Source organism: Mercurialis annua, linkage group LG2, assembly GCF_937616625.2.
Source record: "Mercurialis annua linkage group LG2, ddMerAnnu1.2, whole genome shotgun sequence".
NCBI lineage: Eukaryota > Viridiplantae > Streptophyta > Magnoliopsida > Malpighiales > Euphorbiaceae > Mercurialis > Mercurialis annua.
The window spans coordinates 45,344,688-45,402,353 of NC_065571.1; the positions used below are offsets into that span (position 1 = coordinate 45,344,688).

Here is a 57,666-nt window from a genome sequence, read left to right on the forward strand (position 1 = left end):
ATATATTAAAAATTAAGAGGTAAAGTAAGATGTGTAATTTCCATAATTTATATATTTTTATAAATAAATTTTAAAAAATAGATGAAACATTTACTTTCCTCTTTCATGAAACATAAATATAATGAATTATGTAAAATTAAAAAAATAGAACTTTTAAATAAACTTTACATAAACCAAACACTATTGTATTCATTTCCACATAAACTCCAAAATATAAAATATTTTTATAAATAAATTTTTAAAATAGATAAAACATTTACTTTCCTCTTCATTAAACATAAACGTAATCAATTATGTAAAACTATCAAAAAAAACTTTTTATAAACTAAACACAATTATATTATTCCGACACAATTAAATCGCATAAATTCGTTCGGACAAAACCAAACAATCGACAGTAGAATATGGGAACCGGAATTATCTCTCCACAAAAAATAAGCAGGGAACACAAAAAAAAAAATTGGCTGATATTGAAGCAAATTAACTATTACAACAAAATTATGTTTTCTGACTAGAGATATCATATGTATGTCACCACTCCTTAGGAGAGGAGAAAGCAAACTATAAAACTTTAGGCATGAAAGAAAAGGAACAAAAATATATTTCAAATATGAGGATTAAATTTTTCAAGGAAAAACTGTATGCTCACTGAATTGACACATACTCTCAATCACCTTTACTCTCATGATTCCAGCCAACAGATGCAAGAAATGCTTCATCGGACAACCGTCTCAGATTCTCACCGCTACTTTGTGAATGTAGACAGGAGCGCATGCTAGCCGGCCGCTCCAGCACCAAGCTTGAAAGCCTATTTTGCTTCATATAATCGTCAAATCGTAAGCTAGATGCATCAGAAATGTTCATCATGCTCAACCCTTGCATGTCCGGCTGCATGTCCTCGCGATTTGGATGACAATTTAGGTCTATGTGGCCACCACTACTCTCAGGGATCTCAGTATGATTTCTATTAGAACTCCCTTCATTCTCAGAGTTATTCAAATGCAATATGGAATTACTCAAGCCAATCATTTCAGAATCATCCCTGTGATCATTATTATCCTTCTGGAAAGTTTCTGCTTCACGTTCTGATTGACGTTTCTTCTTCCGCAACATGAGGGTTTTGAAGCGTCGCTTTACTGTCATACACACATTGCATGTGCATGTCGGTTTGTGTTTGCCCTTCCCACTTGGTGGCTGAATGCAGACAATGCAAGAACAACCAGGTCGATGCCGGGGATGCTTCGTAGTAGCTCCAACTGATGGCTCACCAGAGTCGACTAGATTTTCTCCTAATACTGCAGCACTAGCTAGAGCATCTAATCCTGAAGGCTCAGGTTCAGGGGATGGCTTGCGTCTCTCAACCATCCTCCGCTTCTTCAAATCTGAGAAATGACACGAAGCAAAATCAAGAGACAACACTGAGACATACAAAAATTAGCCACTCCATTTTATAATCTCTAGAGCAATATCTACAGATACTACAAAACTCGGGTACTTATCCAAATTTAAGCATCAATGCACAAATCTTACATGAAACATGTTCGCGCCAAGTACAAATTAATTATCCATACATGGCCTATTTGTACGCAGAAAGTGTGGATGGCAGAAACATACCTTTGCTCACCCTCAGAAAACTATCCAGATCTTTTGGACTCATTTCCTCTGGTGCAGAACATGAATATCTAGAAGCATAATGTAGCCCAAACAGATAAACAAAATTAAGCCATGTCCGATCGCGTAAATATTTGCACACAACATTTCTTGACAAACCTGCTTGAATCCCAAACATTGTCTACACAGGTCCACCTTGGAGGCAGAAGAACATCCTCTGGCAATTTTCGCCATTTAAAGCAATCATCACATTGAGCCCATTGCTCCTGTCCCCTGGCAGAAAGGTTCAACAAATTCAGGAGCAAGACGGGTTGTTATATTTATCACTTCACCAAATGCACGCCAGTCCACACTAAAATATTTTACCAAGCAGAGCCCATTGCCCTAGTACATGCCCCACAATGTACTCATTCACGTTGGTTGTTATGGTCATAATCATGATAAGAAGAACGGTAATAAATTTATGATAAACAAGGAATGGAGGAGGGAGGTGGAAAGAGAATAATCATACAAAATGGAGAGAATAAAAGAACAGATAAAAATAATGTCCAAAGCAAAAGACAGAAAAAAGCCATGGTGTTCAGCAACATGGCCATGAAACTATATGATGCTTTATGTTAAGAGTTAACAAGACCTTGCAGTAAATTGAGGTAAACAAAACATGTGTGTGACAGTGGTTGAATTGCAAATGTAAAATAAATATATAACTGCAACTAACTATTGTATCCTTTATCAGCAATGTCAAAGGTCCATCGTCCCAATCTTTTATTTTCTGAATATGAAATGAATAAAATGAGTAGACAAATACTTACCCTGATGGTCTATCTGCAAATATGGTCCTCTTCCCAAAAACTGGAGGCTCCTAAATGAGATAAATAGAAAAATGATCATCTATTTAGAGCATCGAAAAGGTGAGTCCAAATACGAAATTACCAATATGACTATTGAAAAGACAGTTGCTAACTCATTCATAGTTCATTATCAAAAACAGCAAATAAAAAAAACACAAAATCAACAAGGATACTTGTTATGTAGCTAGAGCCTGTGAGCACAATCCTTTCTATCAGCTTTTCATCAAGTATGCTACCAAATTCATGTAGTGACCTAAGTGGCTCCTCAACAAAACCACAGAGATAAACACTGCATTGTTGTTATTTTATTTAAACATGCATGTTGCCTGCATGTCACAGCGAGAGAGAGGACTTGCAAAAATTGGTTAAGCATACTGCAAATTAAACTAGACATGTTAAGGTGCAGACTTGAGCCCTATGTCTTTGTTGCACTGAAGATCTGATATAGATGGTACCAACGCAAAACCACAGAATGGGCAATTAATTTAAACACTTTTCTCTGGTAAATCTTTATTACTGAGAAAAAAATTACTATATTATAAAGCAGGTCACAAAAATGATTAGTGCAAGTGTTTTATTCATCTTTGGGAAAATGAATGGTGGGATGATTATTTCTGCAACAAATGAGAGTAAATAAAGACTGAATGGACATGTCCCCATAGATTTTTCCGAACTTGAGGTGTTTCAAACAGAGGATATTTGGAAACGGGCATACATGTCAACTTTAATGACATCAACCACCCCTCCTAAGGGAAGAAGGAAGGTGAAATGGTGGAGGACGCCTCACCCTCTCCTGCTTCAGAGTCCGAAACTTTTCTTTTTAATTATTTCATGATTCTTTTGAGACAATATGATTTATATTTTATACCCACGACCAACAGAATGGCATAACTTCTTCAACGTCAGAAACACTTCAAAATTACAAATGTCAAATTGACCAAGTGCTAGGCAGGGACATACATCCCACATTAAACAGAAACCATCTTACGTGTTGCTTAAATTAAATGGACCTGACAGAATAAACCACAATGGAACACAGAAATCTAATAACCGAGTTGACAAATCCTTAAGATTTAATACCATCAATTGAATACAATGGCAAATGATCAGTAATGTATCTACCCCTGAATAAAACTAAACCAATATTCCACATGCAACTAGCCATAAACTAACAAATATAAAGATTAAACCTCAGAAACTTACATCATATTCTTCAAATTCATGGTCCTCGATAGTGACAATGCTTGGCTTGACACTTGGTGGGGGACGAAGCAAGTCTTGCGCTTCTTCCCATGTAAGTCTAAGCTCCAAAGCATCGTCACTGTGCATGAGTAATCTCTTGCTCTTTGGTCCAATATTTCTTGTCCTCTTCTTCTCTGGTGTTGCCTGCTGCAATGCATCCGCATTTAACCTGCCTCCATCATTCTCACTTTTGTTCCAACCAATGTCACCATCTGCTTAAATGTTCAAACAAAGAATTTGGGTAAGGACTCTTGCTTTGGTTAAGGATTGCAACACACCATAGTAACCACTTACTGTAACAATACCAGATGTTTCTGCTGAGGCAGCACCATTAGGAAGGGCAGAAGTTTGGGCATCCTGTTACAAGATAAATAAGAATATAAAACTAGCAACTTATTAGAAGAAAATGATAATCATAGTAGGACGCAAGAAAAGTGAAATATTCTGATGAGACTTGACCTGTGGATCAATTGAGTTGTTTGTTGCCTTGCGAAAACCTACAACAAGTTTGGCTCCAGGATCTATCTGACTAAATGTTACTAAAATGCAAAAGAGATAAAATCAGTAAGAGAAAATCTGGGACCTGGTACTCAAAAGGACACACAGCAATAGACATTATATCGCAAGGAGAAAAAGCAGCATCATTACAATTAAGTCTAATTGGGGAAGAAACATTCAACCTTCTTCACAAATAGAGAAGAATTTTATTACTTGATTTAAGTTAGAACTTTATGTTCATGCCAACAAAAACTAAACCTTGTTCTATAATAGTCAACACCATGCAGACCATCACAAATAATAGAACTATCCCATGAACTAGTTTGTTGCGAAAATTATCAATCAGAGAAAATGACATTGATATTTTGGTTTTGAGAATATATGTATCAATACCATAAAAGCCACAAAAGTATCCAAAGAAACGTGTATCACTCCCTCGTGAAAGGACAGTATGGTCACGCATTCATGCAGAATTGTAGCACTGGCTCATTCTACATACTCTAGGTTAAAGCAGTCAATAACCTTCCGGAATGTAACACATATCTTGAGCACATAAATGATAATATTAATACTCAAGAAAAGAGTAGAATCCAGCATACTTGTATCACCCGCTCGTAATTGCATAGCTTGTATACAAGGAGTTACACCCTCCAACACATACATTCTACTGTTGTTATTAGGCCAAAATCTGAATTGAAAGGTCCATTCTCTTCCCTTCACGTCTTGAACCCTTAAAGGAATGCCTTCAGATTGAGAAATAGAAGGAAAATATGCCTGCACCAGCTTAAAGTTTACAAAATACCAAAATAGAAAATAGAAAGGAGAAGCGCCAAACAAGAGGAAATAGAAAGAAGGCTGGTTAAAATTTAAAAGAAACTTACTTCAGCACATGCTTTTGGGAGAACTAAACGGCCAATTCGGCCAGCATCACTGGCACTGAGAACCTTCTCAAATAATGGCACAATATTGGAATTTAAACTAGCAGCAGCATGCTTAAGGTCCACAAAAATTTGTATACTAATTGATAAACAATGGCATTTAAATTTTCAGAGAACAATCATACATGAAACAACCTTAATGTAAAATGAAAGGATACTCTCCAGATAATTGTTGTAGCTCTTGATCAGTGATCCTTGGCCAGTAACGTGGAAGCAACTGATTTTTTCCCCTCCCCTCAGCAGGTGGTCTTGCAATCCGTAGATCAGTAACTGCAGTCTTATTGGTCTCTGAACTCCCAGAAAAGGCAGGTTTTGACGGTTTGGGTAATATTGGGCGAGCTCTTTGCCCTTGCTGAAATGGAGATGTTTTTCCTTGCTCCCTTCCATCAACCACCCCAGAAGAAAATGGAAGAAAACTTGTACTTCCAGAAGAAGGTCCCAGTCCCATACTCAATGATGGCTGAGCAAGTGGTCTATGCAAATCCCTCATGTCAAGTTTTGATCTAGTACCATTGGGAAATTTAGAAGGTACGACTGATGATTGAGCTGCAACTGAGAAGCCTGTGCCAGCTTCCCCAGTTGGATGTGTGGTCTCCTCTTGTCTAAATTGCACTCGATCTGCATTTGTCTTGGTTCCCTCAGATTGACACAGTGGCTGTGGCTCATTAGCTTCCATAAGTCTGCAGAACTGTGCAAGTCTTCCCTCGTCAAGAGTATTGTGAGTAGATTGCTTTTCTAGAGGAGTGGATTCCTGATCACCAGAATTATTATATGACAACGGGCCAAATCCATTAGGAATGTCATCCCTATGAACCTACACAAATGAAAAAAATGAACCAACAAACATTAAAGGGCATCAAAAGCTTACTTAACCTAGTATCAAATGTTAAGAAACCTGTTGCCAGGATGTTGGCAAAGTTAGTAAAACAAGAAGTCGTGTATGTTTTTGGTTATATTTTCATAGCTAATCAGCTCCTTGCCAAGACTGAAATTAGTATTTCTATCATCAAAAGTAGTAAATAAATGATTGTATGAAAAACTTCAGATATCACCAGAAAAAAGGTGCAAAGATGAGGACCTAAAGTCACCAACTATGATGATTCCAATTAACCTTTATCACCAGTTAGTGCATAACTATTTGATAATGTGATCAGTTCCTATAATCAAAAGTCAGGGAAGATATACATATTGATTCCAACATCTTGAAACTCCAGAAGCCATCAATCTTACCGAGAGAAGTCGTGAACTCTTTAAACAGCTAGTACACCCAACACCTCCGTAATCCAAAAGCTCGAACAGTGACTTAGACGCTACGCATCCACAGTGCAGTCGCTGCCATGTAAATTTTCATTAGACGTCCACTTGCAGCAACATTTAAAAAGTTCCAATAAGGAGTGAAAAGAAATACCAATGGCCTACCTTATTACAAGTGTAACATTCCCTCCAACCAGGCTCATCCAAGTGGAATGTGTCACAGTAAACTGAATTCTCGTATGCAGTTCTATCATATACAAGGTGTATGAAGTAAAATTAAGAAGAATAAAGTGCAAAAGGTATACCAAAAAGAAAAACATCTAAACATTTTAATTGCAAAAGGTATACCAAAAAAAACATCAAAACAAATAAAATGTAGAATCAGAAAAAGGTTCCATAATTTGAAGTTAACAAATCGTGTCTTCTATTTGCCGGCATTATAGATGTCCAAACTTAGAAAATCTAACAAAAAAATTATCTCACAACTTCAAGAAGAATGAAAAGAACTCTGCAAATGAATATAACATTATATGCAGTCCATAGGTTGATAAATGGAAAAATAACTTTATGGAGTCAAGCTTAAAATTAATAGAAACTGACACTTGTCGCAGCTATCAGTTAGGCTGATGCTTGTTAATGATGTATTATCGGTTTGTTCAAATGAAAATCATTGTTATCCACATTGATAACAGGAAGCCACTTGTACTCAAATGTGCTATGCATAAGAATAACAAACTAAGATAATTCACACATAGTATTACAAATTCGATCACGCAGGCACTAATCTTTGAATCTAAAATGACAAATCAAACTCCGACAAATCGCAGGGTCGCATTATACCATTATAATAGTGCTTTTAAAATTTATAATTAAACCCAATGTCCCTTTTTGAAAGGAAAATTAACAATCCTCTTATAAAAGGATGGGCCAAAATTTCTATATAACTACTTAATAATAGGTGTATTATTAACCATAATACCCCCAAAAAATAGCATCCAACAGAAAACAACCCAAACCCAATCCATAAGAGAAATATCTGTAACAAATCAAATCCAAAATATCTCAAAACTGCCCTCCTCTTAACAACAATTAATAAACTGTAAAAAAAATTAAAAATCGAAAAAAGATTAAAAAAAATTACCCGCAAGTATAGCAAAGAAGACCGTATACACCAGATCGCATAGTCCATCCTCTCTTCCATTCATGACTTATAGTGATTCCACACGATGCATTCATGCAAATCTTGGACCCCATTTAAATCAAAATCATACACAATCCAAATTTAAATTTAAAAAAAAAATCCCTAAAACCCAAAATCCCAATTCCCAAATAGTCTGCACCTGCACAACATTTAGCAATAAACAGATAAGACAAACCAATCAATGTTGGATTAATCTGATAAACCCAGAAGCTAACATTAATTAATCAATCAAATCAATTAAAATTACAGTACCTTAGCAACACTTAGATATTAACAGTGATATTCGTGGAGGCGGAGCTGAGAGGCGAGTCAAAGTCGATAAAACGGCGGCGTCTGGTTAAATTCAAAATTGAAAAAGTGGGTCTGCATCTGTGTGATTATGGAGATTTATGAGCATGAAAATATAAATTTATGGGTAAGAAGTGATGAATAATGTTAGAGAAAATAAAAAAAGAAACCAAGAGAGAGAATGCATGCAAAGAAACAGATGCATAAAATGCATGCACGACACTTGAACACACACCGCTTCACAAGTCTTCTCTTTTTCCTTTTTTTTTTACTATTTTCTTTCCTATATTTGTTTTTTACTTTATATTTTATTCAATAATACCGATCAGGGCGGAGCGTTTAATCCGGTTTTTAAATTTATGACTCGGATTTAAATAATTTATTTTCGGTCATTTTAATTATTATTTTTAGACTAATCAAGCGAGACTCGAAACTGAAATCTCATAAGTGCATCGGGAGTGCCCAGCTACTCGGGTCGTGACCTATTTCGTCATACTAATAATGAACGTAAAAAAATAGTTTTTTCTTTTATTTTTAAATATAAAAATGTATAATCTGTTTTAGGACAGGACAGTGATACGGTGACCTGACGGTTTCGTGGGTTTGTGTGACCTAGCTATTTTATATCTATCTGTCAATTGGAGATAAGGATGATAGAGTGACCGACGGTTGTACTGCATTTGTGTTGTATTTGCTTCTTTGACACTTTAAAAACCCTAATTCAAATTGCATACAGCAATAAGTCTGCTAAAATTCAAATCGGACGGGCAATAGCCACTGTAACCAACGGTTTCGTTTACTTTATAAATTTGGGATGCTTATAAAAATATTTATTCCTCTCAAAACAAAAAATTATACAAATAAACTCTCATTTCAAAACTTGAAAATCCTATTCAAGTGGGTGTTAAAATTTGTTTATTTACTCTTATGCTCTCGTTATTTTATTTTAAATTTCACTTCAGCATGTTTTTCTAAAAACGGCTTCAAACTATTGAGCGGAACTAGATTTGTGAAACGGAGACGTATCATTAATTTTTTGAGGGGGCTAATGTATAAAAATAACTATATTTAAAAAAAAACTGAAGGGTAGTTTTGTTAAAAAAAATACGGGGTCTTCAGACTATATACCTGCTTCCGCCCGTGTTTGCAACTGTATTTAAAATATAATTTTTAAAACAGTTTTTAGAAGGATTTTTCAACTATTTCACATTTTTTTTACCAACATTTCACAAGGTTTATAAAGCACAATTTGTATTTATTTTTAAAAAATAGTATGTCACGAAATTCACCAACTTTACACGTTTTCTTAATTTAATCACGTTTTTTAAAACTTCTCATACAAATACACAAACTTTCATTTTTTTCCCAAATTCATACACGTTGCTGACGTGCCACTCATTCATTGGTGCAATTTGTTGAGGTGTAGTCATTTTTAACCAATGAATGAGTGGCACGTAAGCACCGTGTATGCATTTAGGAACAAATGAAAGTTGGTGTATTTTTACGAGAAGTTTTAAAAAACGTGATTAAATTGAAAAAACGTGTAAAATTGGTAAATTTTTATGACATTAACCCTTTTCAAATCAATTATTAAAAAAATCCCACGTTTTAAATGGATTTAAAGATAACGTTACAAAATATAGTTTTAGAAAAGTATGGATAAAAATATTAAAAAAAAGTGAAAACAAATCAAAATTCAAATTTGAGTTTTTCTTTTTATAAATAAAATTAAAAATAGTATTTATTTTAGGCAAAAGGTCCCAAAAACCACTGATTTTTGGACTTTTTTCCAATTATATCCCGACGTTAAAATTCAGTCGATTTTACTTTATATCGTATTTTTGACTTTCAACTCCATCCTTAAAAAATAGATGATTTTATTATTATAAGGATGAAAACATTCAAGCAACTAAATTTAAGGGTAATCATATTCGTTTTTACATGGACAACTTCAAACAAGTTCTTTATTTTTAAAACAATTCAGATTAAAGTCCTAATTAAAAATTTAATCAGATACATAATTAATTAATTTTTATTAAAAATTAAATAAATTAAACATTGTGTTAACCTCCAATTCTGATTCTGCCACCGCCTTTATCAAACACGCCTTCGGACCGTCGCCCCTCATCTTCCATGAGGAAGACGAACAGAGCCTTGTCTTCCTCGTGGAAGACGACGAATCTGCTCGTCTTCCACGAGGAATACGAAGCAAACCTGGCTTCATGTGCCACAAAGAAGACGAACAGAGCTTTCTAGTCTTCCATGGAAGACGGGCAAGGCGGGTCTGAGGGTGTTGGCGGTGGCGGAGTCGAAATAGTATTATTTGTAAAATAAAAAAATATTATTTTATTATATTTATAACATTAAAGGTTACTTAGAATATATGTTAAATATGAACGATATAGGATAAAATTGACCGATTTTCAATGTCAGGATGCGATTGAAAAAAAAAAGTTTAAAGGTCAATGGTTTTTGAGTATTTAAATATTTATTTTATAAAATTTCTTTAATGAATTATGGATTTGGCGGGTTTTAACCCGAAAGAAGCCCTTTTAGCAATTCGACTAACTGATTTTAATTAAAACTTTAAAAAATATGACAAAATAATATAAAGAATAAAAAAAATAAAGAACAACTAGAAGGATTTTCTAAATAAATAGAATTTATCTAAATAAAATTAATGTTCACGAGGTTTTATGCCTACGCTCAAACCTTAGAATTTATAAATGGGCATCGTATGGTATTGATGTTTTAACTGGTTCGACGTTGGATGACGTAACAAGGATTCAAGTAACGTAAACAAAATTGAATGACTTAACCACTATTCTAAAACTACGAGTATTAATTTGGGAATCGGGAGATTTAAGCATGTCAGATCTACTTCTAATTTAAGATTCACTCCGGGAATTGAAGATAAAAAGTATGAACTTTGTTTTTTTTATATGTTGATAGAAAAATAATACAATAATTAACCTAACTATTTATAGGGAACGAACTCTAAGCAATATTCCTAACCCTAATGGGATTCAATCTCTTATTTTAAAAAAATAAAAATAAATATAGCTCATATTGCGCTGAAATTACTAGTTGAGCCCGTTAAGTTTTTCTCACCATCCCTTGAGCTTTGTCATGTGTGCGTCCATTAGTCTTCTTCTGAATCGGTGCAAACAATAACAAGTATAATGAGTAAATTCTGGGCTTGTTATTTTTGGTTTAAAGTCAAATTGGCCAACTCGCCATGTTACTATTGGCTCTTGAGTTTCACCTCAACTATTACTTTTCAAGTATAAATATTCACATTTACCTTTTTTGAATTTATTCGAATCTTTGACTTTCCGAAATTCTACGCTAAAATATATCTGCTGATTTATTCACAAGTATGTTACCATATTCAAGTTTGAATTGCCCCACCTTTGTTGTTAACACAAGGCGATTAATTATGTCATGCGTTTTTAGATTTACAACCATGTCTCAGCTAGATGACGCTATCAACAACGAAGTCAGTGACAAAATCGAAGTCTGCCGATTTGTGGCGACAACAAGCATCTTTAAGGTAATAATCGAGCTTGACAATGACCACTACTTAATAAGACCGATAATCACCCCGCCCTATGAATTACATGAGATGGTTGTTCCTTTCCCAAACCCCGGTTTTCCTGGGTTTTCAGAGCTTCATCGTGCCTTAGTTTGGACCGGTGAAACTTTTCGAAACTGGCCTATTCATAATGTTGATTGCCAAGCTTAGATCCTTATACTAGAATCTCGTTATGGTGACGTGTGGTGAGTAACAGACATATACAATTTAATTGGCATCACTCAGAATGTATTCTCCATCAGCAAGCATAACATGTTTGGTGTCTCTCTCTTCTGGTCTCATGCTATCAACTGCATCTGCTTCAAATTTGGAAAAATGTCAAATTACACTCCTGGATCTGACCTCCATGTCTAATATCAACATTATCGGGATGAGGATACCTCCTTTAACCTGCAAAGATACTCTAAACTTGCATGTTGGTGCTGAGAAATTGGCCAAAAACTTTGGGAACTTCCTCAAAGAATGCATCAGCACCTGCCCAACATCTTTCAAGATTACTCATAAATGCTTCAAACTCGCCTTAACTTTCGCCAAAGGACAATATCTCAATCTGGGCGAGTATCTTATGTGCATCATCTATCTTTCTTTATACGATATGATAAAATACAAAGACATACACACCTACCAATTCCGGTAGATCGATGTGAATGATTCAAATATTGAGATTTGTTTCATAATGTTTTGAACATTGAGATTAAATCATTATAAAAATGAAACGTTGAGATTTATTTTGCAAATAAACTCTAAAATAAATAAAAAGTAATTAAAAGATTTTTTTATCGCAAATGCTCATTGCCTTGTTGTAATGATGTGGCGCAATTGTTGTACATTCATAGTTTGATTTTGATACAAGAAGGTTACACGTGTGAATTGTATATATAGGGGTATTGTGAGTAATTTGCTCTTTAAAATATTTGCCGGGAAAATTGCAAAGGCATTTTCGCGGGATCTTATCTTTATGCTAATCTCATAAATCGCTTTTCTTGAAAGTCAAAATAAAAATTAAAAACAAATACCTGAGATTCACTTCTTTCTCAGTACTTCAACAATCCATACCGTCTCACTCTCTAACCCTAAACTCAAAATCCCTAATTCGCATCCATCATTTTTGTTCTTCAGGTAACCTAAAAATTTCTGATTATTTCTTCTTTATTTGTATGTGCATGTGGGTGAATGGTAGATTTAAGTTTATGTTTCAATTATGTTGTTTTACATTTGATGTGTAGTTTATGATGATGTTTTAATCTAATCCCAATTTAGATTTGATTTCAATTTGTTTAATTTACTTGTATATGTTATGCATCTCCTGAAATTGTAAGAGTAATTGAATTCTTGATGTATACCTAGGAATTATAGTCGAAATGATGACAGAAACTGTGACCGGCGATCAGTCGGTGCTTAAATTGGAGAAAAAGGATGCAATGAAATTGTGGTTGGAAATGAAACAGAATGGGTTTCTTACACCTTCTGTTGATCAAATGCCCTCACGAAGTATTCAGTCGAAGAGACAGAAAAATAATATGCCCGTTAAGAGAAAGGAGCTTGTAAAGATGCAAGAAGTTAGTAGTTTTGATAAGATTGTTGAACCTGCATTTGGGCTGGTTAAGGTACATGATAATGCTGAGGTTTTGCTTTCCGATGAGGTAATTGTAATGCCGAAAAGACAAACTAAGAGACGTGTAGTTGATCCATCCAATAGGAGTAGGGAAGTTGCTAAAGTGCAACGGCTGGACAGGTTTAATAAGCTTGCTGCGCCCAGTGGGTTGCTTAACGAAGTTAATCCGGGGATTATAAACCGGATGAGAAGCAGTGAACAGGTCTATTCAGTAATTAAAGCTCTAGTCAGAAGAGATGATGATCAGAATGTCCGAGTGGATTGCCAGGGAAAGAACTTAGTGGAAAAAGATGGAAATGAATGTTCTAACAGCTTATCCAGGAGTAACGAGCTGGAACTTTGTTTTAATACAGCAGAAACACTTTCACATATAACAAAACACAAGGAAGTGGTTGCTGATTTGGGTGTAGCAATGATTAAGATAGAGGAGAACGAAGGGGACGATGTGAAGTTGTCATTAACTTCGAGTAGGGAATCAGAAACTGCGACCAGTTGTATCTCCAGTGAGAAATCAATGCAAACAGCTAGTGTTGATTCTCTTTCTCAACAAGGTTTGTTGCATATCAAAGTTGAGAATAATCCTCTATTTCATAGCTTTGCACGGCACATGTTGTCTAGTTTCAATGCCTTAAATGTTCTCATTAACAAAAATATTATGCTACAGTTAAAGCTTTTGGATTCGCTGTCTATAGCATACGTGCAATGATTTATTATCCATGTCAATATGCCGTATATTGTAATGTGAGGCTCTTGTGCAACTAAAACACTGCAGCAAAAAGCGCAGAGGAGATTATATTTGACGAGCAGTCTTTCTGCAACCTTTACAATCCTCATGTTTTAAGTGAATATATTGATTGGTTAGCGCCATTCTGCCAGTACTTGGGGCTAGCCAATAAGCTGCAGTATGGTAAATACAAAAAATTAAAATGTTTTCCGTTCCACACAGTATTACTTTCTAAGTTATGTGGTGTATTTTGCGGAACCCGCTGCTACGATAATATCCAAGCCCTGAACGTAGAGTATTGAACTCTAAAGGAATTTTCCATACATATTACATTGTAAACAGCACCTTGGTATTAAATATGTATTACATTCATAGATTTTACATAGATTGAGTTGGTATAGAAGTGGATTGATGTTGGGGCAATTTATGACCCCCAACCTTTGCTGGTAATAAAAATAACCTGGAAGAACATAAATCTCGATTTACACATATAAATAGCTGATTTTTAGAGTTAGGAAGTTTTGAATTTATGATGTTACTCTCCTATAATATATTGCATTTTTGCAACCACCTATCTCCATTGTCTTGGATATTTTCAACTTCAAAAGTTAAATACTCGAGAGAATATAAATGCCTTTCTTGCTAGCAATCACTTCTTACACGCTCCTGTTTCATCATAGATGACTTTTAGATGTCTTCTCTTCATATTCAGATAATTTACTGAATTTTCTGTTTTTCCAGGTACAACTATAGCTTCTCAATGGTTAAAATGTCTCCACCAGGATGTTACAAGCCGTCTTGCAGGTTCATTGACTCTTGATTTAAACTTGAATGGATATTTATATAAGGTACATATTTAGTTAATTAATTGTACACTACAAGTCCTGTTTTCTCTTACCAGCATTGAGAAAAAGTCAAATGAGAGTTCAAGATGTAATCCAGACAGAGTTGCCTCTTATTCTAGCAAGAGAATTTGCAGTTAACCTAGAAAATAAGCAGTTTTCTGCTGCTGGAAGTCCCATTTCAGCCGTGGATATGCACCAAGCCAAGTGGAATTCTATGTTTCATCGAATGGATCAAGAACTCAGTGAAGAGGCAAATCAGCTGGTAAGTTCTATTGGATATTGTCATTAGATCTGTCTTCCTAGATTATGATTAAATTGACAGATCTTTAGCAAACCTGTAAAAATAAAATTTAGTGCCTATAACGTGCATATTTCCTCTGTAATCTAATACTAGCTTACAAACTGCTAGATCTTTATATTTGATTATTTATATGAACGAACCCTTAATTCTGTTCATGATCATCATTCTGTTCCCTTCTATGATTCATGAAACGTACTTTATAAGTATTTAAGAACTGCAAGTTAGCTTTTTATTACTTGGCATCTTTGTGCAGTTATAGCTCTAAAACTTTTGTATTTTGAATGTGATTTCTCACTGATCACGAATTGTTCTATATCCGTACATTGGCTTCAGGAACACTGGCTGAACCAAGTAATAGAAATCCAGTCACACAATAATCATGGCTTTCAGTAGGGCAGAGCATCGGTCGGTTCGGTTCGGTTCGGTTCTAAAAATGTCAAAACCGAAGGTATCGAAGTTTTAAATATTTGAAACCAAACCGTTCTAAATATTACAATAAACCGAAATTTTAAATCACCGAAATTTTTCCTCGGTTCGGTTCGGTGTCGGTTTTTTAAATCGGTCTGGGCCTCTACCGAAGCCCAACAAATTAAAGTCCAATTATATTAAAAAGCCTTTTTTGATTATAAAAACAAATTGCTATAAAACATTCACAAATGCAAACATAACTAGTTAAACCTGTTTATAAGTTACAAAATTGACAATTGCTATAAAATTACAGAGGAAGCAAATCTATACAAGTTATACTATATAACTTATATGCAAAAAATAATTACCTATGCTATTACATACATTTGTGTCCTGAACTTATATGCAAAAAAAATAATGAACTGAAAATTAAAGAATCAGTTTCATTGATCAATGTTTCAAGCCTTCAAGGCATCCAGGCATCAAAAATTGCCTATGATCACAGATTCACAGGAGCAGCAGCAGCAACACAGAACAATATTTCAAGACTAAAGTCCTGAAAGTTAAACAATTCTTCATTCAGGTTTAGATCAGACTATTTAGTATTTACAAATTACTACTAAGAAAAATAAAATATTTTTAAAAAAGGGGGCTCAGATATAAAAGATTCTAATCATTATTAGGCGATCCAATTCGCACGGTTGCACTAAGTAGCATCATCATGCAAATCAGAAGGCCTAATGTGAGATAGATAAGGTGGAAGCATCATCATAGCCAAAAATTAAAAGTTTAAACTGAAGTTGAAAACAAACAAAATCCAGAAACCAAATCAGAAGTTGAAGTTCAGAACTCAGAGTCAAAATAGAAAGAGTTTAATGAAGTATTAAACTGATGAAGAAAAGTTAAAAAAAATTGTAAAACAGCAGCAATTATAAGTTTTAAAGAGGTATTTAAAACATTAAAAGTTTGGTAAAATATAGAGTAAATAGCAAATTTGAGAATAAGGATTCAGGCTTCCACCTTTTCAATTGCCAAGCCAAGCAAGCCCAGTCTCAAAAATAGAACTTCAGAAGGGACAAGATGATACTTCAGAAGGGACAAGATGATACTTCAGAAGGGACAAAAACAGATCAGGCACATAGCTTCACATTTGCTTCCACCAGCAAAAAACAAAATACCACTTGGAAAGAGTCAACAGACTCCCTCACATTGGCAAGTCTGCACCAAATGAGAACAGATACAGATTAGTATCCAAACAGATAAACAAAAAAATTCAATAAAATTAGTAAAAGGAGAGTGAGAATGCATAACCTTGCTCAAAAGGTTCAAGCTCATCCAGATTTTCCTCAACCACAAGAGAGATAGTTTCTGCTCTGAGCCAATCCTGAGTGCACACTAAAGCTTCCACAATTCTTGGAGTTAAAGAACTCCGAAAACAATCCAACACTCTGCCAGAGGTACTGAAGGCAGATTCAGAAGCAACAGTAGAAATTGGGACAGCAAGGATATCTCGAGCCATCCTCGAAAGGATTGGAAATCTTGCAGCATTCTGCTTCCACCAGTTCAATACATCAAAGGCATCATCATTCTCAACAGATGCCTCTGTCAAATATATTTCAAGCTCAGATTTCCTTGGCCCAGTTTCTGCAAGCTCCTTATTTAGTTCAGCAAATTTAGCCTTCATCAAAGAGGTATGCCTCTTTGCAGGATGAGGCACTGGCAGGATTGGCACTTGATTAGAAACAGGCCCCTCTTCAGGCTGAGTTGAACTAAAATGAAAGCTTCCAGCTCCAGACAAACCATTCAAGTAGGCATTTTGATACTCATCAAACAAGACATTTAACTCATATTTCACAGTCTCAAACAAAATAGAACCATTCTCTTTCCCAAACATACTAGACACTGAAAACAGCAGATCATTCAATTTAGAGGTAGGATCAAAAATATATGAGAAAAAGATCAATTTGTTCATCTTATGAGGATCACCCCAATACTTGTTGAATTTCTCTCTCATTCTCATGCCCATCTGCTTAATTTCTACATCATCACTAGCAGTCATCTCATCTAACATGATAGACAAATCACATACCTCCAAATAATGCAAGTTTGATGTCACATACAAAGATCCAGATATTCATAATGTAGTGACATAAAAATAAGATAGGCAAGTAGAAAACTTCTTAACAGTTTGCCAATCATGAATATTAGGTATGTTTTCTGCCATATCATTCCTAAAAGCTTCATTCACTTCCTCAAAAGAGTCAAACACAGACTTAAAAAGACATGCAGTATCAAGCATAAGATAAGTGGAATTCCATCTAGTAGGCACATCAAGGCAAAGAGATTTCTTAGTACCCAGTTTAGCTTCATTAGCAAGATCTTTAAATTGTTTAAGCCTGGATGGACTATTCCTGATATATCTAATGCAATCTCTTACTTTTTTGACAGAAGAATTCATATCTTTCAATCCATCAGACACTACAAGATTGATAACATGTGCAATACACCTCATATGCATATATTGGCATTTGGAAACATCAGTGCCCCACAACAGAATTTTCTTTTTAAAAGCAGCAATAGCAGTATTGTTATTTCCAGCATTATCCATTGTAACAGTAAAAACATTTTTCAAACCCCAAGCAAGCAAACAGTTTTCTAAGGTCTTACTAATGTAATCACCTTTGTGGCCACAAACAGGAACAAGGGATAAGATTCTCTTATGGAGCTTCCACTGATTATCAATCCAATGACATGTTACACACATGTAATTGACCCTTTGTATACTAGTCCAGGTATCAGTAGTAATACAAACCCTTTGGCTTTCATTTTTCAAAAAAGTTTTCAGTTTTAACCTTTCATTCAGGTACAATTGATAACAGTCTCTGTTCATAGTCCATCTAGAAGGGATAACAAACCTAGGGCATGCAATGTTCATCAGTCTCCTAAAGCCAGGACCCTCCACAAATCTAAAAGGAAGCTCATCTATAATAAGCATGTATGCAACAGCATCCCTAATAGCCTGTTGTGAAAATTTTCATGTACCTAACTGGCCATTCCCCTCATCCCCATCACACTTAATAACAGGCTGCAGAGTAAGCAAAGCCTGCCTAGTATGCTTAGCGTGTGGATTTTTAAGGCATGCAAGATTATGTGATCTAAGAGTTGATGTGCCATTTAGTTTAGTGTCAGAATTATACACTTTAGCACAATATAAACACTTAGCCATAAGCAATTTCCCAGATGATTCATCTATAATACGCTCAAAATGATCCCATACCTTTGATCTCACCACAATCTGCTTTCTTTTCTTTGTAGCTGGGTCATTTCCAGCCACATTTGCATCCACTCCTTGCTTCTCCTGAGTGGGCTTAGATGAGCCTTCACCCACAGCAGCATGTTCCTGCTCAGGGCATGGCGGCGACGAATGAAGCAGTCCATCACCAGCAGCACCCAGAGCAACAACATGCTCAACCTCAGAGTCAGACATATGCAAAAGGAGAAGCACAACAAATCAAACACAACAATCAAATACAAAAAACAGACAAAGAAAACAAAGCAAAAAAGATAAAAAAAACTTACTAAAGCAAGTGGATGCAAACAACTCAAGCAGATTTGAGATCAGGACAGGAACAGAATGAATCAAGTGAGGGCTCCCACCGATGATTCACAGAGTATGTGAATCTTCTTCCAGTGCAGAATCCATAGCACAAACATAATAAGTTAGTTAATACATGAACTGAGCAAAAAAATACAAAACAGGAACATAGAAAAAAGGTGTTTGTTGTTCATAATACCTCAGTAATCTCAGGGGATTCAGGGTCAGGGACTCAGCGAGCTTCCACCATGGCTCCATTTTTCAAAAACGAACCATGAAAAGGGAAAAAAAATAGTATCAAACAACCATATACTTTTCTCAAACACAGAAAACATAGATCACAGAAAACAAAAAAATAGATCTAATGAACTTTCTTACCGTGGTTAATCAAGGGCTTCCACCAAGCCTCCATGTTCATAGAAGAACACATGCACAAAAGAAACACCAAGTATCAAACATCAAAATGGTAAAAGAATAACCATAGAAGGTCAGAAACTATAGGAATAGAAGAAACTCACCATTTACAGAACAAGGAAGCAGGTTCATCGATCGCGAGTCAATTAAACCACCAAATGATGAAGGGAAATTGTATATGACTAAGTATTATATGAGAGATTTACAGTAGAGAGTAGAGAATAGTTAGGGTTTGGAAACGATTAGAGAGTTGAGACTTGAGAGAATGAGAGGTTTTAGAGAGAGGTCAGAGAGGAGAGCGCATGAGAGAGAGAGTAAAGGGGGCGAATGATTTTAGGGTTCAGAAATAAAATGGGTTTTATACCAAAGGCTTGAAATGAAACGGTGTGTTTCATATTAGGGTTAGGTGTTATATGTGAAACGGCGTCGTATGAACGCCTGAACCCTGTTTATCAAAACGACGTCGTATACATGGTTCGGTCTCCTCGGTTTTTCGGTTTTTCGGTTTCTGGTTACCTCAAACCAAACCAAACACCAAAGTCCAAAGATTTACATATTTGACACCGAATCAGACCAAACTCACCGAATAACCGACCCAAAGAGTGAATTTCGGTCCGGTTCGGTCCGGTTCTTTGGACTGGTTCGGTTTCTGCTCTGCCCTAGCTTTCAGTTTCGCGATTGGTATACAAAACAAATTTTGCAATAGCCAAACACATCAAGTCATCATACCAGGTATTGCCCTATTTATTTTGCAGTCACATAAAACTTTTTATACACAAGCTTTATGGTGTTGTAATGTTTACATCATTACTGTTAATTTTGAACTTAGAAAAAGTAAAATCTGTTATTAATGTTTACTTAAAACATATGCTCGAAAAAGGCATTTATTTCTATGCTTTTCTGAAGTTTCCCTTTTAGAGAACCAAAACTCAGGTTTGGAATTTAACCAGACACACGGAGACAATTTTCCATCGGAAAAGAGGAACCAAAAAGTTTAGAAAACTAATAGCCATAATAATTACTTGGAACTGTTAAACTTAAAGTAGACGGGACAAATGATAAACCTCGATGTATAACTGGACTTGGAGGCCATATGTTCAAATTGCGAAAATAGCTTCCTTGTAGTGCAAGAAAATAATGCAGGAAGTTGGGTGCGATATCGGACACCTTCAATCCAAGAGAGAGAGAAAAGTATATAGCTAAAGTTACTAAACTTAGGATGCTTAATTAATGGAGTCTGGGATATTAGCTAGAAGGCTAATAAGAAGAGTCTAAACATGTTGGTTGGTAAATATAAAATTTACAAGGAATCAAAAGCGACCGTAAACAAGATTTTGGTGTGACCTCTATGACTAGCTCCTATTTTCTTGCTTATTTAAACATTTTGGTGTATCTGATAAATATTTGTGGTATCATAAAATGTGTTGCTTATATTAAGACAAGTTTTTATTTAAAAGCTTAACATAGCTTCAGGATTTCTTTTCCTTTTCTCCTGGATTTATAGATTTATTGCTTTGTTTTGAATTATTTTCAGGAAATTTTTAAGCTCATGGAGTCCCATCAAGAGAAATAAAATTATAATATACATCTGTTGATATTTGCTGTTGATCAAGAGCACACAGTGTAAATAGCAGCTTCTGATTGAGATGAGGATGTAAATTTTGTCTTTTTAAACTTAATATTCTGTAAACATAGAGCTAGGTTTTCTTCGCCGGCCTGTTGTCTTTTCATTTTGACACAAATTAGTCGTACTGATGTTTGATTAGCCGCTTCAAGTCTCTTGTATGCCATTTCCAACATCTAAATTATTTTTAATCCTCAGAACTCAGCAATGGTCAATGTAAATGATAATTAGTAAGCTTGAAAGATGACAGTGGTCACTATAATTTTTAAGTTTCGATTTATTTATCTTTGCACAAGTTGGGAATGGTTAGAATGAAATTCTTTTGAGAGTAATATATCTGCAAAACTATGAACATTTGAACTCTGCGTATTTTGTTATTATCATAAATGAGAAGCAATGACAGCGTCCGGAAATCCAAAACTAGCTCCGCACCTGCTCACCCCTCACTGCAAATAGAAGATGTCCAATTTATTAAAAGATTAAGTTTTATCGATGAATGTCACCCAGAAAAAGAAAATATAATATAACCTGCTGTGGATGAGCATGACTCTTCACTGCCAAGAAGAAAACAGAACATCAGTTACAGTAGCAAAAACGTGGTGGAATTAGAGGGGAGTTGATAAGGTTTACCTCAACAGACTCGGACTTTTTCTTGAATCTTCCACCACGAAGGAACACCAATCAGGAATGGAAGCTGCATCTTCATAACACACGTTTATCGCCCCCGAACGTTGCCTGCCGCCATTTGAGTCAAAACAGTGTTAGAATCGTACATTCAAGGCTCTTAAAAAGTCCACATGAGAATTTACAAACCTTGCGCCTCTTAAATTTCTGAAATCATAATCATCTTCTGACATGTGGTGTTTTGTCGGAGGAGAATCTGATTGCCAGGCAGTTGAATGTTTAAAATGATTTTTTTTGCAACAAACATCAAATTAAAGCGGGACTAAAAATAGATCTTTCAAGTAAATTGCAAGGAAATAGGGCTCAACAAGCTAATTCTACTGGCTATCAACTGAACTCAGCTCATGTACATTTGCTAACTGTTGCATCAGACTGTCATTTACACTTTTACGTACACTAGGGTGGTATTAGCAATTATGCAAAGTTGAATAGATGATTGAGTGATTACCTTGAAAACTGAACCTTTTAGCTGCTTTTGTAGCATCCCTGCGCGAAATTACATCAAACAGGCATGTCATTATAATTATACAAAAGGAGGGGGAGAAAGGCAGAATGGTCAAAGGGAAACCTTTTATTCAGCAGATGGGGATCTCCAAAAGTATACTTTGGCTTTCTATGATTCAGATAGTCATAAGAATCGCCGTCAAAATGATGGGACCAGCTTTCTCGAGACATACCACATTGTCTTTCATCAAGAAAGTCAGCAGATAAACTATATCTATCTGGAAAATGCAAAATAAACACAGCTGTTACAAAAACAACTAAAAATCAAGAACAAGAGCAGCTGAACTAATGGAATATGAAAGCAAGGACAGCTGAACACTTATGCCAACCGCAAATTCACAATCTTACTCATAGCAAGGCTCTAAGGAGGTCAGAAATGCTGTTTCTGTATTTTGAACCCTATTTCTATGTTAGCAGCCAAGCAACCTTATGGTTGCACTATTTCTTATTCTCATCAAAACAACTCAATTTTATATCATAAGAAGCAAATTATACTATGGCCCCATCAACATTAAAAAGAAAAAAGGAAAAAACATCAGCACCTTCAAGGATGAGTGCATTTGACATAGAAACCCAAGTGATAAATCACGGTAGCTGTGTGGTGTACGGTCATGTCCATTTGATTAGTAATTAGTTGAAAATCTGTTTGTAACAATTCTATCATTCAGCTCACAATAGGAAAACACATGCGGATATCATATCAAGATGGAACCTCAGCCAATTCACACGAGTTCAACGAGATTCTTGAAGATATTAACTTGCATGATAACTTATAAGGACTAAGCATAAAAAAATATAGCTCCTAAAAAATAGAATTTTATGCATGAGTAATTGAAATGAAAAAATTACCATCCCATAAGTCTTCTAAATTGTTGGCAGTGCTACAAAATGCTTGTCCATGGGAGAATGAGCTCCTTACTTTACAACCCTGGCCATCATGTTGTATGTGGTCTCTGGCAGCATATGAATTCTTCTTAAATTTGCTAAATGAATCATCAATTCCTATAGAATTTTCCAAGGAACTCCTCCTCAAGGGCATCTCAAGATCTTGCATTATTGCATCCTGCATGTGGCACATCAACCCAGACATTGTATAATGTTGTCAAAACAAATACAAGCAGCTTATTCTTATCACGTCCTATCAAGGGGAAGACCGGTGAGCTTCGCATCAGATTCTTTATAAAACTTCTTGCTCTGTTAAAAACAATTGCCGAAGTAAACAATGAAGAACTCACCTATCACTACTAATAATATTCACTATCAAGCAATGCTTAAAACCCACGTAATAATCAACCGCATCATTTCAAGGAAAAGGTGGAGATTCTGAGAATTCAATTCATTTAAAATATGCAGAAACAAGGCAAATCAAAAAATGACAAAAGAATTCTCAAAAAAAAAAAAATGACAAAAGAACTTGTACAAATATACCGGGAAGAATTTCATAAGAAAAAAAACAGTTTTCACCATAAGATAAAAGTTGGATGGAATTACACCGTGAGAAATACAATATTCATATGGAAACGGATTCAGTGATCATCTTACCACTTCAAGCTCAAGATCATTTAACAGAGAATTACGGTTTCTTGATAGGTTTAATTTCCTTGCAGCCTTTGAAGGTGAGAAGGAACCATATGATACGTACCTAACAGCCCAGAAAAAATTAGTAACTTAAAATTTGAGGATTTTTTTTCTTTTGTCTGTATATTGTGGTTTGCTTTCTTCCACATACTGAGTGAGAAGCCAATCCAAATATATAACACGAAATTCACATATGATTTGACAAAAAGAACCAACATGTAAATTGGAGAAACAACTTTGTTTGCTAAGTATCATTTAATATGATAGAAAAAGATGCTAGAGTAGATTATAGATATAGAGTACAGTGAGAAATGAAAAATTAAAAAATTGAACTAATAGATATAAAAAAAATGATGGAAAGGGGTGCTGAGAATTCTTATCTTGCATCCAAGTTTGGACAACTACAGTAAAAAATATGAGACTTTCGCTGATTATATGGTCAAGTAAGAAATCTTGCTTTACTGGAACTCAGCTAAATACATTAATCTTCACTTTATTTGGTAATAATTTTGCTGAACCAAAATAGATTAGGATCCAGGTTTGATTTTGGTAAAAATGTCACAAATTACATGCACTTGCACAAATAAATTGATTTCAATTTTCTAGGAATTGTATCTGTCACACAGTTCACACTTATAAATGAAGGAAATAAGATTATTTGAGGAATTCTCCTTGTGCCTTTGGTAAAGTATAGCAAAAAAATGAAACATTTCCCTTGTAGATTCACCCAACGATAAAGAAGAAAAGAAATGAGGGAGAGAGAGAATATTCAGAGAATCAAGAAAGAGAAAAAAAGATTTCATTCAATAAGCATGCCGTTCAATGGCTACACAACTAACAATATAATGATGCAAGGTTATGGCAGAATGTGCCAGCTTTATAATTGAAATTTAATTTTAAAATGAAAACAAAACTAATAGAAATACATTGTCACCTATCAGGTTGTTGTGGTGACTGTAGGGGTGTTTCTGATTCCACTTTGCCGACACCTGAAGTGCAAATGCAGGTGTCAAACAACTTTAAGCATGCTACAAAGATGACGATGGATTACATATATGGCAAATGGCTAGAAACAAGTTCATAAAGCTAAAAATAATCTGATAGGTCAGCTACTAAAATTACATCATGGAATCTGTTGACAGAATTAAAGTACATTGAACTAAGATATGCAGGCCTAATTCCTATACTATTATGCATAGTTTTTGCTTTCAGTGACATTTGGAAATAATTTTTAAATTTGTAATCGATCAAGTCATATCAAATCATTTTATAAACTTCACCAAACAAACCATCTTATGCTGCCTAAACGAGAGCAATTAAATATAAGAGCTTTCAACTAGTGAGAACATCAAGCGCAGAAAAACAGTATAGAGACCTGACAAATGAAGAAATGCATGAGATGTAGAATCTGGAATTTTAATGATTTTATCATTATTTTTGCATTAAAAAGTACATTTTTATATTTTATCACGTAGTTTATTACTATAATTGAATAATATATTAGGTCCTTCACGTATTTCTTGAGCATTGAGAGCTTTTCAGGTCTTCTGTTTTCCACTACAAGAGAGAATCGTATTACAATGAGATTATTTTACTGACTTGAAAGTCATGAGACCTCCCTAAAGCCATCAGTCACAGAACCGTTATCTAATGTGTCACCGCCTTATTTAGTTGGACTTTATATAGCGATTCTTCTTCCAGATGAATAAGTAGAGATGATTACACAGGTAAATAGTTTTACTCCTACACCCTATTGTAATGTTTCATTTGTAAATATAGATTGCCTATATTCTTTAAAGAGATGACAAATAGATTGAAACAAATTATTCAACATTTTAAAACCATACCATCAACTGAGAATGCAACATGAGCTTCATGTGTGGGACCTTCTTCCAAATATCCATTTGGTTCATCATCACCAAGCAAATCAAAAACTGATACCTCTGAAAAAGAAAAGAAAATATTTTTTTAAAGGAGTCCATGTAATTTAATGATCGATATGAAGAACACTAGCAAGACATGCACCGAGGAAAAATTGAATAGTGGATATACGCTTTTTACCTTTTTGAGTTGCTGCACCCCAAGGATCAGATTTCTCATTACTGCCATATACAGACTTGTGATTATCTAGACAACCAGGCAGAACCCTGGGAACCCTGGGAAGAAAGTGTAAAAGTGTATCATGACACAGACAAGACAAACCCTTCAAGTAACAAACTTCAGAGGTTCAACAAAAACAGAACAGGTGAAACTCATTGCAAAATGTCCATGCTAATTCCAAAATAAATAAAGAGTGCATTGTCTGTAAGGTTAAAATAATATACAGGCTTGTTTGCCACAACTTAGTAAGAAGTATTTCCAGTTTAACATGAGTGAATGACCATTCATACACATGAACACTCTCACTCACTTCTTTGGGGAAAGAATCTCTGTTTGGTAATCTGATGGACAGCCTGATTACAGAGTAAAATTATTATACATTTAACATAGAGAATGTAGATAAAGATAGCACCAACTTGAAAAATATTCAGAAACTAGGCCTGAGTTCATGAAGGACTGCATACAAATTAAGTAACATACTTGTTTTCTCAATTTCAACAGAATCTGCAGGAATGACTGTAGTTCCTTGTATTATTGGTGCATCCATAGTGATAAAATACTTGCATGTTGAAGTATTGACATTTCGTTCTTCCGTTACTTGGATAGTTTAATATGTAACAAGTAAGAAGACAAGAAAACAATTAACACACTAATCAATCCACCAAACCAAAAACATTTAAAAAATAATTGTTATGTTTGTAAGTTAACTAACGATTATAGGACCTAGCTTCAGTAGAAAATCTTGTTCATATAGCTAGAGTTTAGTTGCACCTTTGGATTTCCGTAATAATGCTCAGTAAAACTCTGTAGGATGTTATTTCATTGCCTAATTCCAAAATGCACAATGACAACTAAAATAGAGAAATAACTACTACATGACGAAAAACTATATTAAACTCATATTTGAAGAACTCTGAAGAAGAGCAGTTCCAAGTTATTCTTTATTCAGATAGGAAGATATAGTAAGAAGCAAAAGATATGTCAATGGTAACATCACAGCTAAAGCCTTAACAGAGTTGCTGAAGAAACTAGGCAGGAGGAAAGTTAAAAGAAAACGGAATATAAAAGTCCAACAAACTATGCATAATACAGTAGGACATTAATGTATCATCCATGTCAATGGTCACTTAGAAAATTCATATACGATATCATATTCCTCAATTTTAACCCGGTATTCCAATTTGCACTCAGCATCATAGAGTAAGCACTAAACAACAGCTAATTAGGTTCGGCTAAATACTTACTACCACTGGGGCAATTGTGCTCCGATTCACGAGACGAAGCTGAAAAGTTGAGCAAATTGAGAATATCAAGCGACTTATTGTGCAATTTAGGACTTTCTTCTTCCCATTTTTTATTTCCTCCTCCATCAAAACTACTATCCAACCCCGCAGCAGCTATCTGCTGGTTCTGTTGCTGCCGTCTTCTTTGTTCGAAGTATTGCTTTTGTCTCAAATGATTTAAAAACAAAAACAAAACATTATTTTAAATTCCAAAACAACTTAAACAAAAAAGATCAACTCATAAAATAAACTCAACACAAGATAAATTTGCAGCAACTCACCTCTTCTGTAACGATTTCTTCGACTTCAAAACGTCACCAAAAAATACCGAATCATGAGTGATTATTGAAAGCTAATGAATCAATAGAAATAATTATAACTAAATAAAATCATAAATCAATACTTACAGTTGTCACTTTCTTCCTTGAACCTCCCATCCACTGCAACATTATGCTCAACTCCTAACCTAAAATAAAATTTGAAAAAACAATCACAAATTAATTGTATATATATTCATGTTTTCTTTAGTAGATTTTGTATTTTAACTAAAAAAAAATTAACAATTAAAACCTTCCGATTAATAATCATCAGAAGTAGAGGAATCAGTAAAATCTCAACTTACAGAGCCTAGCAAATAGGCTATGCTATTTGAATCGAGAAATGAAATGCTATCTGTTCTTAATTTCAAAAATGTTACACTGTAATAATTTTCAAAATGCGGTCCGAGTTCTGGCGTTTTATAGGTTATCCTGATTCACTAAAACGGTGTCACTTCAGGAGAATTGAGAATTCTACCAAAACCCAAACAAGGAATTAAATAAACGGTTAATTAACAAACTAGCATATATACAAATATCTTTACTACGAAAATGCCAATTTTTGGATTGCAATGATCAATTTTGATCGAAAATAATTTTTTTGATTTTTGTGCTAAGTTGAGGGGGTGGGAAAATTATTGAAAATGTTGAGACTTGATTCAGGCCAAAAGCCCAATAAAAGTTAAAAGATCCAAACCCTAATTTCCTACCTATAACTATATTTTGGCCCTCGGTTAAACTGCAAACCCTAATTTCCTACCTCTAGTTTTTGTCTATATAAAGCTAGAAATAGAGCTACAAATTGTTGCCTGCCGTATTTCTATGACCTATTCATCTTTTTCAATTAGTTATTCATCTTTTTCCTTAATTAAATTAGCTATCTGTTTTTAGTTTTTGGCATTTTAAACTGTTAAATCAAATTTTATAGAAAATGATTTGTTATATGTGTTCATATTAGTTTCAGAATTTGAAGAAAATAGTGATAATAAATGTGCATAATTAAGCCGATGCTCTGGAAAATTGAAGGAAGCATGGTAATGTGCACAGAAATTGATTTGGGTCAACATGTCTGCCCCCTCTGATGCCCATGATGAGGGGGCCTGGTTTTATACCCACATTTTTCTTTCTCTCAACATCTAATCTGTTCAACTAAATGATTCAGATTTGCATGGAGTTTTTTTAAGTTTTTTCTCTTTTCTTTATCAAATTGAAATACATTAATAAGTTGTATATATAAATTAAATTAATCTCGGGAAGGAGAGTACTGTATTTTACAAACTAAATTGATTTAAATTTTCTAAAGAGTTTGAACAACAGTACAAGACTATTTTCACGTTGAAGAAAAGGCAGTTTTTTTTGGCACTTTTTTGATTGCCCTTCGTCGAACACTTTCTACTTGAGGATTCAACAGTTATTTAGCCAATGCATTCCTGGGAGATTTTATGGATATTTTGATTTTGGTATAGAAAAGGGCGGTACCTAATAATTTAGAGGTGGTATTTAGTAGTCCATTAAATTATTAAACTGGAATTTAGGTATTTCAGATTAAAATTAAAGAATTTAAATATATTCTCTGTTAGTAATTTAAGTTGACAATTTAAATTAAAATAGCAGTTTTGCCTATAATATTTGACATTAAAAATAGAAACTTTGCTTATATATGTGGGACAGATGGGTTATAATTTATTGAACTTAGTGAGAAAGCTAACAAAAACCTACTTTGCTTAATAAAGAATATTCTGCCGTCGCCAGCCTCATTCTTTCGTCGCCAACTTGCTTCCGCCGGCAACATCTTGCCGACAACAAACCAGCTGCTCCATTTATTATGGGAAATTCTTACCTAGTCCCGGTCCATGAATTTTCCATGCACCTACCCAATGAGGTGTTAGAAAATATAATACAATTTTTTCTCTCTTTCTATTATTTTCTCTTTATTCTCATTTCTCTAACACCTCATTGGATAGGTTCATAAACTTTTCATGGACCGGATCTAGGTAAGAACTTTCCATTTATTATATAATAATAATAATAACAATGTGCCACTTAATATGAACTGCACAAATCTATATCTAGATAGGTGTGTATACAATTTACAACTCGGCGGTTCACAGATAAAAAAAAATACTTGAACCAATCTTTGAATAGGCCGGTTTAGAATCGGACAGTTTAAAAAAAATTAAAAAAAAATAGATGCTTAAAATTAAAACTAAAATAAATAATTAATTATACTTAAAATTAAAAATTTCATTTAAATTACCATAAATTCGAATTATTAATGATTATATGGTGAATATAGCCATATACTATTATACAAATAAAATAAATAAATTGCTATATTTAAAAGTAATAACAAATTAAAGCATATTATAAACACATGAATGGAATATATATAGTATGATATGTTAATAATAAATTATAACATACATATATAATAAATAATTTAAAATATATACAGTTCGATTGAACTGTCCGAATTCGGTGTTTGTCCGATTCTAGGCCGGTTTAGATACGGTTCGAGGTCTAACAAACATAAAAAAACAAATCCAACCTATAAAAATTAAATTTGTAAACAAATATTCCAAATTCAAACAAATTCAACGACATTTTTGTTAGTTGTTATGATTTTCTAGACAAAATATCATCAAGTGATTTCAAATAGCATTAAAATTGAATTGTGGGACTTAAAATTTTGTAAATAAATCAAGAATAAAAAAATGAGAAGACAACAAAATTATTACAAAAAAGCCTTCCATTTACATACTTTACCATATATTTCAATTGTTTTACATCAGCACCACCTTTTTAACATTAATGCAATGATGATGATGAGGTGATGCACGCTGACATCACGTGGTCAGCTATGCATTGTTATGAACAGTGCATTGTTATGCAGTGTTCATAACAATGCAATAATTAATAGCACCACATATTTTTTTAAATAAAAAAAATTATTTATATAATTGTTGGTTTGAAATATTAAAAATTAACTTATCTAAATTTAAAAAATACTATTAATTTTAATTTTCAAAGTATAAATATATTAATTTTAATAATATAAAATACACAAATAATATAATTTTTAAAAATATAAATTTATAAATTATTTATCGGATACATTATTAATACATGCCGAATACGAGTCTGATGCATAAATAATTTATTTATCATGTATAATCATGTATTAGAGATGTATCTATTTAATATATTCAAAAATATATATATCATATATAAATTATGTGGGAAAAATGTAACTATCATATACAAATTATGTATTAACAATGTATCCATTTAATACATTTAAAAAATGTATCTATTATGTATAAATTATATATCACCACAATATTAATAATAAATAGGTCTAAATGTATCTATCATGTATAAAATATATATCAGATATGTATAAATATAAAACTGGACCGGTCGAATTAGTCGGCTGATTCAATTACAATCAATCGAATATTTAAATTATGTATTAACGATATATCCATTTAAATATATTCAAAAACATTTCTGTAGTGTATAAATTATGTTTTTCTGAAGAATCTCTCTTCCGTCCTATTAAGTAAAGTAAGTTAGTTCGAGATCGAAACTGGACCTGAAAGAGAGCGATTTATCTATTAAGTACATTTAAAAAATGTATCTATCATGTTTAAGATTTTTTTTATAAATATCACGTATAAATTATGTATCGGAGATGTATCACATATGTATCTGAAATGTATTAAATATATATTGGAGATGTATCAAATATTTATCGAATATTTTATACTTTTACTCGTCTTTTTCCTTTCTTCCACTTTGGGCTTCCGGTTAAAGTTTGAAAACGAACTAATCAAATATATATAAAAATATATATGGAATAATAGTAATTAAAATGAATTAATTAGTTCATTTTAATTAGTATTAAATATATGTTTATAATCTTTTCTAATTATAAAAACGAACCAATCGAATTAGTCAATTAATTCAATTAATGTATCAAATATGTATCTATCATGTATAAATTGTGTATCAAAGATGTATCAGAAATATATTCGAATTACAATTAAATGTAGTCGATTAATATTCAATAAGCAGTAGAAAATAACATTAGCAGCAATAACATATCCGAAATGCACTATCTAACATTGAAAGATTAAAAATTTAAAATCAATTCATTAAAAATAAAATTAGAGATGTATTGAAAATGTATCGCAGATGTATCAAAAATGTATCAAAGATGTATCAAATCCTGAATATCAAATATAAATCCAAAAACTCAGCAACATCGAATTGTTCTATCATTCACTTTTTTCAATTCAAGATTTTGAAAAAGAGAAATTAACCTACATACGCGTCGTTTAACTATTTTCTTTAAAAATTATAAATCAAAAATTATCTAATATATTTGAAATGTATCAAATATGTATAAAACACAAGAAAAAGTGTTTGAACGGTCGAATATGTATCAAATATGTATCAGAGTTGTATCAAATATGTATCAAATATTTATCACGTTTAAATTAAATATTAACGATGTATCTATTTAAATACATATAAAAATATATCTATCGTGTATAAATTGTGTATCAGTGATTTGTCTGTCAAGTACATTTAAAAAATGTATTTATCATGTTTAAATTTTTTTGTAAATATGTATACAAAAAAGCTTTGAAAGGTGTAAGGAAACTAAAGATGTACGAGAAACCATATTGAAAATAAATGTCGGATCCAAGACTACTGTATGGTGGGGTCCATATATATATATATTAAAAATTTTGATTATAAAATTATAAAATTATGTATTAGAGATGTATCACGTAGGCATTTGAGATGTATCAAATATTTATCGAATATTTTGCACTTCCACTCATTTTTTTCCTTTCTTCCACCTTAGATTTCCGTTCAATTCATGAAAATGAACCGATCAAATATATACAAAACAATAAATATAATAATACTAATTAAAATGAACTAATTAGTTCACTTTAATTAGTATTATTAGATATATGTTTATAAGCTTTTCTAAATAAAAAAACGAACCAATCGAATTAGTCAGTTAATTCAATTAATGTATCAAATATGTATTTATCATGTATCCACTCTACAAATAATACTCCAACAATGTATCAAATATGTATCAGATACGTATTAGCGATGTATCAATTATGTACCAAATGTATCAGAGATGTATCAAATTATATGTTTGATAATTTTTCAATTTTCAACGTAATTTGACAATCGTCTATTTAAATATATAGTTTCTCAAACTTAAAATTAAATTTTTTAAAATTTTATGTAGAATACATTATTTTCGATACGCTTTATATATAAAATATTTAAACAAAATAATAATAATTTGAATTTTTTAAAAAACATTAATATGAATATTTAACGTTTAATTAACTAATTATTTTAGAAAAAAACCGAGTGTCGTAATTAGCAGCCCCAAACCAAAAAATTGAGTGTCATAATTAGCAGCTCAAAACCAAACTGTAAAATTATTCACCAAAATCAAAAAAATACAGATAGCATTGGATTTTATCCAGCGTCGTTTTCAACTTCGACGATAAAGCTGCTATAAAAAATTAAAATTACACTCTAAATTTGAAATATTGGATATGGTTAGGTAAAATTAAAAAGTAAATCGATTTGTACGTCAATAAATTGAATTTGATTTGAGTTGAAAAGTGAGGTTGGTTGACGATGGAAAAAGAGGAAGCGAGCGCGTCATTATGGAAGTGAAAGAAAAGTTGTTGATGAGGATAAGCTGGTGGTAAGAGAGGAAGAAGGTAACATGTTGGTGTAGTTAAAAGATATAAGGTTAGACAAGTGTAAACTTAAGAGTAAGGTGGTGTTGGATGAAAACAAATAAAGAATCTTGGCATTATTGTTAAAATAATGGTACACATGTAAAGTCTATAGTTTATCTTGTATTTGATGAAATATGGAGCCTTTTTTGTTGTTTTCTTGTAATTTTCTCTAAAAAAATTGTAAAAATTCCATATTCAAAAAAAGATGATAAACTCATATAGGATAAATAAAATTGTAGTAGAGTAGATAAAATCAAAAGAAAAAAAGAAATAAAGAAAGAAAATATATTACGATATAAAATAAACAAAAACGTTTATTAGATGAGAAGATTTGGGGGTAATTGCTTCAGAATTGATTTAATAAAATATCCCATTTGATTAAAAAAAAAAGGAAGCTATGCCCGCTTGGTCGAGAAGGAGGAAATCAGGAAGAGAAAATTGAGTTTTCTTGAATTTATTAAAAAATTAATATTTACGTATGCAATAAACTGACTTGAGTTAATTTAAAATATAAAACTTCAATTAAACTTAACTAAAATTCATTTTTAGAATTCAAACTCATTTTAAGGAATAATTCTAATGCTGGAGTTTTATAAGTTCCATTCAATAATAATAAAAAAAGCGAGTTCCATTCAATTATGCATCTTAAAATATATATTTAGATGAAATAAATTTAATATGCTCGAACAATTTGATTTAGGTTAAATGATTAAAAAAAGCTAAAATTTTCACGAAATTTTCACAAAAGTTCACAAAAGTTCAAATCTTTCAATTTTATCCAATTTGTCTTAAAACGCATGATTTCATTTCAATTTTGTCCAACTACACAATTTTGCTTATGTGGTGCTGATGTGTGGCATACCACATAGGCGCCGTATGAGCGAAATTAAATAATTGGACAAAATTGAGACGAAAACATGTGTTTCAGGACAAATTGGATAAAATTAAAAGGTTTGAATTGTCGTAAAATTTTCATGAAAGATTTGGCCTTTTTGGTCATTTGCTCTTTAATTTAATATACAAAAATTAATAATAAAATAATAAAAACTCGCCATTCAAACTCAATTTGATCATCAAAGATAATATCTTGGAGGGTTTATAAAAATATTCATTAAAATATTAACATCTAAAATGTCCTACTTTTCTGTAATTATTTAGCCAATGTCATAGTTCAATTTAACCATCTCCATGACCTTGTGTTCTCTAGATCCACAATTTCCCAGACAATGGAAAACATATGGTTATTTTCATCCTTAGACACAGCTACCAGCAATTGTCCTTGACAAGAGCCCTTTATAAAGCAGTCATCCATTCCAATCACCTTCCAACAGCCTCCCTTAAATCCCTCCTTAAGTACATCTAAACATGTATAGAATCTTACAAAGGTTCTAGTCCCATCATTGTTGTGATTCACATTCACAAAGTATGTATTTCCAGGGTTACTCCTATTGATTTCAACCACATAATCTTGCAACATTCCACACTCAATCATAGGGTCTCTCATTGCTTTAGCTAAAATATTAAGCCTAGCCCTTCTCACTGTTGACATGCCCACATATATTTTCAACTCTTCTCTAACTATTTTTTGTAGTTGATAATTTAATCCCTGGTTGTGAATTAACCCTGGACCTCAGATAACCAGTCAGCTTCATCTTCACTCCCATAATCATCACTATCATAGAATACTTCATCTTCAGCTATCCTTCCTCTATTACAGTCTCCATAAGGGTTATCAAGATCCTCAAAGCCAACCTGTTCAGGTACAAGATACTATTATTACCGCCTGGACAATTAGACATCCAACCCGTAATCGCAACAACCCAATTGCAAGAGTGGAGCTCTACCAACTAAGATATATCCCCCGAGCCAAGTGGAGCATGCACGAAGGAGTTAGATGCTTCTTCTATTCTTTTCTTTAGCGCAGCTGGGCCATCCTGGACTTGAACCAGAGACCTCGCCTGTGAAGTAAATCATCGCACCTACGGTCCAACAAATCGGGAGGAATCAATATAGGCGATGAAAAGTTTGATAAACAATAGCACGAACTCTCGTTCTTTTACCTTCTTTCATGCGAAAGTTGACCAACTTCTTGATCAATTGTTTTTGCTCACCATCCAAGCCCCCCATATAGCTGAGAATTTCCGAGCAATTAGAAGCCGCTTTCGGTGACGAGGCATCATTCCATGTCTGCCCAATAGAAACTTGTTGTACAATTTCAGGCTTGTTCCTTTGAGCCTCTTCATATCTTCTTACCTCATCCCTTACTTCTACATCCTCTTCGTTAACATCACTTCCATCACCACTATACTCATCTGAACAGAGATCATTGTCTTCCTCTCTTTTATTATCAGTATTGTTGTCACTTTCACCCTCTACAAGACTATCTTCACTAAATAAGCCTTTCTCTTCATTTATTTCCTCAACCACTTGTGAGCCATCGTCAATTAAAACTTCATGGACCACATAGGAAACAATTGTCTCTCCATTATTTTAAGTACTAAATGCCTCAAGAATTACTTGGTCCTCATTAAATAATATCAACTCATTACTATTTTTAGGCTTGTAATAAACACACCCCATATTTATATACCCCATCATTTTTGGCATACACATTACCATTGAAATAGAAAACTTGTCACAATCCATCCTTAGTAGCTCTCTCTCTCCTACAACATACTTAGCCTTTGGCTCTTTAATTAGGGTCCCACCATGGTGCCATTGTTCTTCAATTACCCTTTCCCCATACATTCTGCATTTTAAAGGTAAAAAATAAGGAAAAAAGGTGAGTTTTAAATGCTTTAAAGTTTGAATTTCAAAGCAACCAACATGATCACTACCTTAAAGTTTTCATTAAATAAACAATTTTACAGCACCCAAGATACCCCACAATCTATGTGTTTGGACTGTTCAAATGGAAAACCCTAAACTAACCTTCCTCTTCTTCAAAATAACGAATGAAACCCTAAACTAACCCCATTACTATTATTTAAAAGAAAGAATAAACAAAGAAATATAAAGCTTACCTCTGAGAAAACACAGAGAATCAGATTCTTCGATGTACAGAATCAGAGAAAAAGCTTGAAACATATTTTGTTTGAGAAGAAATCAAACATCTAAGTTGCATAAGGAATCAAGCGTTTGCAGTTGTGAAAGAAATTAAACGTTTTCTCAGTGAATGCAATAGTTAGATTTTTAGGGACTCAAATTGTGAATTTTGGTTAGAATGTTGTTTAGGATGTCGTTTAGGGTGTTTGTTGTGTTAGTTGTGAAGAGTAAATGAGGTGGAGGGATAATTAATTAAATGTGACATGTAGGGGTGAGCATTGGTCGGTTGATTTTTTTTTTTTGGTTTCTTTGGTTTTTGGTTTGGAAAATTTCCAAATCTAACCGAACCGAACTTTTAGTTTAGAGGTAAAAAAAAACGAACAGTATCGAACCAAAAATTTCGGTTTGGTATGCGGGTTTGGTTCGGTTAAAACTGAATTTGACTAAATTTTTTTTTCAATTTTTTATATTAAAATTAATTCAAATATTAAATAATTAAAGTCTAATAAACTTTCATATATGTTTAAATAACAATTATTAACTCATATATCAACAATAATTAAGATATAAAGATAAAAAAACATATAGATAAGTATATATGCATATTATTTTTTAAATATATATATATATATATATATATATATATATATATATATATATATATATATATATTAAAGTTCAGTTAATTTGATTTTTCGGTCGGTTCGGTTTTTAAAACATTCAAACCAAACCGAACACCAAACACCAAAATTTACCTAAAGTAGTAACCGAACCATACCATTTTTACCGAAAAATCGAAATAAACAACAAAGTTCGGTTTGGTTCGGTTTATTTTTTGGTTTGGTTCAGTTTTTACTCACCCCTAGTGACATGTGTACAAGCCATGTCAGATATTTTAGCCACGTCACCGCGAGTTGCTTTCACGTTTACAATCAGGGGTTAAATAGAATAAAAAACAAAGTTAAGAGATCCAATAGAATTAGAAATTAATTTAGAGATTTCAGAGACTAAAAGTGTAAAGTTTAGGAGTTAAATGATGTATTAAGCCAAATTGAATCCCCTTGAATCATTTAAAAAAAATTATGTATGCAATAAACTGACTTAAATTTTCTACAATTTAAAATATAGAACTCTAATTCAACTTAACTAAAATTTATTTTTATAATTCAAACTCATTTTAAGGAATAATTCTAATGCTGGAATTTGACCAAGTTCCATTTGATTGAATTAAAAAAAAAGAGTTTCATTCAATTACGTATCTTTGAAATATATTTAGATAAAATAAATTTAGTATGCTCTTTAAAATGAACAATGAACATTTTAATTTAATATAAAAAAGTAGTATAATAAAAACTCGCCGTTCAAACTCAATTCGATCATCAAAGATAATATCTTGGAAGGTTCATAAAACTATTCATTAAAATATTAACATCTAAAATGTGCTACTTTTCTGTAATTATTAAGCCAATGTCATAGTTGAATTTAAAACCCTTGTAATATCATCTATAATACTTTATCTATAGATTAACAAAAACAGCATTACTCATAATACAGACATTTTATTGTTATTCCGAAGAAATTAGTGAAAAGCAAAATTAAACTTAATTGATAACATCATTTGAAGTTCATACATTTTTTATACACTATCACACCTCATCTCACCCACTCACATACTTCAAAACCATTTCCCATTCACAGCAGCATTACACAAAAGAAGGAAAAAAAAAAGTAAATTTAAAATGACCTTGGCTTGCAAACAATGGTGGAGTGCTTCAATATATGCAAACTGAACTGCCCGCCTTTCTCTGCAGTATCAATCTTTGATTGTCCAGGAGGTGGCAAGAGCTCGAAATTCTGCACCAAACGTCCCAATGTAATGCCAAGAATTGGCATTGCAAGAATGATTCCGGGGCAGCTTCGTCTTCCCGCTCCAAATGGAAGATACCTGAAATCATTTCCGTTGGCCTCCACCTTGGATTCTTCTTCCAAGAACCGCTCTGGCCTGAACTCTTCAGGGTTTTTCCACTCGGCGGGGTTGTTGGCGAGCCACCACGCATTCACCAGAATTTTGCTCTCAGCGGGAATGTCGTAGCCGTTAAGCTTAGCATCATGGAGATTCATATGAGGTACAAGTAGAGGAATGGCCATTCTGAGTCTGAGGGTCTCTTTGACGACAGCCTGAAGATATGGGAGCTTGTAGGTATCGGGTTCGGTGATTTGGTTACCGGGTCCAAGAAACTTATCGAGTTCATCCCTCAGCTTCTGTTGAATTTCAGGATGGTTCACAAGCTCAGCAATGCCCCACTCAATTGACCACAATGTTGTTTCAATTGCTGTAGCATTCAGAAAAATAAGTACGGTTAGAGTCGATTTAAATATTTAATATTCTTATAAAATTTGTTTGATTTTAAAAAAATGAATTTTTTGAACCGGTCTAATGAAAAGTTTGGCTTATGGAATCATGGGCTATGTCAAAATTACACCATAGTTGAATTATTAAAGCATGTTGTTTTGATTTAAACAAGGATTAGGTAAGAAAGCAACTGCCTACTCCAACAACATTAATTAATTAAAATTATTACTTTATAAAGTGCATACTAAGTAAAACCAATCATATTGCTATGCCTATAAATATTGCAAATGTGTCTTTGTCAAATGATAAGATAATGTGATGTGATGTGAATTTTGAATTTTGAGAAATTAGATTTAAATTTTATATTTGTGTATCATATAATAATCTATTTTTCTACGAACAAAAAATTCACCTGGTCTTTAAATTTGTAACTCGAGATCAAATAGTTTAATTTCAGTCATTTTAATCAATCAATATTTTTTTATCTTCGGATCAATTCAAGAAAAAATAGTACACTATCAATAAATTTAAATACCAAAATAATCCAATGTTTTCCTTAATTAACTTAAAATTAGAGAATATTATTTTTAATTGCTCTAAAAATATATAGTATTCATAATTGATCAAAATGGGTAAGAGTGAGTTATTTGATTTCGATTCATAAAATTAAGAACCGGAATGACCTTTATGTAAATAATACATATTAGAATATTGAATTTATATAAATCAAACAAATTAAGTTATGAGAGAATACTATTTTATTTTTATTTAAATCAAGTAATGTCACCTTATTTTATCCACCCCAAAATGATTGGTCGGTTCACCTACAACAACTAAACCTAATCTAAAGAAAATGACATTATCATCATCATCATCATGATTTTGTTGGTGGATTTAGCACTGACAGCCGACTTAGATCAGCTGATAAGCTTGAAATATTCATACAGTTGACAAAAATGTCTTCAATTTTAAAACTATTTGTAGAACGTTCAAGTAACAAAGTGGGCGTGCGTGACCACTTTGTGAAAAGTCTGTTTACAAATCTGACTTTTATTAACTATACAAAAATGTTAATTAACCTACTCATTATATTTTTATGTATTTTAAGAATCAGACTAGATCAGCTGGTTCAATCGGTATGATCATAAACCGAAGGCTAATCCAATCCCATTTAAAATATATTAAATGAGAGAGATTGATATTTAGATTGATATTTAATCTTTGAGAAATTTTTAGGTAGACTCGGTTTATCACGTCATCCGTAGATCAAACCTATCACATTATGACACATCATTAAAATGATGGCAATCTTGTAATATTTCTATTCAAACGTGTAAATAAGTAAAAAACAAATTTACAAGATTGCCATCATTTTAATGACGTGTCATAATGTGATAGGTTAGTCTACGGATGACGTGGTAGACCGAGTCTACATAAAAATTTCTCTTTAATCTTAATATAATACAGAGTTCATTTCCTTTCCGTTACAATTTTAAAGAAATTAACAGTATATTTTTCTTTATCTTAGGAAGATAAATTTCCATTTAAGTTGAGATATGAATATGCTCCCTAAAATATAAGAGCCAGGTACCGCCGACACGGAAACAAAGAAAAGGGACACGAACACGGCAAAATGGTATTATTTAAAATTTTTTATTGAAAAAAATAGAATTTTTGAAATACTAAATGTCGGAAATGTTTTCGAAACGAATGAAGTGTGTGCGCTATGTAATATAAGAGCCTATAAATTAATTATGAATATGTCGATAATAAATGAAAATTTATGTAATCTGTTTAGGAAAACTATAATATTACTAACTTTTGTAGGTAAGAAATGATTTGATTACTTTTTAAGCAAGCACTCCCATTGCTTACTAGAAAAGTAATTATACTAAAACAAACAACAATTGATGTGAATTCAAAAAAAAAAAAAACAATTGATGTTGACAGTCCATCTTATCTTCAAAATGTGAAAACTGATTTTAAATCTATACTATATATAAAAGTACGGATAGGGGGACAGACACATTTACCTAATAACCTTTTTTAATTTATAGCTAATTAATCACTTAATGAAGGTTATATAGTAATTCATTAATTAATATTGCTATTATTTTAAACATTAATCAATATAACTAATAAATCGTATTTGATTTAAAATTCTTTTATTTATTCTTCTTTTACTAAAACTAAATCTCATCTGTTATAGATTTAATCTCCATAACTAACATAAAAACCTTCATGTACTAATCTGTAACTTTAATAATAATTTTGTTTGATGTACGTGCCCCATACAAATTACTAACTTTTTTTTGTTTTTAAATGGTAACTTAGATCCTCCGTATACTAATTATATTCAAATTAATTGTATCTCTACATGGCAAAGATGACAAAGTTACATAACATTAATTATCAAGTGACTATTATGTTATAAGCACATGATAATGTCTTAATAATAATTTGATTTTATTAATATAATATATTTTAACTTTCTAAAATATAAATATTAATTAAAAACTTATACTTAAATACAAGTGAAGCGCGGGATGATGTTTTATACTTAAATATAATATATAATTGTAGAAATAATTATTAATTAAACACACTACGAGCCACGTGTGAAACACGTAAAGCGACACTAGTTTAATAAAAATACTGAAGCAAGTATTTGAAAGATTAATATTGTGCCATGTAGGATATCCAAATAGGTGGCATTTAATAGTATTAATATTTAATTTATAAGAAAATGATACATATAATGCTAAATATATGAGAAATTTAGGATTATTAAACAAATAAAATTATTATAATAATATTATTAGAGTTTAATAAATTCTATTATAAAAAATCTGAACAAAATTCATATTTTTTAATTTAAAATGGTAAATAGATTTAGAATTTGATTGATTGGTTCATCTATTGTTATTATTAATTTTTATAATTGTTAGAAAGAATTAAATAGATTTCAATAACTCTTCCAATAATTTTTTTTATAGGACAAATTGGTATCCCGTCTACAATTTTCTATTCCCACAAAATCAGGGAAAATTACACCAACATCCAAATTTTCTATTTCAATGTATGAACTTTTTTTTTTCTACATCAATATTTTAACTTATTAACACTTACTACCAAACTAGTGTTTTTCATCATTTTCGGGTCCACAAACTACTAACAAGTTTAAATGTTAATTTCAAACTTTATAAATATAGTTTGTCGTTTTAATTCTACAAATATAAATTTATCATTATCCACATAATCATCATTTATAAATATAGTTTGTCGTTTTAATTGAACTTTTTTTTGTTTTAGCACACTACCGACCAGAGGACGGCCAAAACTATTTATTTAATACGCTTTTAAAAAGTTGAAATACTGATATAAAGGAAATAAAAATTAAAACACCAAAATCAAAAATTTTAAAAAGTCGGAACACTAATAGTATAATTTTTCCTAAAAATGATGAAATGTAATGAAAAAATAACCAAAAAAGGGACATACCAGCAACATTGATGTTCTCAACAATGTACAAAACGTTGTCTTCGTTAATCTCTCCCTTCTGTTGTGCGTCTAAAATATGATCAATCGCGCATTTCAATCCGTCATTATTCAGGCTCTTCGTGCTTCCAATTTTCCTGCTCAACAAATTCCCTTATTACCATTTCAATCCTTCTACTTTCCTTTTTTCCAAAAAGATCCCCAAAAACTACTAAATTTGATCTAAAATAAGAAATTCAGTTAAACTAAAAAATACCAAAAAGGAAAGAAAATTAAATACTCACTTCCGTTCTTCAACAAAATAGTCCTTGAAAAGCTGCAGCCTCCGGTCCTTAACTTCCTTACAAATCTTCAAATAACCTCTCAACAATGGCCGCAAAATCGGAATAAAATCGCCATAGTTATACTCAAAGCTCTGAGCCAACCGACTCCTCTCGCCATTCAAAGCCTTCAATTTAACAAACAAAGCATCGTCCTCACTCTCAAATCTCCGATCAAACATAATCCTGTACATATTATTATACATCATCAGCTGCAATCTCCGCCGCAACACAATCCCATTCGTGGCAGATTCCGGGTTCTTCTTCACATCCTCCACCACACGCGCCGCCTCATCCTCCCACCCGTATCGGTACTGCTGAACCACCTTCTGAGTAAAAAACGGCACCGTCATGATCCTCCTCATTTTCCTCCAGTGTTCGCCGTAGACGGTGAACACCATGTCCTGTCCTTTCCCGGTGAAGATGTCGAACACGACGTTCCGGGTTCTTGACCCGAATTCGACTCCTTGAGTGTGTAAAACCTCTTTGGCCAACTCGGGTGACGAAACGACGACGAGATTACGCTGCCCCATACGCAGAAGTAGAATATCTCCGAATTTTTTAGCGAGCGCGGCGAGGTTCCGCTGGTTTAAATCGTCGCCGACTTGGAGCCAGTTTCCGAACACCGGGACCGGTAACGGACCCGGGGGGAGCTTAAAACGCTTGCCACGTAATTTGGAAACGACAGTGGCGATAACGATGGCGGCGAAAAGACCCACGAGGGTCTTCTCTAAGAGAAGAAGATCCATTGTAAGAGCAAGATTTGATGAGAAAAGAAAGTTGAGGGATTGAGAGAATTGGTTTGGTGTAGAGCAATATTTATAAGGGAGGGGGGAGTGGGCTCAGTGGGGGGTTAGAGATAACGGAGTTAGGAGAATGGTTAGGTGGGGCGTGTGGCTATCGAAGAGAGGAGTGGGTGGGAAAGAAATTAAAATGGAGTTCTGAGAGATGGGTGGGAGATGACGGCGTTAGTTGGGATTTTTGACGTGGTTGGAGAAAAGGAAAGAGATGGTGATTTATGGGGGTAGGTAAGCAGGTTGGTGGTGGTGGCCTATTGATAATTATTTCTGTTTTGGTTAAAATTTGTGAATTTAGTGTTAAAGTTATTCTTTTTAAATAGACTAGTTGTTTGATGTTTGAATTTTAGAAAATTTACTTAGTGTTTCTATTGTTACTTTGTTTTATTTTTCTAATACTCTATCCGTTTAGAGCTGGCCACATTTCATAATCCGCCGGTTTCGGTTCAAAATGGTCGGATCGCGGTTTAAGAAAAAATAGAACCGGTCCGGACCCGTCTAAGTGACGGTTCCAGACTGGTTCTGATTCCAGATTGTAAACGATTTGAAAAAAATTTAAAGTAAAATTAAAATTTAATTATAAAAACTAAAAAATATAATTTAAAAATAAAATAACATGCAGAGATAATATTATAAGAAAATAATAAAATAAAACAAAATTTAAATATTATATTAACTAAAAAATTAATTAAAAATTATTTTAATTATATAGCACTAAAATAATATATATATATATATATATATATATATATATTATATATATATATATATATATATATATATTAACTTTATGTAGCAGTAAAAAATATTTTAAAAATAGAGACTTTAAAAATAAAAAAGCATAATTTGATTGAAAATTTATAACAAATGCATTATTATTGTGTTAAAAAATTGATAACAACCTAAATAGACATGCCAAGGTCCGAGCATATAACCTGCATACACATTGAATAATAACTGACAACAACCTAAATAGACCTGCCAAGGTCCGAGTATACAATGAGCCGAACACATAATAAACTCGAGCACACTCATGCTTGGAAAAGCTTAGCCAAAGCAATATTACGTAGCCTGCTCACAAAGTCAACTCGGTGATCACGTCAACCTCCGTAACAGTCACAACCGAACAGGACTACACCAAGCGTTTCGGTCTGTCCGAGCAAAGTAACACGGAAAAGATAATAACACGCTATCATCAACACTATCGGAAGAACCTTCAAATGGATATAAAACATCTTCTGACAAAAAGAAGAAGTCTGACCTAAAAGGTGCTGACACCTCGCCCCAAATCTATCTGACAGTACGGACGGAATAGCCTTACCCCGTACCAAATCCCAACAAAGTCAACAGGTATAAATAACCGGCCACCACCAACATAAATGGTTAATATTCTTTCTCACTAACACATCTATCTTTCATTTCTCTTTCTTTCTTTCACTAAACACTGATTTGACCGTCGGAGAGGAGCCGCCGGAATACCACTCTGGCATCCCTTTAACAGTTGTTCTTTGAATTTCAGGTACCTCGCACAGATCCCAGCTTCAGAAGACGCCTGGATAGTTCACAAATTATCAAAAATAATACTCTAATTTTTATAATATATTAAATTCGATATACTTCTCATTTGTAGATATATTAACTTTGAAAAAAAAAATCATTATCTGAATCATTGGTAATTTTATATTATATTGTTTTATATTAATGATTTAGAAAATTATATAAAATTATTTTATTTGTATAACAATAATATTTTAAAATTATTAATTTCCTATAAATGTAGCATATAGAATAAATTATAATAGTTAATATGTAAAAAAAATTATAAAAATTGGAGTATAATATCATATCTACTATAAAATTATTTTAAAATATATAATTTTTTAGGTCTGGTTCATTTAGTTTTGTATTTCATGAAATTTTTAATTAAATGAGTCATTACTTTTTAAAATAAAATAAATATAAATACTTTTTATTTAAATTAAGTTCTCTAAATAATAATAATATAATAGTCATTTATTTGATTCAGTTCTGGTTTAAAATAATTAATCTGATTTTTTTTATATAGTCGTGTTTCCTACTACTAAATTAAGCATGCTTAAAGAAACATTTCTTAGTAGTATATTATAATGCAAGGTGGTGTTTATGAGTAGCCAACATGCAAATAAAATAGGACAAGAAGTACATAAAAGTCTAACGTTAAATGATCGAACGTTGAGGTGGTATTGGCTGGCCCTAAAAAAAGTAGGGTGAAATATAATGTAACTATTTACATATTGCAAATAACAGTTGACCCTAATGGCAACACTCATGTTGCATTTTTCAAAGAATGTAAGTTAGATCCAGCTTAAAAAATAAATTTTTAAATAATAATAATAATAATATAATTAACTTCCGCTAACCATGCTAAACATATCTAAGATAAAAAAAACTATTTACAAATTCCTCTTTCAGCTCTTTTCCCCCAATAAAAAATATAATCATCTATAATTTTTTCAATTGTTTTCAAAATTTTATTTTTATCGTTAACGGTAGTTATTTTTTTATTTTTGGTACTTCAATTTTATAAAATATATTAAATAGTCAAATCTATTTCATTTTTTTAAAATACATCATAAACTATCTCTTTAACTTTGTTTAAATTGAATTTATAAAAATACTGCATTGAAAAAAGACTTGAAAAATACTGTCGGAATCTGGTGAGCAGTCACCGAAATCTAGTTGAAATCTATAATGAAATCTAGCCACTACAAGACTTGAGAAAAAGTGTCTTGGTCTCGGCGACTCCATAACCTTTGCGCCAATTTTGCGGTTAATACGTTGTCTCACATTTTAATTAACAATAGTGTTGTGGTTGCTAAATTCTGAAGGTGCGTGTCTCACCCCGCCTCTCACAGTTAACTACATCTTAGGCTAAAAACTTAGATTGACATAATTCGAATTCACATTTACGACTATGAAGTACTAATATTTGTACACGGTCTTTTACAAACTGTGCAATCATCAAATTGACTTATAATTATAAAATTTTGAGATTAGTTTGATTGTTCATACTTATATCTGCAATTTCTTTTGGTTTTTATGGATTATATGCAACAATAACGATTCAATCTCTTAAATATTATGCCATGTGTCGGTTTAGTCCTTTGAATCTATTTAAATGGATCAATAGTTCACCACTCAGACGTGTTTTTTTTTTAAATCATTATATGACACTTCAGGTTTTTATGACTGATGATGAGTCTGCCATCAATGTCTGTTCAGACTATGGCTAACTTCAACTGCTGTAAAGCCATCTGGATTAATAATTGAGTCTATGATGAAATGTAGAGAGTGGTGGAAGGGATTTTAAAAGTCCCAATCATGAGTGAACTGACTGAAGCGTGGGTGAATTTACCAACTTGGATATTTCAGTCAAAGAATGTTCACCCCGCTTTCAATATGTAATCATTCAAGATGGTAAACAATTAAAATAAATCTTATTCACATGCGACTTATATATTGTGCATGGATATAATTTTTTAATATAAATAAAAATAGAAATAAATATATTCTAATCGATTATATTTATATGATGGAAACCGAACTCCAGAATAAAACATTGGGCCGAGTCGTATAAGATCTACTCGCTAGAGCGAATCCAAGGACTCACCCAAAGCTAACGATGTTTGAGTCACAGAGGCCCCGCTGTGGCTAAAGACAAGTGAAGAGGATTCGCCCGAATCCCCTGAAGGGTCGAATTTTGTAGGATTCAGTAAAACTCAGAATCACATTCAAAGCGCGTCACCAGCGGATCTAGTTCCATGAGTAATTCAGATGCTATAAAGATTCCAGAAGGTCATATCTTGCAAAATCACTTTCCTACTTGGACACATATTCCAATCTGGAAGTCTAATCCTATTTAGGAAAATATTCCTAAATAAGACTCTTGCTAAATAGGAATTCTTTTTCTATTTAGATTCATACAACTGAATAGGAATACTTTTCCTATTTCAACTCTAAAAGGTATTCATCATGCTAAATGTATAAAGAATTTGAGGTAGGCCTACAATACATATATCACATTCAATACAACTCCCTTAAGCTCAAAGATCGACTTAAGCATCGGAGCGCTAATCAGACAACCACCATCTGATAAGCCATATACTCTGTTTTGCAGGATCAAACTATTGAGAAGTCAGACTCCATCAATTAGCGCAGTTTGTGGAAAAGCTTGACAACTTCAATAATCGAAGGAGCTTTTTTTTAAACTCAAACAAATCTATTGAGGAAATGAATTCTAACAGATCGAACTTGAAGAACAAACAACCAATGGATCTAAAAAATCTGGAAACCACACCTTATATAGCCATGAATATCGGAGCCAGCACCTTCACCACCTTCAACGTCACCGGAGTTGATGCTACTAACGTCACCGCAGTGACCTCAACCGTGGTAGGGAGTTCAAGTTTTAACCGCCTTAATTCAACACCACAATACCAGACACAACAGATTAGGGGAGTCAATCCAATTATTTTTCCTAATCTAGATAGAGCTGATGAGCCAATTCCAACAGTAGTTTTCTCAGAAATCTACCATCATATGCTGAAGAAAACGTTGGAAACATTCCAGACCAACCTAGATAAAATTGCGAAAGAAGTCAGAAGTTCTACGAATGCACATGTAAAAACCATAAACTTCCCCACAGCTCAGTTTGTGACTCCGCCTTCTAATCGCCATATGCAACGAATAGAAACTGAAGGAAGAAACCCAAAGCTTTGAGAAAACGAAGATGGAACTGAAGAAGAAAGAAGGGCCAAGAAGTCAAGCAAAATACTACCAGAAATAATGAAGCCGAAGGAAGAGGCCCGAAAAATCAAGCAAACGCCATACAAAATGGCGAAAAAAGGGACGACGCGAGAAGTGAAAAAAATGTGAGAGAAAAAAACCAGGAGACGATAGAGAAACTCCTGCAAGGAGTAAAAGACAAGAAAAAGGAGCAGAAAAAATGCCCCATAAATCACAATCAAAGAAGAAAATCAGGAAGATAAAGGCGAACCCTCCAAATCTCCGCATCGGAGCAAGGCTACGTATGTAGCAGAGGAAGACCGAGAAGAAAATATCGTCAAAGCACTAAAAAGGATAAAAGCATAAAAGATAGACTTGGATAACCTAAAGCTAAAGGACACGCGCCTGTCAACTAAAATGATTGAAAAAATCATTCCCACAACATGAAACTTCCAATTTTCCCGATGTTAAACAGCGAAGGAGATCTAAGAGACCACACGTCCATATTTTATGCAACAATGGGGCTACTCAATGATATTTCCATAATAACGAACACTATGATTCGCATTTCGAACAGGCATAAATATAGCGTCTATATGATAACTTTCCTCTTGAAAGTTAAGACAGATGCTATCATATGTCATGTCTTCCTCACCACACTTATCGGAACTGCTCAAAGGTTGTTCAATAGGCTGAAACCACAATCTATCAAAAATTATACAGCTCTATCAAATGAATTTTTGTACAGATACCTGACCAACATACCAACCAAGACCACGAGCATTCTAAGGTCATGCATGCAAGAGTAAGGAGAGACATTGAGAAGCTACATCAAAAGATTCAATAAAGAGACGATGAAGATCGACAATCCCAATGTCGACATGGCAGCCGAGGCCCTCAGGGAGGAGACCCGATTAGAAAAGCTAGTAAATAAACTAGTTGATTAACAAACCCACAACTTTTACGAACCTAATGGGAATAGCACAGAAATACTTCGAGCTCGATGAAGGGCGAAGGGCTATAAGAGAGAAAGAAGCAAAAGAGAACAAATCAAAACAAGAAAAATTGAAAGAAAAACAAAGGTCGAGGCCGGAGGAGAAAAGCCATCAACATGAGGAAAGTAGGCGATGAACGAAATTATACACCGTTCAACACAAGTAGGACAAACATCCTAATGTGGATAAAGGAGAACGTGCAGAACATAAAATGGCCACTGAAGCTAAGGGTTGAGATATAAGATACCAAAAGATTTTGCAAGTTCCATGATGAGCATGGATATGACACTGACAAATGCCGAGACCTCAAAGTAGAAATCGAAAGAATGATCGAGGAGGGCGAACTCAAGAAGTTTGTCTCCGAAAAGAGTGGAAACAGTGACCATGGAGAGAAGAGGTACATAGACTAGAATCCGAAAGAAAATAAAGATGAAGAAAGACCAAAAACAATCATGGGAACAATTCACATGATCAATGGAGGAGGCCCAAACAGCTCCGCCATCAGAAAGAAATAGAGGCGAGAGGTTATGAACATCAGAGAATCGCCAACGCCTCCAATTATGTTTGATGTCAAAGACTATGAACATGTTAATGCACCTCATAATGACTCCTTAATGGTGACGACAATAATCAAGAATCGAAACATGAAGCGAATCCTAATCGATGAAGGAAGTATTGTGAACTTCATGACGAATGCAGCGTATAAAAGCCTAGGTGGAACGACAACCGAACTTTTCTATTAGGACTCGGCGGACCGCCCATCAACCCCATAGGAGAGGTAACTTTAACGGTCACATCAGGGCTAGAAAAAGGAATCAATGAAAAAATCAACATGCTATTTAACATAGTGAATATGGACCTATCATACAATACAATCCTGGAAAGGCCGTTTCTCCATGATTCAGCGGCTGTTAGGGGTGAGCATTAAACGATTAAAATCGAATAACCGAACCGAATTAATCAAACCAAAATATAATTTGAAAATATGGTTCGGTTACGGTCCGAATTTGTAAAATTTTGACTATTCGGTTCAGTTTACAGTTTTAACAAAAAATAACTGTAATAACCGAACTGACCGTATTTAAAAATTACGTTGTTTTAAACTTTCATATACACACATTTATATATTAAACTTGTTTATTTTTATAGTTTTAGAATAAAAAACGATAAATATAAATTTAATTTAAAGCACATGTACTCTCTAGGTTAAATTTCTCCATTTTTTTTAAACTGTTTTTTTTTCTTTCTAAAAATCATATAAAAAATATTACGGTTTTCGATCGAACCGAACCAAACTGAAATATTTCGGTTTGTTTAATACGGTTTTGATACAATTTGGTTAATACGGTTCGGCGACCGAAATTTTTAAAAAACCGAACAGTTTTGAATTTTTGGGCGGTTCGATGACCGAACCGACCGTTGCTCACCCCTAGCGGCTGTTACTAGTATAAGGTCACTCGCCAAGAAGATACTGACTGACAAAGGAGTCGTGACGATAAGGGGATATTAAAACAGTGCCAAAAGAGTTATGATGAATCTATAATGGACTTCCAAGAGTTAGAGAAGACTGGTGACAAAAAAGAAGAATGAAGTAGCCAGCAAATAATACATGGCCAGTAGGGACTCAGGACCTACCCGATAAATGTTAAACTTTATCTTTATGTTTGTCAAAGTAAATTGTAAAAAAATAATTAGAATCAACAAAAATCCATTCAGCGCAAATACGACCCCAAGTAAAAAAAAAAAGGGGGTCAAATACAAAAAGCAACTCGCCCAAAAAGAATAAAATATAAAAGCTAGGAGCATTAATTAGAAAATGAAGCTTTAATAATAGAACTAATACTTGTATTAAATGAGAATCTAAGAACACCAAATCTGAAAATGAATTGATGAACACCTAGAACTATTGATTCTAAGCTAAGAGTAGAGATAATAAGGAATATACTACAACTATTGATTGATGTCTCAAAAGAAGAGGCAAGATAAAATGACCTAAAAAGATAAGGTGCTATATATAGTCAAGCCTAAAAAGGAAATAAAAACATCATATTACAAGTTGTTTGGCCAAAAGTGGAAGTAGGCCAAGATAGCACAAGAACCCAAAAGGATTTGAAATGCTGAGAACAAGGTCTTCTCGATCGAGAAGCTTCATTTAACTCAGCTTCTCGATCGAGAAGCAAGAATTTTCAAATCCTTACAATTTTTGGGGCTTCTTCTCGATCGAGAAGCAAGCTGACTTTTGGCTTCTCTATTGAGACCAATGCAGAAGTGGCCTCATTTGATCTTCAATTTGCTCCTAGCTTCAATCCATCTACGGACTTTCAAATATCTTTGATACTTTACTCTTTCGGACTCAAACCCTTTCACATACGCTCCACTTATCCTGAAACACTAACACACGTAATAATAGACATAATCACTAAAAACATGCGATAAAAAGAATACAAAGCGATGTAAAAGTGACTCGTATTATAGGAGTATTTTACTCCTATCATTAATTACATATAAAATCATGAACTTTACATTGGCTCACAAAAAAATATGACTGTTAAAACGTGGCAATCGCAGGCACAACCTTTCGTTTCTTTTCAAATTCAATATTCGCACATTTTTTGGTGAAATTTTGCTAATTTGGACATCTGATGGGTCTACTGCGTGTAATGCCACGTCAGCAAAAATGCACCTAATGTTGAATTTAAAAATAAACAAAAGATTATCCCTTCGATTGCCACTTTAAATGTCATGTTTTTTTTGTGAATCACTATAAAGATCGTGATTTTATATGTAATTAATTCTAAAATAAAATGAGGAAATGCAAAAGGCAACTTGCCCAAAGAAAATAAATCTTCATTGATATGAACAAAACAAAATACAAAAGGCAACTCGCTCAAAAAAAATAAATCTTCATTAAAATAAAGCGGTGAAATATAAAAGGCAAGTTGTCCAAAGAATATAAATCTTCATCAATATAAATGATGAAATAAAAAAGGCAACTTGTCCAAAAGGAATAGATCATTATTAAATTAAAAGAGGAAATACAAAAGGCAACTTGCCCAAAAAGAAAAAAATTCAAACAAGCAAACTGGGAAGATTTCGCTAAATTAGCTAGATTTTTTCTCAATCTTCTTCATCAGCGCCTTAACCGAATCTCTGGAATCCAAGTCGTTTACGCCAGAGATATCTTATCGAGATTTTGTTCCCGTAGCTTCTCGTCAATAGCCAGTCTTATCAAAGTTGAATAAAACAACTTCGTATCAAACAGGCGAATATGAAGTCTCTCTACTTCAGCCTTCATCAGATCTCTCTCGCCATCTACATGAATTCTGGTAGCAATAAGAGCTCAATCTCCTGAGTCAGCTCAGAAATCGAACTCCCGAATATAATAATGAACCGAGTCGTATAGGATTCATTCGCCAGAGCGAATCTAAAGATTTACCCAAAACTAACGATATCCGGGTCACAGAGGCAGCCGTGGCTAAAGGCAACTTAAGAGGATTCGCCACTATCCCCAGAAGGGTCGAATCCCGTAGGATTCAGTGAAACCGGAATCACATCCAAAGCGTGTCGCCGGCGGATCTAATTCCATGAGTGACGCAAATGCTATAAAGATTCTAGAAGATCAGATCTTGTGGAATAACTTTCTGACTTGAAAATATATTCCTATTTAGAAGTCTGAACCTATTTAGAAAGACATTCCTGAATAGGAGTCTTGCTTAATAGGAATTATTTTCTTATTTAGATTCATATAACTGAATAGTAAACTTTCTTCTATTTCAATGCCCATTATATAAAGGACTTGAGTTATGCCTGCAACACATATATTACATTCAATTCAACTCTCTTAAACTCAACGACTGATTAAGTGTGTGTGTGTGTGTGTGTGTGTGTGTGTAAAATTACCATGACTTTTGGATAATAAAAAATACCATCGACGTGTTATTAGCATTACGTTATATTATTTTTTATAATTTTAATAAAAAAATTATTTTTATCAATGTGTCATATTACATGCCTCGTGCGAAACATGCAAAATAATTTAATATATAATAAAAAATGACTTATTGCTAATAATTTATTTATTTTTAAAAAAATGTCATCCTTTTCTTTATATTACAAAATTTAGTAATCACTATAAACTTATCAAATTTATGCGAGGTAATTACTTAAAAGATCTCCATCTTGAATTTTTTTCCGTTTATACTATGACCTTGTAAAAAAGCCATTTGTACCCAATTTTAGATTTTTATATTTTGTCCCTACCTAAAAGTACTAAAATTTCCTCTTTTCATTTGAAAAAAGTTCAAAATAATCCTTTAATTTATATTTATATATTAATTAAACATTGATAATATTAATTGTACAAAAATACTATCTTTTTCAAAAAAAAAAAAAAAACTAAAATAAATTTTATTTAATGTTTATTAATTTTAAAAAAAATCTCCCTGGAGCCGCCACTCCTTCTCATCGAAGAAGGAGCAGCGGCTACTACATCTCCATGGAGAAGGAGCGGCTCCTTCTTCAATTTTGGAGAAGATGATATTTTTGTATTACTAGTAACATCAACGTTTAATTAGTATATAAATTGAAAGATTATTTTATTTTTTTCAAATGAAAAGAGATAATTTTAATACTTTTGGGTATTAGACGAAACATAAAAATTCAAAATTGGATACAAATGGATTTTTTTATAAGATTATGGAATAAACGAAAAATATTTAAGGTGAAATTTTTTTAAGTAATTAAGCCAATTTATAAAAATTGAAGAATATTTTTCAACTAAACCTAATATTGAAATATTTGCAGATGAAGTTTTAGCTTAGTGACTAAAATTTTGTTTGTGTGTGATGTTGAAGGTTCGACTTCCGATCCCTAAACTGTAATTTGCCGATTTAAAAATATTAGTATATAATAATAACCAATTCTTGTGAACCTTCGTCTACAGCCAACATAAAATAAGTGTATCTATGATAAAAAAAATTGAACATTTTATCTGCTTTTATTTTTGTTACGTAGATAGGAAGATAAATTTTATATGTATTCAATAGAAAAATTAAAAGAATGTTATGTGGTTTACAATTACAAAACTGTGAGCAACTAAAGTGCCAACATGAGAAAATTGACTTAAGTAGCAATTTGCCCCCTCAACTTGTAAGCAATGAATAATTAACATATAAATTAACTTTGTGGGCAAATTAGTCATGAATTTGCATATTATGGGCAATTAGTCCCAATTTGATAATTTACCCCCTAAATTTGTAAGTTATTTGTCTCTCAATTGGCAATTTACCCCATCAAATTTTAAGCTATTTTATCAAAATGGAGCTAATTGCCCATAATCAGCAAGTTCATGACTAATTTGCCCATAAAATTAATTAATGTATTAATTGCCCATTGTTTACAAATTGAAGGGGCAAATTGCTAGTTAAGTCTGAAAAAATTTGTGTCTGACTCAGTGTTTTCAAACCCGGACCGGACCGGCCGGTTCAACCGGTTAGACCGGAAACCGGAGGTCTGTCTGGGTCAAATGATGCTTAATACCCGGATTTCTGGTTTAACCGGTTTGAACCGGAAAAACCCGCAAAAAATAGAGACCCGTTGAACCAGAACACCCTTCACAACCGGCCGGTTTAATATAAATCTGGAATCTTACAGATTGACTGAGATTTAGGGGATCTGATTTAATGAAAAAATAATAGAAGAACATGAAATTATTAGATGAAAATACTTTAATTCCTTGAATAATGAAAGTTTAGTGGTGGATAAATATAAGCTCCACTTTTCTGGTTGTGACTTGTGAGCAATGCATGTTGAGAGAAGAAATGGTTGCCGCCGCTGCTAGGTATTGAAATTTAGAAAGAATTAGTAGTGGCTAGGTTAATGTTGGAGATGAAAAAATATATATTGGGCCAGGCTTATTATTGAGTTAGAATTGTATTTATTTTTAGGCTTCTTACTCAAATAACCAACATTCATCTTTGATTTACTTTTATACCAATACATATTTGACATTTTAAAACTACCATGCAAGGGAGAAATTATTACTTTTATACCATATAAATAAAACCCTAATAACACAAATCTTCATAATTACAATTATTTTCTCTCTCCTCAAATTTCTCTCCTCTTTCTCTTTCAATTCACATTTCACACAAATTTCAGATTTGTTCTTCGCACCAATCCGCCTCCGCCGTTCCATTTTTGCCGTTTTACCTCCGTCGTTTTGCCTCCACCGTTCCACCATCTTTCTTTTATCATTTTGATTTCAGATCTGAAGTTTTTTTTTTTTTTTTTTATTTTTAGATCTGTAATTTGTTTATTTTTACTGTTGTTTTCACCATTAAACATGTATAAAGATTATTTTTAAAGAATCTAATACTCATTTCATGTAATGTAGAATAATTTTGTGATTTTATGGAATAAAATTCTGTTATTTCTGCATTTTTCTTGTGTTTCTGCGTCTTTTTTATTCTGTAGAACGATTTGTTGATGATGATTGATTGCTGAATTATTGTAATGTTACAGTGTTGTTGATTTTATGTTGACTTTATGTTGATATCAACTGATTTTTTTTATTTTTACATTGACAACTAAGATAACATTGTCTGTGAAATAAACTAAAAAAATTAAATTAAATTAAATTGAGACTAGATAATGATATGGTAGCACAAGGGAAGAAGACATATAATGATGTTGCATTATTGTAATGTTACAATGTTGTTATGGTATTGATTTTCGGTTGATATTTTGTTGATTTTAGCATCGGTGAAGAAGACAATAATGATATTAAATTATTGTAATGTTACAATGTTGATCTTATGTTGATATAGTGTTGACATGGTGTTGATTTTGGTATAGGTAAAAAATATAAATAATGATTTTGAATTATTATAATATTACAAATTTGAATTTATGTTGATATTATGTTGATTTTGTGTTGGTATTTTAGATTGAAAAAATAATTTATTAATCTTTGATTAATTTAATGTTGATTTTATATTGATATATATAAAAAATAAAATATATAATAAATAATAAATTTTGATTAATTATTAGCAAAAATAAAGGTAAATAAATATTAAAAATAAAAATTAGTGTTAAAAAAGATTTACAAAATTAATACTATCCAGTTTATTAAATGTTGTTGATATTATGTTAATATTGTGTTGATATTAAAACTGACAAAAATGTCAACAATAAATAATGTACACATGTTGATTTTATATTGATTTTGTGTTGATTTTGAGTTGATATTTGATTAATTTTAATGACAAATAGTATACACATGTTGATTTTATGTTGATTTTGTGTTGATCTTCAATTAATTTTAGGGATATGTGCATGTTAATTTTAGGTTGATTTTAGGTTGACATCGAGTTGATTTTGCGTTGATTTTGATTAATATAGCTTAAATAATTGTACATCAATAAAATTCAACATTGATTTTATAATAAAGTTTGTACGTAGAACATAATATAAGGAGCAAAAAAACCAACCAAATTTCAAAAATGCCGAAATGAATTTAGTACATTCTAATAAAATAACACTCTAGAAAATGAAAGTTATAAAAAATAGCTGAATACCAATAGCATATGTTTATGTAGGGAATTTCAGAACGTTTATCGAGAAAAAAACACAAAGAGATCAATCATTCAAACAAATATGTGCACTCCACATTCCATCCTGTTGCTTTTCAAATAAACATCTATTCCGCAAACTTACAGGAGGCATTTATTTCATAGACAATATTATCTTGTTTGTCAATGTTAAAATAAAAAAAATTAGTTAATATCAACATAATATCAACATAAAATCAACATAAAATCAACAACACTGTAAAATTACAGTAATTCAGCAATCAATCATCATCTACAATTCGTTCTGCAGAATAAAAAAACGCAAAAATACAACAAAACACAAAAAAATGCAGAGTTAACAGAATTTTATTACATAAAATCACAAAATTATTCTACATAACATGAAATAAGTATTAAATTCTTTGAAAATACTCTTTATACATGTTTAATGGTGAATAAACAGTAAAAAATAAACAAATTACAGATCTGAAAATGAAAAAATAAAGAACAAAAAATTTCAGATCTAAAATCAAAAAGAGAAAAGAAAGATGGCGCGGCGAGACAAAGGTGGAACGACGGAGATGGAACAGCAAAAAACAGAACGGCGGAGGCGGAACGGCGGAAGCGAAGGAATAAGAACGTGGAGAAACTCTGCTGGACTCATGGAGAAGAAGAAGGAGCCGCCAAAATTCAAGAGAAAAAGAAGGAACGGTAGAAAAGTAAGAATTCAAAAAAATTAGGTTACAATTTTAATTTTGGATGGTATGAAATGTAAACTTTGGCTTTGGACTGTATAAAAGTAAACTTGGGCCAATTTTCAGTATATTGGGTAAAAAGCCCTTTATTTTTTAACATGTAAAGTTACTGCAGTCTAAGAAAGTCATATTGATTGTCCATTTTATTAAAAACTTTAAATTTATTTTCATATATATTATAATTTATATATATTTTTTGGTTTTTATTTAAACGGTTGGACCAACGGTTGAACCGATTCAACCGGTTGGACCTTGAACCGGTGGACATACCGGTTCTGTCAACGGTCCGGGTTTTAAAACATT

The 57,666-nt window shown here is 32.6% G+C and overlaps 4 protein-coding genes and 1 non-coding gene across 8 annotated transcripts; 2 read left to right on the forward strand and 3 right to left on the reverse strand.

Annotated features, from left to right (window-relative positions):
• Window positions 1-437: 437 nt before the first annotated feature.
• On the reverse strand, window positions 438-8,135 carry LOC126669168 (B3 domain-containing transcription repressor VAL1). The gene is given in 13 exon segments (XM_050362556.2): window positions 438-1,382; window positions 1,615-1,682; window positions 1,771-1,884; window positions 2,424-2,473; window positions 3,666-4,061; window positions 4,164-4,243; window positions 4,802-4,976; window positions 5,084-5,180; window positions 5,299-5,954; window positions 6,371-6,472; window positions 6,560-6,641; window positions 7,536-7,734; window positions 7,848-8,135. Coding segments are annotated over 12 exon segments (2,649 nt in total). The 5' UTR covers window positions 7,649-7,734; window positions 7,848-8,135; the 3' UTR covers window positions 438-666.
• A 4,321-nt stretch (window positions 8,136-12,456) lies between these two features.
• LOC126669315 (uncharacterized) lies at window positions 12,457-21,288 on the forward strand. The gene is made up of 7 exons (XM_050362759.2): window positions 12,457-12,597; window positions 12,826-13,644; window positions 14,559-14,621; window positions 14,719-14,924; window positions 15,297-15,345; window positions 20,043-20,112; window positions 20,915-21,288. The coding sequence occupies exons 2-6, from the start codon at window positions 12,840-12,842 to the stop codon at window positions 20,084-20,086; spliced, it is 1,167 nt and encodes a 388-aa protein (XP_050218716.1). The 5' UTR covers window positions 12,457-12,597; window positions 12,826-12,839; the 3' UTR covers window positions 20,087-20,112; window positions 20,915-21,288.
• On the reverse strand, window positions 21,236-27,883 carry LOC126669314 (uncharacterized). 4 transcript variants are annotated; one of them, XM_056104848.1, is made up of 19 exons: window positions 27,817-27,883; window positions 27,724-27,760; window positions 27,561-27,619; window positions 27,435-27,457; window positions 27,115-27,320; window positions 26,351-26,467; window positions 26,181-26,223; window positions 25,832-25,926; window positions 25,618-25,713; window positions 25,107-25,145; window positions 24,705-24,759; window positions 23,735-23,834; window positions 23,042-23,255; window positions 22,257-22,410; window positions 22,137-22,174; window positions 21,818-21,884; window positions 21,635-21,739; window positions 21,533-21,558; window positions 21,236-21,450 (listed from the first exon to the last, which is right to left on the reverse strand). In XM_056104848.1, the coding sequence occupies exons 3-19, from the start codon at window positions 27,600-27,602 to the stop codon at window positions 21,425-21,427; spliced, it is 1,446 nt and encodes a 481-aa protein (XP_055960823.1). In that variant the 5' UTR covers window positions 27,603-27,619; window positions 27,724-27,760; window positions 27,817-27,883; the 3' UTR covers window positions 21,236-21,424. The 4 variants fall into 4 exon arrangements, with proteins under 4 accessions (XP_055960823.1, XP_055960824.1, XP_050218715.2 ...); XM_056104849.1 differs by lacking the exon at window positions 27,724-27,760 and having other exon boundaries at window positions 27,776-27,832; XM_050362758.2 differs by lacking the exon at window positions 27,817-27,883 and having other exon boundaries at window positions 27,724-27,796.
• Window positions 27,884-28,488: 605 nt separating this feature from the next.
• Window positions 28,489-28,590, forward strand: LOC126670851 (small nucleolar RNA snoR100). The gene has a single exon (XR_007638845.1). It is a non-coding gene; the product is annotated as a small nucleolar RNA snoR100 (small nucleolar RNA).
• Window positions 28,591-37,890: 9,300 nt separating this feature from the next.
• On the reverse strand, window positions 37,891-43,276 carry LOC126668031 (trans-cinnamate 4-monooxygenase). Its single transcript, XM_050361227.2, has 3 exons — window positions 42,443-43,276; window positions 42,162-42,295; window positions 37,891-38,640 (listed from the first exon to the last, which is right to left on the reverse strand). The coding sequence occupies exons 1-3, from the start codon at window positions 43,225-43,227 to the stop codon at window positions 38,042-38,044; spliced, it is 1,518 nt and encodes a 505-aa protein (XP_050217184.1). The 5' UTR covers window positions 43,228-43,276; the 3' UTR covers window positions 37,891-38,041.
• Between the last annotated feature and the right edge of the window lie 14,390 nt (window positions 43,277-57,666).

Coding starts and splice junctions, on each gene's coding strand:
- LOC126669315 (XM_050362759.2), top strand. CDS start 12,840: ATGATGACAGAAACTGTGACCGGCGATCAGTCGGTGCTTAAATTGGAG. Junction 14,622..14,718: donor TGTTACAAGCCGTCTTGCAG/GTTCATTGACTC, acceptor TTCTCTTACCAG/CATTGAGAAAAAGTCAAATG. Junction 15,346..20,042: donor CCAGTCACACAATAATCATG/GCTTTCAGTAGG, acceptor TGCTCTGCCCTA/GCTTTCAGTTTCGCGATTGG.
- LOC126669314 (XM_056104848.1), bottom strand. CDS start 27,602: ATGTTGCAGTGGATGGGAGGTTCAAGGAAGAAAGTGACAACT. Junction 25,927..26,180: donor GAGATTCTTTCCCCAAAGAA/GTGAGTGAGAGT, acceptor CTTTCTTCCCAG/GGTTCCCAGGGTTCTGCCTG. Junction 25,714..25,831: donor GGGTGCAGCAACTCAAAAAG/GTAAAAAGCGTA, acceptor TTTCTTTTTCAG/AGGTATCAGTTTTTGATTTG.
- LOC126668031 (XM_050361227.2), bottom strand. CDS start 43,227: ATGGATCTTCTTCTCTTAGAGAAGACCCTCGTGGGTCTTTTCGCCGCC. Junction 42,296..42,442: donor TATTTTGTTGAAGAACGGAA/GTGAGTATTTAA, acceptor TTTGTTGAGCAG/GAAAATTGGAAGCACGAAGA. Junction 38,641..42,161: donor TGAGAACATCAATGTTGCTG/GTATGTCCCTTT, acceptor TGAATGCTACAG/CAATTGAAACAACATTGTGG.